General features: G+C 33.7%; 1 protein-coding gene across 2 annotated transcripts; it reads left to right on the top strand.

The window, feature by feature from the left end:
- Positions 1–20,855: 20,855 nt before the first annotated feature.
- LOC142344832 (uncharacterized) lies at positions 20,856–54,989 on the top strand. 2 transcript variants are annotated; one of them, XM_075396818.1, is made up of 9 exons: positions 20,856–21,269; positions 35,504–35,765; positions 43,526–43,700; positions 44,313–44,360; positions 45,307–45,478; positions 45,848–46,004; positions 47,901–47,977; positions 53,275–53,340; positions 53,710–54,989. In XM_075396818.1, exons 2-9 carry the CDS (start codon positions 35,660–35,662, stop codon positions 53,794–53,796), a joined length of 888 nt encoding a protein of 295 aa, XP_075252933.1. In that variant the 5' UTR covers positions 20,856–21,269; positions 35,504–35,659; the 3' UTR covers positions 53,797–54,989. The 2 variants fall into 2 exon arrangements, with proteins under 2 accessions (XP_075252933.1, XP_075252932.1); XM_075396817.1 differs by lacking the exon at positions 20,856–21,269 and adding an exon at positions 30,903–31,306.
- The last annotated feature ends 17,100 nt before the right edge of the window (positions 54,990–72,089 follow it).

Genomic DNA, 72,089 nt, shown 5'->3' on the forward strand with positions numbered 1-72,089 from the left:
TGCAGATAATATGTTTATTCCTAAACAAATTCTCCGAAAATTTAATCATCCAGGACCAAATTTATTATTTAATCTTTTCTGAAAAAAGTGTAGATTTTTTTTGCCAGAAAATAACCATGAAAGACTGAAAATAAACATGAAGGCCTTTTTTTACCTACCATCTGCCCGATAATCATCCAGGACCAAATTTATTATTTAATCTTTTCATCTTTTCTGAAAAAAATGTAGAATTTTATTGCCAGAAAATAACCATGAAAGACTGAAAATAAACATGAAGGCCTTTTCTTACCTACCATCTGCCCGATAATCATCCAGGACCAAATTTATTATTTAATCTTTTCTGAAAGAAATGTAGAATCTTATTGCCAGAAAATAACCATGAAAGACTGAAAATAAACATGAAGGCCTTTTCTTACCTACCATCTCCCCGATAGATTGTGTTTTATAACTGATGCAGAAAACTGATGCGGAAAAACTGCAAATACGTAATAAAAAACTTAGTAACAAATTATTGCAAATATGCAATTATTTGCTAACTTAGACTTTACAAATTTGATCCTGAAAGAGTTCTCGGAAACCCAAAACTCTGAAATGTGGCCAGAGAAACCAATTCAGTTTTTTTTCATATTACATCTTTTATATCCATCTGTTAAAGATATTTAGAATCTGAAATATGCTGAAACCTGAAATTGCAGAATAGTATGATTTAGAACCTGAAATTGCAGTAAAGTATTATAATATTGTTATTTTTACAATCATACTTTACTGCAATGAACGTCCGGTAAAGTTGTAAAGAGCGCGCAGTATCAATTAGAACCTTTGAATTAGCAGTCAAGGCCTCATTGCCCAACTTTAGCCTGACCACTTTTTTCCCTGAAGTGGTACAGATTGTCCCTCTTTAAATTGTCGTTGTTAGAGTTAGCAATGTTTCCTTTAAAAAAATTTACTAAGACCTGATAAAAAAATTTCAAAACCGTCAATGTTCCTCGCATAGTCAAGATAAAAAAGTAAAATGTTATAGTTGAAATGATAATATTAATGTTATCAACTCAACTATAAGGTTTTATTGCTTGATCTTGACTATACAAGGAACATTGAAATAACGTAGAAAGGAAAGAGCAGCACAAACTTTTTCATCTCACCCTAAAGTTCGGAAAAGATTACTTCTTGACAGTATTTTTTGTAAGAATGAGTTTTATTCACAAATGAAGCATTACTGTAGACTGAAGCGGTCAACTTTCTTATTACTTATCCTACTTGTTTCGGAAGGGGCAACGATTTACAAAAAATCAAAAGATCAATCAGGTTTCGGCAATAGTGAGCTGAGCAACTCTGTTAAACTGAATTTTCAGTATGAGTGACAAAAATAGCTAAAATTCAGATGTCAAAAAAAATTAATGCAAAGAGTTATAAGGAGCGCCAGAAGTAGAATGGAAAATAAGTCCATGGTTGAAAAATATAAGACGCGGCTTCTCCTGATTTCTTCAATTTGAAGGGTTGCCATAACGAAAGACCTGATTATGTCGCAAGTTCGAGCACAATAGAATGTTCTGGTTCTCAAAGAATTTGTAACACATAATTACCTAATACTTTTTTGTCATAAACTAAAATTGATATTTGTAGTATTTCTATTTCATAGTTTAGATTTCATTTTCAGTTCGCGTAAATTTAGTTTTTGTTCTCAGTGTGTGATCTATCAATCATTGCACAAGGTGGATTTGTTTGTTTTTTTTCTGCTTCATAAATTAGTTATTTAATCATTTAAATATATTTCTTAATTATTACGACTCAAAGAGGAGTATTGGAGAAGTCCTTTCTTTAATCAATTTTATTGAAGTGATTTTTGAAGCAGGAAAAGAAACACGTGAAAAAAAGTTAATTTTTTTTGCTTAACAAAATGAAGAGTAGAGCGAGAAGAGAGTGGTCATTTTGTTCATGTCTGTCTATAGAGCGAGAAATTGAGGTGTGAAAAAAACTCTTTTCAATTTTTTTGGTTAAAAGGTTAGGTTATGATTTGGTTTTAAATTTAAGCTGGTTTTGGTAGTGGTTTGAATGTTTCTGGAAATTCATATGAATTTTATGCTACGTCGAAGGTTTTTAATGTATTTCGCTGATTTTTGCGCTAAATCCTGCAATTTTTTGACGATTGTTCTGTTTTACTGCCTCAAATGGGTCTTGAAAAGACCCCTATTACGTAAGCAATTTTTAAATAACAAGTGGTTACGGTTTTGTAGATATGAAGCATTTTTTTGTTGAGAAATATGGCCAAAAATGGCTAAAATTGCAACTTTTTAAATGTTTTTGATGCAATTTTCCGTTTTTTTTTCTTTTTTTAGACAATTTTCTTAGCCTATTATGACTTCCCTAATGTTTTGTGAGCATCTGGATACCCTATTGGCTGAAAGTAATTTTTCTTTGGATTTATGTCTTTTTGTAATATTAAAAAAATTATTAACTTTTTCAGTGTTTAGTCCTAGTTGTTTGTAAGAGCTTATTTCTCCATGATTTGGCTTCAAATAATTCAAGAAAAAATTCTCATAAGTGGTTTTAGTATATACTAGTTGTTTTGATTAAGTAATTTTGGCAGAGATAGATAATTCAGGATCTCAATTTACCACAAAATTTGATCAGATTTTTTTAATCATATTTTAACAGACTTGATTTTCTTGTTTTGACTTTTTTCAGGATAATCATAAATTAGTGGAGGCACGTTTTGTCTGATGAGTAGTTGGATGGCGTTTGAGTGGATTTCAACTTCGAGTCGTTTCAAAATCGTGTTGTAATTGTTGGCAGCATGCTTGACAAGGATGTGAGTTTCAATGCAAATTTTTGAAAAAAAAACAATGAAACCCAGTTGAGTTTTCGATCTAGTTACAAAATTGGAGCTGGGAACCCACAGTCAAAATGAAACTGACAATCAGAAAATTGCGCCAAGCCTGAAAGCAGTTAACTATCAGGGCAACTTCAGAGCAACAAATCGTCATCAAAAAGTTTTTTTAAGTCAAATCAACATCTTAAACGCCCAGCACATTGCCAAAACTGTCATATGTTTTGGTTACAAACACAAATTCTTTTTTTTATCATGGCAGAATTTGACCGGAACAGCTCAGACAACATCTGACCACAACTATTCTTCAATCACAAATTGTTGTGTCCGTAATTATGCCTACTTTGATTGGCAAATAAAACGCCAAAAGTTGTTTCACCGACAAGCAAAATATGAGATTTTGCAAAACACTTCACTAGCAAGGCCATTTTTAAGTAACACCCCTGGTGATGACTGGATTCAAAATCTTGCAAGAATCTTGCAAGAACCTTCCAAGTTATGAATTTTGAAAAATTTATTTGTGTATCTTTGGTAGCTAAGACTAACTGAAAACCAAATGAATTGACTGATATCAGAATTCTTGATCAGCAGAACTGAACCTATATGAATTTCGTAAACGCCTTTCGCATGTGAAAGCTTGACATCTCAAATCAACCAAATCTGTCTTTTTAAGTTCGATTTACCTTATAAACGCAGAAAACAAACACTTTTGATTTTTCTCTCATTTTTAATTCAAAAAAACTATTTATAGAGAAACAAACAGTTGGAATTTTTTGTTACTGATTTTCTCGGTAATTTAGCATCTTTTTATAGTCAGCTATTTCATATTAATAGTGATTTTATGTTTTCTGCTTTTTTCATTTTGGAGAAATGTGTTCGTGCGTTTTTTAGCGTACTATATCAGTACCCCTATAGTTTTTGTCATTAACTCCGCTCCTGCCATTCCAGAGTCCTGGATGAAAAGGGAGGGAATAAACACAAATTTTATACTGAAAAGAGTAAATTTTTTTCTTAACTTGAGATCATTTTCCGATAACCTGTTAGCATTTCTAAATTTAGATTTTCCTTTACTCTGGTTTTTGTCGTTTTTTTGTTTTGTTGAACTGTGTAAGCGCAGTTTTTTTTACCTTTCTATATAAGTACTCCTATAGTTGATTTCAGTAACTCCGCCACTGCCGGTCCCCAGACCGGAATAAAAAAGGAGGAGGGAAAAACCACAAAAACATACTGGAAAATCTGAAACAAACTTTTTCAGCTGAACCAACAGCAAAAAAGCAGCCAAGTAACCAGGACAAAAATAATTAAACGTAAATAAAAAATCTTGCAGGGTTCTTTCAAGATGCATTCAAAATCTTGCCAGAATTTGCAAGATGGATACAAATCTTGCAAGATCCTTGCAAGAAAATTGGAAGAACTATGCATTCCCTTGCAAAGCTCTTAAGATTTTAAATTTTTTCATCACTCGGGACCCCGCGAGTTGAATGGAAATATGCATCTCACCAAAAGGAATTAAAGTCTCAAACGGTCTAAATTTGATGCAAGGACGACATTTTATTCAAAATACCAATAATGGATGGCAAAAACGGGATACCAATGTTGTTGTTATTCCGCATAGTCCGAAACCCTCAAATGGATTAAAACTGTTGGATAAAAAAAATTTAAACCTGACACAATCTATACGACAATTTCTAAATAAGTGCGTCATCTATGTCAAGTAAAATTTTGCATTGCAAAGTGTATCCTCAATTTATCAATGGCATTGAACTATCAAAAACGCACAAATGCGGATCATAATTCCATGAGGTATTTGAATACAAACATCAACAAGGAGGCTAAGTAATGTGCGTTTGCACATAATGTTCCAAATTTGCTCGTCCTTATTTTGGCTGAATTGTCTACCAAATTCATCTATCTTTCGAAAATAACTAGTGTAGGAACAAAAAAAGATTTCAAGTCAAATCACTCAGAGGAATTAAAAAAGGCCGCTTTAGAAGGCCCAGGAGATTTCCATTATCAAGGAAACGAGTCAAGACAAACAATAAAATCAAATAACAATAGCAAACATTAGCAACATCCAAAACTCGATGTCTATCTGTTGAAAAACTAAATAACAAAGTCTAATTAGCGGCAGATAAAACCTAAACAGAATACCTTCATTGTTCATTACATGAAAAGAATTGGAACAAGTTTTTAAGGAAACCCGGTAACAAGTAGACAAAAAAAATTTAAAAAGCGACTAACATAAAATGTACGCTCGTATTTTTTGAAAGCAATTGGTACAGAAAAATGAACATTTCTTATGAATTTTGAGAGAAAACGGTGTCGAAGACGTAAAAACTATTATCTATTTCCTAAGAACGACAAATGTTGCCTTGCGCATTTTTGAAGGGCAATAAAGTTATATGTGACCTTTCATTAATGAGGATAGGTAACAAGTAGACAGGAAAAGAGCAATAATTGTTTTCGAAAACAATTAAGTTAATGGCCATGGCAAAAATAGCAATACACTGAAATATTACAATTAGGTTTTTTTAATCCCCTCAACAAAACCATTGAGACCTTTTTTTCGAAAATGTAGTACGTTCACAAAAATAGCGCCAGATACAGACAAAAATAAGAAATACAAAAAATTTTTTCCAAAATCCATTTTCGAAGCTTTCAGAATCATATTGAATTCAGTTAAATGATGATATATGTTGATATTGTTCTTTTTTCTGCCGGCAAGGTTTTATGTCACCTGTAATTAATGAGACTAGGTAAAAAATAGCCAAAGAGAAAAGAACAGAAGATGCATAGTTAGAAAACATAATTTTTTAAAACAAGTATTATTGAAGTCGTAAAAACAATCAACCAAAATTTAAATCTATTATACACTATTTAAGACATAAATTAAACATCTATAGGACGTTATAAGAATTAACTATTAAACATATATAAAATGTTTACAAAAAGGAACTCAAAATTAAATAAAATACAGTTATTAGCAAAAAACATGTGTCAAAGCCGTTACAACCATAATTTCAGTAAGGAAGTCGTATTACTCCAATGCGTCTCCCTTTGAAGCCAATAAGTTATATAAAACTTTTATTTATTAAAACTGGGTATCAAAGAGAAAAAAAACAAAATTCAAAGCTAATAACAATTTTTTTGTAAACAATTATGTTCAGAGTCATGAAAATCTATCAGCTGTCAATTGAAATATATTAACAAGTTTGTTTTTTTTCCCAAAGAAACCATTCAGATCTTCCACAATGCAGAATTCGTCATAAAATTAAAAAAGAACTTCAAATACAGGCAAAAAAGAACAATTAAATTGTTTTTGCGAAAAACCGTTGTTGAAGCTATTAAAATAAAAATTATTTCACTTAAAAAACTAGATATACTCAAAGTCGTCTATTGTTTACAAAAAATGTGATATGTGATTTCTGATTAATGAGACTAGATAACAAATAGGCGAGAACTACAGAAGCTGAAAATTTTTAAAACAGTTTTAAAATTCTTGAAAGGGGTGACGTATAAGTCATGAAAACCATCAGCCAACAAAAAAAATCAGTATATAGGCTCATTTGAAGCTCCATAACAGGAATCGATGCCCTTAAGACCTCTCTTCATTCGAAAATTCTCATTCGACTGCTAGAAGAAAGGCAATTAAAGACAAAATTGAAATAAAATCCATTAAATTCATCTAGAAAATGGTGCTGAAGCCGTTAAAACCATAACCTATTCCATATAATGCATAAAATTTAGCTTTTTCCTGTTTTTGGAACTCCAAAAAATTGGTGAGTTGCTTATCAATAACTTGATAATATAAAAAAAACTAGGAAAAAGAACCATAAGATTGGACAAATGTCCAAAAATTATTTTTTTTTGAAACTAGTAGTTTTGAAGCCAGCAAGCAATTATCTAAAATTGAAAGCCGCCACTGAAATTAATATTTAATTAAGCTGAAGAGGTATTTCAGATTTGATTATTTAAACTGCAAGTTGAACAAAAAAAGGTGAAAAATAATGGCAAAAACAAATGAGTTTCAATCAAAACTACGAAAAGCATTCGGCTAAAAAATCTAAAAACAATGGTTTATGCACACAATTGCTCAGGAAACTATTTGGACTTGTCAATAAAATAGCATTGACTTGAATTGTTTTGAACATTAAAAAATCAATAATTTATTTAGAAAAAAGAGAGCCAGTGATTAAAATTGGGGTTTCTTTTAGATTTTAGAAATCCAAAATCAGACCAAAACTGGCCCTGCTATTAGTTTTTGCACATTTAGAGCATGCAGTGGATCCCAATTTAATGTATTTAGATGATTTGGCAAAAATTTTCTATATCAAATAGATATGATGCTGTTTGCATAATTATGGAGAATTATTACTACAAAACCGGCAAAATTTCTAAACCAGAAAACTTTCAAATAGAGCAGAGAGGCAAAATAGCCCTCTCTTGAGTTGATGCATACTGTGTCAACAGTGTTTAGGTGGTCACTTCCGGCAAACTTAAGCAAGTTTGACAAACGAAACTTATTTCTTGCAATTTTCGATGAAAAAATGCTGATTTGTTTAAAACATTTAGAAAAAATGTGAGCCAAGAATTAGATGAAAAATGTCATCCGCAATTTTCTCTCTTTAGAACACAAGTCATTTACAGACTTTTTAACAGTTTGAACATATTTTTTAGCAAAGTAGACAAAAGTACTGTCAAAATTTCCGCAAAATTTGAATCAAAATAACGGAAATCCTTTAAAAATAACGGAAATCCGCCTTTTGCTAACGGGCTTTCTGTTGATGCCACTCACATCTCTCCCATATCAGTATATATAGTCCCCCCCTAAGGTGGATCGAAACAAAAAAAGAGAAGAAATATATTCAACTAGAAAGGAAATGTGAATAAAATTCTTCAAAGTTAACCCAAAGAGGGCTTTTCTCAAAAAATGGCATTTGTTCAGATTATTGTCGTTTTTCCAATGGTTTGTACTCTTTAAACATTCCTTGTATATCAATACACAAAAAGAAGTCAAATCAATTTCTCAAATTATAAAAAAAAATTAAGTCCCAATTTACAGCCTTCTGATCTGAAATACTCTTGTCGTCGAACACCTTCATCTGAAAAAAGCTACTGTTTGCTATTTCAATATCATTAAGAGATGACTGTAGCATGTAGTATCAACGGATTATACGTTCTCGGACGTATGACTTCGGATTTTTGAAAAACAAGGGATTGTACACCAATCGATCTGAAAATCAGGTATGGTTTTTGACGACATATACATAGTTATCACAGAAAGCAAATATTACCACCCGGAATCCGTTATTGCCTGTCTAAAAAAATTTCACCAATATAATATTCCTATAACTCATTCAAAGATTCATTTTGCTAAATCAGAATTGATTTATATGCTAAATAGATTTTGTTAAAAAAAAAACAGAATGTTCGCCATCGAAAAAAAAACTTCTGCCATGCTGTTACTCGGGGTGCGAAACACAATAATTTTGAAATCTGTTCTTGGATCTGTACAATATTTTAGTAATTCCTTCTCGTTTGACAGACAGGCTATGCGCATAGAAAAAGCAACAGAAAAATTTTGCTGAAAACCGTCAAAACAAAACAATTATATGTGACGTTTCTTGGTCAGGATTTAGGATCCGCTCCAGAACAAGTCACACTAGATGCATGGATATCAATTTCGTTGGCGGTCCCTTTTTTCCAAATTCCTGTCAGAAGTGCTATAGTTCTCATTTCAGTGTGTTGTACGATCCATTGAACTTCTTGAAATTCACTTCGTGTGCTGAAAATTTTGCGATAAATAATCATGGACCCTTACTGCCAATAGTTAAAGAACATTGCTTAAATAAATTCTTTAAATTCTTTAAGAGCGAATAGATCCCGGGCCGAGGAATGAGCGGAAAAAAAATGCAAGAAATGAGCGGAATTTGATCGGACAGTTTAGCAAAATCCGCTCAAAGCCCTTACATTTTTTTGACCGGAATGAGCGGAATTTGAGCGGAAAAAAAATGCAAGTAATGAGCGGAATTTGAGCGGAATAAAAAATGCAAGAAATGAGCGGAATTTGAGCGAAAAAAAAATGCAAGAAATGAGCGGAATTTGAGCGGAATAAAAAATGCAAGAAATGAGCGGAAATTGAGCGGAATAAAAAATGCAAGAAATGAGCGGAAATTGAGCGGAATAAAAAATGCAAGAAATGAGCGGAATTTGAGCAAAAAAAAATGCAAGAAATGAGAGGAATGGTCGGAATGAGCGGATTTTCAAGTTGATCCACTTTAAAACCACTGCGTTTCCTGTTGTTATGATTTCAAAATTTTTAAAGATTCTTTAAACCGTTACTTTAAAATTTCGCTATTGTTGTTCATTTCAGAAACTCCTAATGTACATACATTCCCTGTTTCCGGAAGTTCAATGTTTCCGCTAAAAGTGTATGCATTTTTTGGTCATGTCAAATTCCGCTCATTTCCTGCATTTTTTATTCCGATCAAATTCCTCTCATTTCTTGCATTTTTTTCCGCTCAAATTCCGCTCATTCCTTGCATTTTTTATTCCGCTCAAATTCCGCTTATTTCTTGCATTATTTTTTATCGATTCCGCTCATTCCGGTCAAATTCCGCTCATTCCGGTTATCTCTTGCATTTTTTTGAGCGGAATTTGAGCGGACTCCTCGACTTGGGATGTTCTTTTTACTATACCAATTATTAATTGCGCACTTGACCGAGGCAAAAGTTTGGCTCTTCAAATATTCCTCACGCCATCTAATTCAAAAAGGAAAAAAATTGCAATTGTCGCAACTTTCCATCTAAGAGAAAACAACAGGCTACACAAACTGCCAAAAATTTGAACCCAAAATACGACATGAAAGCTGAACATGTTCACTCAAAAAAAATGAACATATCTCTCCGCACCCAAAAATCAACACTTAATAAGTGCGACATTTGTTTCATTACCTTCAGTTACCACTGACGCTAAGAGTGAAAAAAATTTCACTCGTTTTGCAATCACAAATTTTTAAAACATTCGCAGTCCAAAATACACAACATTTTAATATTTCAATCTACACAGTATACATTCCAGGAATTGCATTCAAATTCACTGCCCAAACTAATAAAAACTGCTCTGTCCTTAAAACTCTACTCCAATCAGTTGCCTTTTCTCTCTTGTTCTTCTCAAATAAGAAGTCATGCTTGTTAACATTTTACATTCATGATATCATAATACACATTTAAAAGACAGGAGTCTGCGTATTGAAATTTTTCGTCTATTTCTGCACCTTGAAATAGATTTGATAAGAGTATTGTCAGTAACATCTGCTCTGCTTGGGCAACGGAAATCTTCATTGAGTAGTTAGATTTCTTCTTTTTCAAAGAAGATTTATTTTTAAAAAGTTGAAATTTCTAAAAAAAAATTCAGTTTTTAGTAATTATCTTTAATATCCGTAGTGATTCTGGAATTTTTATCGTGTAAGATCTGAAAAAAAAAACTGGCTACTTTAAATTGAATTGTGTAAGATCTGATAAGATACTTATCAGATCTTAAAAGATAATAATTAAATTTTGCCGAACTGTTATCTTGTAAGTTCTGATAATTATCTTATCAGATTTTATAAGATAAAAATTCAATTTTGCTGTATCGTTATCTTATAAGAACTGATAAGTTCCTTATCAGATCTTATACGATAAAAGTTCACGTAGGGCAGATTTCTTATCGTGTAAGATATGATAGGACATATTTTAAGGATTTCAATATAGTCGTGTAACGTAGTCGAGTCTCAACTAGGTACCATTGCTCAACTTAACTGTCCAAGATAGTTTTGCTCTTTGAAAAAAAATGAAAATAAGTCCCAAAACACAATATAAGATACTTTTACTTTGTTGCTCTGACACTTAAATGTTGAATGCTGTAGATTTATGGCTTCTAATTAAAAGCAACTCTAAATTGTGTTCAATTTAACTAACATGCCATACTTAAAGAATTTTTTATCGTATAAGATCTGATTTTAAAATTTTGCAAAATATCAGTCATGGCTTTCCAACTGTTGATCTTACAAAATCATATGAGATTTTTATTAGATCTTACACGATAAATATTTTTTTTCCGGCAGAGTTTTTATTGTGTAAGATCTGATAATATAGAATTATTATCGTGTATGATCTGATATATAATTTTTACCGTATAAGATCTTATAAGAGGATTTTCTTACGGTGCAAGACTTTACAACGTCTCGTCAGATGTGATAAAAAAGATACATCCCCTTACAGGCTATTAGCAAGATGATTTTGTCAGAAATTTGTCAGATCTTACACAATAAAAACTTCGAAAACATTGGGGATAATACGTTGGTGGCCACATATAAACTAGAATTTGAACGTTCACTCAATTGAATGCAAACACCGCAAAGAAATAGGATGGAGAATAGGATGGAGGTTGGACGGAGCAAAAACTCAAAAAACTATGTACTGTTCTCAAAAAGAAAAACTAAATTAATTTCAGCCGAGCAACAAAAAGATAAGAATATACCCTTTATTTCCCAGATACTAATAATAGATTTTGTAAACGTTCATTTTCTGGACTATATGAATCAAACCCTAAATTATATCCGGTATATTATCTTCAATCATCAATTTCTCCGCTCTCTTGGCACGAAAACTCAAGAGAAAATAAAGGCGAAAGAAATTGAGGTTTTATTTTGTCGACAAAACAGATGCTCATAATTCTCGCTATACAAAATTAAAAAAACAGCAGATCACAATTCAAAACAAAACCTTGATCAAACTAGAAAAGCAAAGTATGCCCCAAAAAATAGTGCCACCAATTGGTCCCAATAGTAACGGGAAACCCACCCAAGGCCAAACTTTCCATCCATGGTATTGAGTTCAGGCGCAAATAGAGAGAATGTAATCGCAGATAGGATACATAAGAAACAAGACAACCCGGGTTGACCACTATAATTGAGCATCTATTTTGCGAACAAAATGAAACCTCAATTTTTTTCACCTTTATTTTCCCTTGATTTTTGGGCCAAGAGAACGGTGAAATTGATGATTGAAGATATAATACCGGATATAATTTGCAGTTTGATTCATATAGTCCAGCATACGTTTACAAGAACTATTATTGGTATCTGGGAAACAAATTTTATATCCTTCTCTTTTTGTTGGTCCGCTGAAATTAATTTAGATTTTTTTTTGAGAACAATACATAGTTTTTGAGTTGAGAATTGTTTAGCACATGTCTTTGAGTCAATTTGCAGGAATCATGTCATTTTTGACTGGGGAAGTGGATCCTGGAAACGAAGTATTGGCTTTTGACATACGTAATCCCATGGTTTGTGCTATTTGTGCTATGTTGAACCGATTGGATGATCGTGCTCATCTGTTAACATATTTGGTGTTTTATGGTTAGAAGGTTTCTTTTAGCTTTAGCATAGCACAAATAGCACAAGCTATGAGAAAACGTCTGTCAAAAACCAATACTTTGTTACAAGGATCCGCTCCCCTCACCCCCGGGTCAAGATATCTGCGCCGTTTCAGCGCAATATTTTGTAAGAAGGCGCTTAATATGCTAAAATTATATAAGAAATGATTTGATTGCGCTAAAAAGCGCTGAATTGAGCTGAACCACGCTGGTTTTTCAAATTTTTCAGCAAAAAAGTCATACATAATTTTGCGTTGAAATGCGGTGAAAATTTATTTAAAAAGTTTTCAAATTTCAGCGCATTTTTTAAAATTATTTAGTGGCTTTAAATGCTTTTTAACACCGACTCTGAAATTACTAACCAATTAAACTGCTCCTACATTAACGATAAACTTTTTCTAAAAAATGGGCTGAAAAAGCACTGAAAATATGTAAGAGATGCATTGCATTTTCAGCGCACTTTTTACATAATTTCAGCGTATTTTTTTCAAAACTGTCTTTTAATATGAAATCAAATTATATAGGAAGAAATTCAGGAATCAGTGGCGCAGTGGATAGATTGAGGATCACGGCACCGGAGAGCAGGGTGCGATACTCAGTGTTACCTATTTTTTTTGAAAACTCAGTGGTTTTCAGCGGGTTTCTTGCAATGTTTCAGCGCATTTTTATATAAGGTTTTTGCGCTGAAAATTTTGAAAAATCAGCGCATTTCAGCGCATTTCTTACATAACTCTTTTCGACCCGGGCCAGTCAAAATTGACACGATTCCTGCAAATCCAACCAAAACATGTTATCGATGTCATCATTGTTACACTCTTGGTACTTTAACAGGCACAACCCTTACAAACCCTTACCTTGAAATGAAGCATCCCCTTCCATTAAAACAAAATGAAATATATTATCTCGCAAAAAGCAGTCGCTTATTTCGAATATCTTGCAATCATAAGCTTCAAGTTCAAAAAATTTTTGAATTCTGTTCATTGTCTGTGTGATTTCGACTTCGAAATGTTATTTATGGTTTTTAATTGTTGAAAATCTTAAAACAATTTTCAAAAAAACCGCACATAAACAAACTTTCTTGTGAATATCTGTTTTCTTTCTTTCGTTGTCACAATTATTTTGACACTTTCTGTATACCTGCTTTAATTTTGAGTTGACAGTAGGGATAATCAACGTTTGGGAACAGATCCTCAAAAAGCACCTCTCAAAAAAGCCCCAATTCTAGTAGATATGAAAACCGGAGCATAATAACAGTCGGTAAAGTGAATGATGCTGCTCATAAAGAGATTCTGTAATTGAACCACAAGTAAAATGATTAATTTTTTCCTACAGTTTTTAAATCCAAACATAAGGGGAAATGGGTTACCTGGAAAAAAGAAATGTACGTGATGCAATATAATTGAGTTTCTTGATGCATTTTCAGAAGAGTTATTCTACGTTGCATATATTTATCCTATAGTTTCAGCTCCTGATATGGCAAACAATTCACAAATTGAGTCCTGTTTTATTTCCAGATTCGTGATTTACCTACTTATTTGACCACTTCTATTTCTGGCCTTCGTTTTGTCTGAATTTTACTCAATTCACTCAAAAAAATGAAGAAACAACAGCTAGTAGAAAACATAATCAATTACACATGTTGGGTAACGCATTACATACAAACAGGTGGCATCGAAACGTTTTTTGGGATACAAAAGAGAAGAATGTGAAAAATATTACATAAAGGGAATCACATCACAATAATATGTAGCTAAAGAAAAGCGTAGACATAACACGCGAAAAGAATATGATTTATAATTAGGACAGCACTCAATATATCCATCCTGAAGTTGAAACGAAATCGGACTACTTTTAAATTCTATCAAAAAATACTTAAACAAACCATTTGAAAAAAATGAAATAGTTCGAAATTAATTATGAAACTCAATTTTAAAAAAAATACTCAAAATATGTGAAATTTTTGCTCATTCAAAGTCGTTACAAATTTCAGGAACACCAAAAAGATCTCTAGGTAAGGTTAGTGTTGAAACAAATTCGCTGTTATCTTACAACCATAACTTCAAAATAAAACTTCAGAATCGCGTTAACTGATTCTGTGATTACAACTTCTAGAATTTCTTTGTTTTTCTCATTTAAACAGTCAATGAAAGGACAAAGTCCTAAAATAGTATTCAAAAGGCCATGCACAAACAAAAATTGCCACAGAAAATCTGATGTCATTCATTTTTTTTTACTTTGAAGCGGCTTTCTGTATACATGCTTTCAAATTGACATTTCAAGTTGAAATAATGATAATCAGATCTTGGAAGCAGATACTCAAAATCTGTCGTTCCAAAAAGCCCAATTTCTAGCCCCAAAAATAAAAAAATAGGATCATAGTAATAGCCAGCAGAGTCAATGACAATGTTTATAAAACTAAGATTTCCCATTGAAAACGAACCAAATTTGAAAAGAAGCATATAATCAAGCTAAAGTCGTTTCTTCCTCAATTTTAAAAATCTCATTATTTAAGTACGAAATTTTGAAGTGGAGTCGTTACTTTAGTTGTTGCTCAATCAACTCGATGTCTGGGCCATTTATTGTCTTAAAAACTTTAGAAAAAAAAATTAAAATGTTTACCAATCTCTAGCAGTTTTTTGAAAGAAAAATGAAGAAAAAAGAACCTAATGAATTCAAAAGTTAATCGATGGCTATAAATCGGCTACAAGTTTGTCCCCTTTTTTTTCTTTCAAATTGTTAGACCTCTAGATAGTGAGAGTGTTTTGACAATAAAACAATTATTGTTTTTTATACGCTCAAAAAATCAGCTAGTTATGTGGAATGATCAAAATCACAACTATTTCCTTTTTTAATTTAGAAATCTTCAGGGTAAATTGACCTAAAGGGTGATCGAAATTGACAAAAGCTTTTTCCTAAAAATAAAATCTCCGAAAAGTTCACTTTATAGTCCAGTACGCCCTAGAAAGACAAAAAGACAAAAACTGTGTGAACAAAACAAGAGAGAGCGTAAAATTTATAATGACTATTTTGAGTTGGATTAACTGACTATGCGCAGAGTAGGGTAAAGAATAGATCATTCAAGCATAATTTTTCAAAATCCGTTTGAAAGGGCAAGAAACTTTATGGATTAACCGCCAATCAAATGGACTGAAAAACTTACAAAACGATTGAATGATTCCAACATAGCGACTCAAGAAACAACGGGCAATCTGAAGTACAAAGAAGTTGCTCGTACAGCAAATAACTAACGATAAATGATTGTAAGCAACATTGAGAAATCATAGATCACAACGCGTTTAATGTTTTAGCCCAGGCACGATATTCATGTTTAAAAAATGTAAACAAAAGCTATCTTTGTAGCATTAAGAATTTGCAAAATCGATTCAATGCGGCTTCATCATTACTTTACATTATAAAACGGCTTCTCTGAGAAATTGTCGTTGAACAAGTATTATCAATTCTAAAAAGTTAAGAATAAGACGTAGAACTAAATACAACCATGGGATTGTTTTGATCCTCAAAACGCAGCCTCGTCAACTTGCATAAAAACAGTGATGCGGTCAACTTACTCACTGAAAATTGCAAAAATTAACAGACTGGAGAAGATCTTTTCGATTTTGATTAGAATTACGGAAATTTTACAGATACTAAAGATAAAAATAAACATTTTTTTCAAATTTCTTTTTAGCTCTTTTTACTTCAAGTACCAGTGTAACTGAATTGTTTACAACTCGTATCAAATCAATGACTACTGTGGAAAATTTACAATTAAAATATCAACAGACAGAAAGCAAACAACAGATTTAAAGATAATTTTTGCCATTTGTTTACAGAATACACATACCTCTTTGGGCACTGAAAATGCAGGCCAGCTGGAAAACTTAAAACTGAAGTTTTTGTAAGTTCTTTAAAACTAATGTCCCGTCTTTTTTACGAAATGGAGGAATAAATAGTCGAGGACGGCTTCTTTTTCTTTATTAGAGTTTTCTCTTTTTGCATTTACAAATTGCAAAATAGTAAAAACGTCATGTTGTAGCCCTGAAAATTCTCTTTCAAAATTAGCAAGTTTTATGCTAGAAAAAAGCGAGCAAGTTTTATGCTAGAAATTGAAAAAGGAAGACGATATGCGCAATAGACAATATGAAAAAATTTATCAACGATGGGATGTCGTAGATTGAGAGTAGAATTTTTAGCTTTTTCATTACAATAAATTTTCAATATTACTATTGGATTATAAAAACATGGTAATTGAAAACACCTCAATTTTCATGAACACTTTATAAAAGAAAAGAATTAATTTTGAAAAAGCTTTTCGTGAAACAGCTTGAAAAAGTTTTTAAAAAAGTTTTTGAGAAACAACAACGACTAAGTTGATCTTTCTTTAAATTATTATTTCTGTTAATTCCTGCTATTTGTAAGTGTTCTCTTATTTTCTTTCTTAATACTTAAAATGCTCTCAAGTTTAAGCTATAAGTTGGCCTTCAATTTGAGACAACCAAAACTGTAGAGGAATTTTCTGTATGTTTTCTTGTTTTTCATAGATAACAGAGCACAAAATAAAAAACTACAATATTTTGTTGAAAATATGGAGCAAATTGTAGAAGAAAAAAAAAGAAATTGGAAATCGTGAATAATTTTTTTTCCATTGAAATGGGATTAGGTCTTTGATCAAGAGCAGAATTTTTTCCTTGAGTTAATTGTATTTCTATCATATTTCCAATTCTATAGTGAGTAACACTGACTAAGAATTTCATTAAAAGTCAAAGAGGAAAAAGCACAGAAAAAAATTATTGATTGTTTAAAATTTTCTGATGAGGCAGGAAAAGAAAAAGAATCACTAAACATGGAATTGCAAAAAAAGTAAATTAAAGAAAATATTATTTGAAAAATTTAGAAAACCGTATAGTCAGGTCATTTCTTTTTTGAAACTTGAGTTAGCAATTTAAATTTGCTCAAACATTTAGATAAATTAATTTTGATTCAGCAAAAACGTATGCAAAAAATGGAAACAACAATACTTTAGAAAATGATATTTTTTGATAACAGGAGGTAGAAAAAAGTGTTAAAGTTCTTAATTTTTGTTTTTTCTCAGACTTAGAAAGCTAAAAGCTCGGCACCTAAAATGGAAGCACATTGAGTGTACAGAAAATTACGGGAAAATTAGTAAGTTCACTTGAAATAAAAAGAAGCAAAGATCAAGCTTTTCCTTGGTAAAATGTAGAACCAATCCTTAACGTTTCAGGTTTCCCTAAACAGTACCCAAACCACGCTCAGCTCTAAACACCCAGTCAGTCTCCTATCTGCTTTCAGCCATTACTGCTGTTATTGGATTACGTACTAAAATTCAAATTTGTAAGGGAGACTTTGGGGAGACCATAAAATAAGTCAACTGGCCTATAAATTTGAGGCCTCCTAAAACAATAATGAGTGTTTGCGTTGTTTGAAATTAATTCTACAAGCACAAACGATTACTTTTTGAGAAACGAAAAACACACTTCTAGAGATTTTTATTGCAAAAAGATCACAATATGCTGAAAAAGGCTCAAAATTCTCAAATTTAATTATGTCGTCTTTAGTCATGGAACAGTTTCAGAACCACTGAATCAGTTGCGGACACAATTTCCATATGCACCTCTTTCCGGTATCAGAGTCTTTTGCAGGCTTAAAAAACTGGCCACTTTTAAACTCTTCTATCCGGGTCGAGGATTTGAGTAAATTTTTGTAAGAAATGCGGTGAATGTAGTGAATTTTTGTAAGAAATGCGGTGATTGCGGTGAATGCGGTGAAAAAAAAATAATTCACCGAAGTTCACCGCATTTCTTACAAAAAATTCACCGCGAAATTCACCGTATTTCTTACAAAAATTCGCCGCATTCGTTTTCCAACGTTTACTCAATCTTATTTAAATTCCCTAGAAATATCGAAGAGTTAAGTGAGAGTTGGAGCAGATGAAGGCATGCAGGAGGTCACAGGTGCAAACCCGCGTAGGGACGACTCTTTTATGTAAGAATACTCAGAACGCGGTGAAAAAAAAATTCATCGCGATTCACCGCATTCACCGCAAAAAGATGTAAGAAATACGCGGTGCAAAATTATTTTTTTCACCGCATTTCACCGCATTTCTTACCAAAATTCAACACAAAACCTCGACCCGGGTACTCTCAGGCACTTTCTCATGAATCGTATTATTTTTTTCTAAAAAATAGGTATCAGTAGCTTCAGACACGCTTGATGCACCTCTGGATACCCAAATATTCACCATTAACAGCGAATTGTTTTTCATGTTTCCCACATAACAAAATACTAATCAGATGATTATTCTGAAGTCAACCAAAAAGACAAACAAACATTTATTCGTTAAAAGACTTCAAAATAGGGATGTTTTATCCTATTTTGTCAAGGAAAAACGCCCTTCTATTCAAACAAAAGCGGGTGCAATACTTGACCGAGGTCCAAAAATGCAAAATGATTTTGGCGTTTTTGTAAAAATGATTGCCAATACTTCGTCATCATTTTTCATTTTAGGTAACCATTTTCCACGATGTTACTTAGTTAAAACGTGGAAACAAATTATCTCACGATTTTGAACATGAAATTAGACTTAAAAAATTATTAGCCGAGTTTTATTGGAAATCATCTGCGACATATTTCAAAGGCTTGATTGTTCATGTGAACAGTGCTATGGGTAATAGCAAAGTTCAAATTGTTTTCTAAATCCACAATTAGTATCGAAAGGTACATTTCTGATATTGATCTGCAGTTAGCCTTTCTTTCATTTAGGTCAAATTGACAATATTTAAGTTACCAGATAATTCAACGGTGGGCAAAAGTTACACACTGGAACTGGTAACTTTTGGCGTAAAATTTAATTACGAAGTATTGTCAGTATTCTGTCAGCCGCAAAAACAGTAATCGTGGAATCCATTTGCAGTTATATCCAAATTTGAAGCACATTTGAATTGATATTGCCTACTACTTTAACTAGCTTCCACTCGCGCATTTAACTGTAATCTGAGAAAAGGTGTTGTGAAAATTGCAAAAAAAAACCTTTTTTAATTTCACTCAGGAGATGAGTTGTACTCCACTCAATGAAAATGTTTTCACCATTGACTTCATTTTGAAAAATTATGAATCATTCGAGAAATCTGATGTCTTCAAACTATGAAAGATTGAGTACTCAAACGCAATAATCAACTCTTAAAAATTCCATTCTGTCTTTTAAACAAAGCAAAAAAAGAGAAAAGTGAAAATGAATTTAAAGTAAAAAAGAGAAGAGAAATATCTCTCTATAAAATGATATGATCACAGTTATATTTGTTCAATTTTCGGTGTCCTCACTTTCACCCCTAATAGTTTCACCCCTCATCATCAAACTCCGATTAATGCACCCCTCAAACATTTCACCTAATTTTTTCTTTCTTTTATAATTGGTACCCGGGACCTAACGGCAAGTCAATATCACTGCAAGTTTAATTGCAAGTCTATTACCATAGTCTAACTAAGATCAAAAATTAAAAATAAGTTTTTTTGGAAAGTTTTTGGGGTGAAAAATTTGCGAGGTCAATAATGCAGTAGTGGTGAAAAAAATTGATATTCACCCGGGTTGAGGTGTTACCGCTAAAAGTTTAAGATTGCGGTGAATGCGATGATAAAAAAAATCTTTTAAGCGGTGAAAATTTTTTTCACCGCCAAAGCGTTAAGAAAAACAAAACAGCGCTTCCAGCAGAATGCAGTGAAAAATAAATTTTCACCGCTACTAGCAGAATGAGGTGAAAAAAATTCACGGTTTAAATCGCAAGTCTTACAAATATTCACCGCTAAATTCAACGCTTATCTTAAATTCACAGGAAATATCATTGACGTAATTGACATATGGAGCAGTGGAATAAGAAGTTGTTGACTTGCAAGAGATGAGAGATTCGAACCCGTGTACGGGAGTTTCTTTTTTTAAGAGATCTGGTGAATGCGGTGAAAAAATTTTTTCACCGCTAAAAACCGCAAATTCACCGCATTCAACGCTAAAAGATGCGGGCGCCTTGCGGTGAAAACAAAATTTTTTTTCACCGCTATTCACCGGTAATCTTACATTAATTTTTGATCAAACCTCGACCCGGGCAAATATAGTTGAAAGAATTGGGGTGAAAACAAGTATAACCCAAATTTTTAAGTTCTCTTCACGCTTTCAAATTCCGTTCTGAGCAACCCTTGTCAGATTAAAATATTCTCTAATCAAAATTTGCCTTTATTGTTCAGATTTTGTTTTTTTTCTTTTTATGACTCTGTATTCAAAAAATGCAATTAGGCGTCGTCTGGTTTTAATATATTGTAAGCAAGTTATAAACCATATAAAAAGTGATAACAAAGATACCCATAAAACGAAAGGGCCATTTGATTTTTGCATTTCAAGTATGGTTGAATAACCAGCCTTTAATTTCCTCCAAATCCTACACTGGCAGCTTTATCCTCTAATTAGAAATTTATTCCACAAAAGCCTTCCTTTTACGCGTGCGTTGGAATAATTTGACTATAAGGAATAAAATGCCTCTCCGCGAATTTCAATAGCTTTCAAACATTTCTTCCGTTCTTTTCAGTAGAATATATTCACTGTGTTCCCAGCAAAGCGGCCTTTTCCTTGTGGTATTTCCATTGCTAATGTGTGCATGTGTAATTTTTCTATGTTCACATATACACAAAACACGTGAATACGATTTCAAGCATAGCTACTTTTCACATTTTATCACGTTCTGTTCATTTGTAGGTCTTGTTTTTCACTGTTTTTGAACAGTTGTGTGCCTTTATTTACAGCGCATTTTTTACCTTTCATCCAGGAAGTTTAGAATTTTCCAGCCAAATTGCAAAACAAAGCATTCGTTGAAACAAGCACGCCATTTGATTTTTTTTGCTTTTATCGTTGGCTAGAAACGAATTGAGAGCTTTGAGCTTTGTATTTATTACAGCTTCGAGCTTAATTAATATTTTCTATTACACCATTACCTTTCAAAATTACGCGTGATAAATTCGGGTAAGTTTTGCGTTTTGTTTTTGAACTGCGCTTTGAATAGAAATGCTTTGCCACGACTATGTACCCAATGCCATGATAAACAACTAATTCCCTTAGATCTTTTTGTTCATTAATTCTATAACGAATCAGCAGTTGCTATTGCAAGCACGCGTTTTAGCATACTTAAGCGGATAATTTAATTCCCTGGTTCGGTTGTGATAGTTTCATATCAAGTCCCAGTGGCTGCTGAGGCATGGCCAATAATGCACTTAATAATTATTATGCTTAATTGTCGTTCTGGAAGTTTCAACATTAGGATAAAGTATTTGGCATATTTTGGGTATTTTGTCACATTGAAAACTTTGGCCTTGGGTTTTTGTCATAACACCGACTAAACTATATTACCAAGCATTTACACAGTAATATAAAAAACAGGCAAAAACAAATTGAATGGGGCCAAAATTGCTGAATGATTACAGAGGTGATAAAAATTATAACACTTCAAAGGCCAATAAATAGGTAGGTTGCAAAAATTGAAATTGGATCAATTATTCTAAGTTCCAGTTCCCCCTGTCGTAGTTAATGCTGAAAACTCATTGCTGGTATTTGTTACAAACATTTCCGTTTTTGGTTCAAAGTCTCAACTTTTTGAACTATCTGTGATTCACATTGTAAGTTAAAAGAAACTTGACCAGCGACAATTTTTTATAAAAAAAACGCAATGGATCTTAAGTCTCAAAAGACAATATACGATTATTTTCTCGTTGTTGCTCTGGCAATTAAGTTATGCATGCTGTGTTTTTTTTGGCTAATGCTTGAAAGCAACTCTGAATCGCAAAACATGGCACATCTAAAGATTTTTTTATCGTATAAGATCTGATAAAAATCTTATTGAAAAGATGCGTCATCTTTCCGAATGATTATTTTACAAGATTTCATAAAGTTTTGATAAGATCCTACACAATAAACATTTTTGCATAGCAGAGTTTTTATCGTGTCAGGCAATATCTTGTAAGGCAGCATTTTTTTCTTGCAAAATCTAAGAAAAGTGAACTTTTATCTTGTAAGATCTTTTCAGACAATTCTATCTGATAAAAATTTTTTATCGAGTAAGACCTGATAAATTGTCTTACAAACTCTTAGTCAGGCAATGCAAAATCTTGTATGCAAACTTTAGTCAGGCAAAATTTTATATATATTGTTACTGTAGTTGAAATGATTTGTGCAGCTCATATGAATCAGCAGTATTTGATCAATTTCGATACTTGTTTTATGGTTGTTCCATGTCTTGATAGATTTTCGGCAGCAAAAACACACTCTGTGTTAACAAATAAAAGGTAATCCCGCCTTAGCTCAAGTCTGCTAGGAGTTGCCAAGACTTTAATTTTAGTCAACATATGTCAAATCTTAGTGTTTTCATGGAAAAAAAGGTCGAATTTTGAATCACTACAACGTCTCCTTTAGAATTCTGATTAATTCCTGATCAAACATTTGTATGCATTTTTTCACCTTTGATATTACTGAAATGGGAAAAAACTAAAGTAAATATGGGCGGTGTTCATATTACACAAATAATCAGAGAGCAACTTTTTTTCAACTCTGTTGTTTGCTCCGAGATCGACGTATCTGTTTTCCAAAAGCACTTCTCATTCTCGAAAAAAATGATATTTTCTAAAATGTTCTAATCCAAGTTTTAAAAGAATCAAGTTTTTTTTTATTAAAATTGATTATAAAAATATTAAAAGGCATTACGTGACCCTTGTCCGAAGAGCCAAATATAAATTGAAAAGGCAATAGAAAAAAAACTTTTAAATAGTCGCAAACTTTTTTTGCCAGACTGATATTAGTAATTACTTGAGAGAAAATTCAAAGAGTTGAATATTCTTGTAAAAGTACTATGGGTAAATTCTAAACAACAAATCATCTTCTTTATCAAAATAATGTCGAGACAGAAAATAGTCACCAATTAGGTTTTATTTCTTTTCTGTGATCAGATTATGTATCCATGTGAAAAGATTGCTTTTGAGCAAATTTGAACGAAATTAGTGTGGTGTTACTCACTTCCACCCTAGCTGAAAACTCTAATAAACCATGGGTAAAGAAAAAGCCCATCAAATCGAATATGATTATACTCGATTGTTTTGGACATTGGCCTCGTGATGCGAAAAAAAAACAATACTTAGACGTTTAGAATTTGTAATTTTTGTAATGTGTGCCCTCATCAACCTCCAAGACATATTTTTTGTAGTTTGGGAAATTTGAATTGTTTTGAAATCAATACTTCTTGATCAGAAGTGATCAATTCTATTCTTTTGGCTGACTGAACTCAGACACACTATGATTTTTTATGCGAGCAATAAAAATCGTTTTCAGAACAATGCACACCTGTGTTTGGTCTCCTGGTTCAAAATATTTGGGGAAAGATAAAAAAAAAATTTGATTAAAATAATCCAGACTGAAAATTTGTTTCCTAAGTCACGGATTAAACTCAGAATAAACTATGAGTCAATTGGCCTATTTACTAAAAAAATTGGCCTCCATTCTTTAAAATGCCAACTTAAAAATTTTCAGTTCTACGATTTTACGGTACAAAACGAATGTGGTTTGTTCCACTCAAAGCTGTAAAATAAATCTGTCTCAGATCTGCTACGTTGATTCAAGAGCCGTAAGTCGTTGTAAAAAAATTTTAGCCGTTGTAAAAAATTGAATTATGATCGTTTGGGGACAAATTAATCTTTAACAAAACCAATAAAAAATAAAGGACATTTTTGCTTAAAAAAACGTTTTGGGTTTAAGTGGAGGAACTGTGACGACCAGAAAACAATTAGTTGTGTTGTTTGTGATTAAGTTTGTCCATACTTTTGGAATATTTATTTACATTATTTGGCTGCTTAGTGTTTTGTCCACTATCATTCAAGGAAATGATTTTGTCGTAAGGGGACACAAACCAAGTAATTTTTTCAAGAGTACTTAATTTTTCTTTGCCTTTAAAGGTCTCCTACAATTGCACTAGTTTTGCTCAGACCATTTTCTTTGGCGATTCATTTTTTTTACTTATTGGGCACCCGCAGCCTTTTGTTGTCCTATGTTTTATCTTACAGGTCTTGGAACGCAATGATGTCTCCAAAACAGTATATGCTGACTAAATCTACAAATTTTTTTGAGTTAGTGTTTTTTAAAAACAGAAAAATCACACGAGAAACGAATTAAAAACAAAATTTTGCTTCGTGCTTCGCCCTATTGATTTTGAAAAATTTGCTTCATCGAAACCTCTGTTCAAAGCACCCAAAGAAAATTTTTACAAATTTCATTTATTATATTTTTCATATTAGAGAGAAATTTCAATTTAGTGTAAAAACTTGTAAATAAAAGTTGTTTGCCACGAACTTCAAAAACTGCCAATTTTTATCTGAATAGCATTTTGTACTTCTGTAAATTGATGTAACAGTATTGTTAAAATTATAATATCATTGTTTTGCAGAGAAACAAAGAAGTGAAATTTCATTTGAAATCTTAACGCCGATTAACATCATTATAAATTTTGCAATAACGTTTTTGTCATTAATTGGATTATGATTATTTTTGGATTGAATTTTTATTTGCATGATTCCGTTTCTGGTTTCGTTGCATTTGCGATTAAGCTATCGTTGTTAACCTGAATTTAATTGAACACAGACTGTCCATGTTAGAGCAGTGTCAGTTCTGTTAAAACAAATGTAGGACTCCAGCTTTGCATTCAATCAGACAAAATGGGAGAAATGGAAGACATTTTTGCCGAAAAGTTCTTAAGAATTTAGTCTCAGGTCACCAAATTTTATCATGTACTTTATCAAAATACCTCTGATGTAAATTTTGTTTCAATTTATTGCTTAAAACTCTCTCCAGTTTATTTTGGGAACTTTTTGCGTTAAATGAGCCGATGGGTCTTTTACGGCCAATGACGGCACAACTCGACCGGAACGAACATGCAGGAATCTTGCAAGATAACAATTCCTCTCACAAGATTCCGCAAGAAAATCATCGCCTTGCAAAATCTTGCAAGATATGCATCGTCTTGAAAGATCTTGCATGATAGCCGCCATTTTTTGCATGAATCTTGCATGACCTTGCGAGATAACCATTTGGTAATGACAAGGTTTAATAACTTATTTTTGCTTCTTTCGTATATATGATTTTTTTTTCAATTGATTGAAAACTAAAAAAATACTGTACTTGTTCTGCCGAAAAGAATCAGTCATCAAAGATCATTTATGCTCATCCCTTTGCCTGGGACAACCCAGGTTGCATTCACTACATCGGGAAGTTTCATTTTGAGTTAGATATTGCACATGTTTTCTAAAAGTATTTTGTGGTCAAATTTCAGCTAATTGCAAAGCAGCATTACAATCAATGCTCTTGAAAAATCTCATGAACCAGCTGATTTTTTTAATCTATATTAAGACCTAATTATTAGCTAGCCTGTTTGAACATAAAAGCAGTTTTAAAAATATTTTTTTTCTTTTTTGACAATCGGATTGGACAATTTGTCTCAGACTCTATTTTCACTCTTTGTAAACTGTTTGAGTGATACCCTTGAGAAAATCGCACTTTATTGTTTGATAAAAAATACAAACTCAATTATAATAAGTTTTTACCTATAAAAGAATTTGGACCAAAAATTTACGACAATATAAATATGCAAATTTATTGCAAACAGAATAAACGTGAAGAGAATGTTTTGATAAACAAATTTACGACATAGTGAACAATTTCAGGCCCAAGCTACCCGCTGTTTATCAACAAGAAGTGAATTTAAAGTAATCAAATAAATCAAACTAAAATTAGGGCCGACAAAATATATGAAAATTTGAACCCATATGGGCCTATAAATACTTTCTCTTTTATGATCCTTTGAGTCGGGGTAAACTTATTTTTATGTTCTTAATAGTTGAAATATAATTAGGTATGACATTAAGCAACTAATAAACATTTGCTTCAGCTATTTAACAAATAAACTTTTGTCTTAATCTCACGGGCGTTCTGTATAGCTGCAAGGAAGAATAAACTATATTTTGATGCTATATAGGAATCTAAATAGTTTGACAAATAAAATCCAACGCGTTAATTTCCACATGTTCGCGCTTTGAGGAAATTGTTCCATTCGTAGCCAGTACCCTATCAAAAGTTGAACATTTTGTCCTCTGAGACCCCTTTCAACATTTTTGTGGATTCTAAGCCCACTGAAATAAAGCGTGAAACACATTGACAAATATTGCATGATCATATTTGCCATGTTCAGCTTTAAATGCCTTATCAATAACTTGACAATTATTTCTCGATAAATCATGAAAAGATCTTAACAAATTCTGAGCAACATTCAACAAGAACGAAAAAACTTGCAAAAGCATTTCACGATTTTTGCTCTCATTTTATGCTTCATTTTAAAGCGAAATGCAGCTTCTACTTGTGTTGAAAATATATTTTTTTGAAACTAAAGACTAAAAATACTCCAAAATATTGTCGAAATTCATCAAAACAAACTTAAATGACATTCCAAATAACTTTATATATCAAAAACAATTTTAAATCTAGTAAAACGTAGACGAATTCATATCTTTGGTATCCACAAATTTAACACCGAATCAGAATAATATATCACTTCCAAAACAGCAAAAAGTCAAATCCTTTTCTTAAGTTGCAATATTTGAATTTTTTACCCCGAACTATTTTTTGCCGGTTTTCATAATTTCTGTTACTTTTTTAAAATTATTTTTCGCAGATTTTATTGCGAGTGACTACCGGTACTTACGTTTTGAGCAAATTTAGTCAATTATGTAACCAGATTTCTATTTTCATGTCTTAATACATTATACATGTGACGTATCTACAAATCTTGCGGATGAAATGATAGTGCCGTATATGAAAACATTAGTCAGTGGAAGACGAAAAAGGGAATCTGTTTTCCGCCGCAGAAAACTTGTGCATAAGCGCATTCCCCAAAATAGCCGTAATTAGAGTTCACCTATTTGCAGTATAACCTTTTATTTAAGTAGTCAATGTTGACAAAAATGTCCTAGTCTTTTCTGCCTGTACGCTTCGCTTCACTTTGTTATCGGTTCACGTCAAAAAATGTTAAACGATAGTGAAATACCCTGACCCCTGAAACCGACTACTAAACATATATTTGGAAGTATTTTGGTTTTTTAATAGCCGTGAGGAATCTACTCACACGAAATCTAAGCGTTTTACACATTCGGTATCAAAATAAGAAAGGAAGTGATAGCCACATTCTTTGTAACGATTTGTATCTTGAGACCAGTAGACGCTAGTAATATTTTCTCATTTTTAAATTGAGTAAATGGTCATTCAATGCAGAAGCAAAAGTTATTTTCTGAAAAAAAACAAAGCTGCTGCACGAACCGATTCCACGTATATAGTTTTAAGTTCTCTCATATTTTTTGCATGAGAAACCATTTTAACAAAATGACTAAAAACTAAAACTTCCATATTTCTGGAGCTATTCATAATTTTGGAGCCATCTTTCATACTGGATTATGATTAAGCAAAAAATAAGTTTTTTTAAGTTAACAAGTTTGCAAAATAGTATAATTATAATTTATTCTCCAAATTAAGATCGCTGCTACCCTCTTTTGCACAATCAAAGCTCGAACGGATGGAGCGTTTTTCTCAATGCCTTTTCTAAATTCCATATCTGGGAAGAGTATTAAGGAAGATTTTGAGAAGTACAGCTGACACAGTGAGACAACTTTTTTAAATACAAGGTTGTTTTCATCAATAAGAAGTTTTTTGGTGCTGGCGATACGGGTCCACAGATTTTCCGGTTTGTTCAGTTTTCCATAGCATTATTAAATCTGAGCGCTTAATTATTTTCAGTTGCGTTAATTATGAACTTAAATCTCTTATTTATTTGTTAGGCCACGTCAGGGCAAAAGATTTAAAATCAGGGAATTAATTTAGAATTTTAATTACGCATCAAAACTTTAAATTTTGTTGGACTCTCTTTTTGCATCAAACTTGAGCTCAAACAACACGCTCATCTATAAAACTCAACGGCTGGAAACATGTAAATTTAGTTTGACTTTGTGACAGTAACATCAAATAGTAGAAAATGTTCAAGAATGAACATAAAATGTCTCCTTGAAGTAAGTTTTTTAGAACCCAGTCAAAATTCATCATATTCCTGAAAAGATGAACGTTGGAATGCAATAGTTTTCGAAGTTTCAACAAGTAGATGTGCCGTAAAATAGAAGTTTTAACCAACCTGATTGGTTGAGAAATTTGAAACAGTAGAATTAGGAGTTATATTAACCTAATTTTTACATTAATTAATTCTAAATGACAATTTCTATCACATGTTGCGCGAGCCATGTTAACTCCCATGGCGCATGATATGAAACTTTCACAACCAGTAATGAGGTCAGATCCGCCCCTCACAAAAAATACATACTTTCTGCAGCTGTCTTACGCGTTTTGATCAAATATACGTTAGCATTCATATTATAAAACACGAAGAACTTGTTGAGCAATCAGCCAATCCCAAAACCGTTTTAAGATTTATTCTTTTCAGATTGCCCAAAAAATAATTTCCTATATTCTGAAATATATACCATTTTTACTAGCACCACAAAAATTGTATTCAAAATTTAATTTCCTTTACCTAAAAAAATTCATACGTACTTAATCTTTAATTAATTTAACTTGAAAGCAGTTATAAAGAAAAGAAATGTTTTTTCTGAAGTCATAACCAAAAATGCTGTTCCACTAATTGTCCAAGAAATCTTTATCGATAAGTGCCAGCACTTTTACTCCCTAGTGGTTAAGGCATTGATTAAACGGATTGATGCTCGTCTTCTTTTATAGCTAATTCAATTGATTTGTATCATTTTATTAGAAACTCTCACTTAGGCAAATTTGTGTTACAGCAAATAACCGGAGTTACCTAGACGACACTTAGAAAGCAAATTACAGTATCAGCAGAAAAACTTTGTCTACAAATCAACTTCTGACAAGTAATATTGATGATACCAAAATGTTAAAACTGATTTATGTTTGTTTTCCGTTTCGTGGTTATTTTGTTCCCTCAGTTTTATATACGCAACAACGGGATATGAAAATTAAATCTTTACTTTGCAGTGATTTGTTTTTGTAATGTGAGATGGTGTTATTTTAGTCAAACTGTCCAGCTCTTTACAATAACCCGGTAAAATTCGCATGAACAAAGTCGATCTTTGCAAAAACTTGAAGAAAGTAGAACATTTTTGAAAGAAGTTGAGTTTTATGCCATCGCTCTTATAAATTTCATATCACGTACTCACTGGCAGGGAGAATGCTTTGAAACTGAAAGGGGCCAGTACAATTTTTGAATTAAAAACTGCACTGTGTTGAAGTTGTCAACGTCGCATACTTTTTCTGCCTGAAACGGTTTCTAGTAGTTCCCCTGGTCACGTACAGATCCTTAATTTTTTTAGAACTTGTAAGTTTCTTACGCGACTTTTTGTTAGTTGCAGTAAACTTTTTTTGTTTTTCATGTTAGTGAATGACCCAATTTGAGACGTTATTTGAAAAACTACTTGATATTCAGAAATCGCCAAAATCAAAATAATTCTCGGAAGCGTTCAACAATTATTATTCTCAATCAAATCTTTTAGAAAATTTGTTTTTCATCAGTTGCTACCGCTTCTTCTGTCTTCCGGTTGAGTATACTGAATTGTACTTAGCGTAAAGATATAGTATCCTTCATGCTGTACATAAAATATCACTGAGCCCTCAATTAAAATGTGATGCCATATTGTTTTCAAGAAAAAATTATTCTTTTGCTTGAAAAGTTGCTTCAAAAAATTTGCTAGAGTTAGCTTGGTGAGAGTGCTCAAAACTGTAGATGCTCTAAATCAATGTCAATAAATGGACGAAAACACCTTGATTATATATTATGATTATATATTGAAATTGTATTGGTACCCTCAAAATTTAAAATTTTTTAATTTCGATTGCATATGTTGAAAGTTTTTTTTCGGAAACTTCAGTGATGTTAATACAAAATTTGCTACTAAAAGTGTTTTATTTTCTGGGGGGTGTGTTTTCCTTCTGGGGAAAAATCAAGCTCAGCAATCTCATAATATTTTGAATTCTCTGAATCACACGATCATCGTACTGGTAGTCTTTGCGTTTATTTCCACATGTCATATACATAGAATATAACTGGCAGAGTGCTAATATTAAATCAAATTCAAAATGTTTTCTTAAGTGTGTTTTTCAGCTCTGATCATAACTTACAAGTTAGCCATTTGAATTAAAAGTTCTTACAAGTTAATCATCTTTTGTAGGACAATTTCATGTTCTTACAAGGTATTAATTCAGTCTCGCCCCAACTAATCAATTCATAACACCAGCACCTCTTGATTTTATATTGCGTAAGATATGACAACATTCCAATCGGCCATATTTTAAGAGTATGTCTAGTAAAATTCACAGACAAGATCCTCAGGCTGAAGTGGAGATTTCAACAACGCTTTGTCGGGTTAATCGAGTTTATTCTAGTTGATCTTTCTGCTTAATGGCACGCCAAAACTCACCTTGATCAGCTGCTTCTACTTTTTATAGAGAAATGATATAGCCTTTCATGCAGCCTAGATCTAAACTTGACCTCACTCAATCTAAACCGTCTATGCATACGTAATATTCACGTGCTTCAGCTTGACTAAACTTAGAACTAAACAGCTAACTCAAACGTACCTCTCTACAGCGCGTGGACTTAAAGTTTCACAATAAGTTGTATCGTTTCTGCCTCGTGTTTTATGTGTGTGGTGTATTTTAGTAAATGAGCTAATGTTTGCGCATGAGTTTGAGATATAGCCACTGAAACTACTGTACAGCAAGAAGCGGTTGTTCTTAAATTCGGCGGATTCTTACACAAAATTTATTCTTCATTATTCAAAGTAGTGATAGAAGTGACCACCTATCGTATTTAAAATGCATTCTAAAATTGGTTTATAATCTTACCGTAATTAGATTGTTGCAATTCAGTTCAACGCAGAAGATTGGCAGCATACACAAGACAGGTAAAAAATACAGATATACAATAAAATAACAAACAATGGATTGCAACTTAGTAAATCCCTGTTTTCGAAGATAAATTCAAGGTTTTGAAATTTTTTATAGATATATTCCGTATCTCAGTGGTAAATAAAAAAAATGTTATAAAATTATGGAGAAAATATCCACCTGAACGCTAAATCTTGGGTTGCTTATTATGGTCATACAATAATCATACAGAAAATCTATCTCACTCTCAAAATGCTTTACAAGCATGCGTAGGTGTTGGACTCAACGCATATACAGTAATTAAACTTATATGTAAACGGAAGTAAACGCGCGATGAACGGATTTTTAGGGGCCGCGAAACTAATTAAAGATAAGGCTTGTTCGGTTTCGGAAAAAAAGGCAAGAGCGTTTAAATTTCTGCTGTGAAGGTTTTCATAAAATCACATGATCTTTCATTCAATGTTGACATGGGGTTTTTCCATGGGGGTTTATTTCCGTGATTTTTTTTGAGGATCTATTTCCTGGACTTGTTTTGTTAGCGTGCATGGTGGTTGTTTTTCTTCGTCAAATTTGTTTCAAATTTTTAAAGCCAAAAGATCAAATTCTGTTGTAATGACAGAGTCGTGACAGAGAAACAATAACAGTTTTTAATACCTTAACTTTTTTGGTGCTTTAAAATTTACTGGTAATTTTTTTCCGGTTTTGCCTTTTGTTTGTGACACAACATCCAGAGGATACTGTATTTGTCAAAGAGATGAATAGAAGATAATGGTGACAATTACTGAATGTTTAGTTTCACAAAAAGAGAAAGATGAAAAAAAAACTATGAAAAAACTGAACTATCAGCAACATTAAAGCTGCTATGTCAAAAGTAATTTGATTGAGCCATAGGCTAGGGGAATTGCTAAAATCTCCCCGTTGCTTGCCTATCCTCTTTGTTTTTTAACTGAAATAATCCCAAGAACAAAGGACCGGAGGAAAGAAGGAAAGGTTTTTGCTTTTTAGATTTTATTGGAAATATAAGAGTGTTAGTGCAAAACAGCAGCGTATTGGAAAGAGATATCAGCGAAAGACTATTGAAAATGTGCAATCTCATCAATGCTAAACATCATTTTTTATTTTTTAATTTTAGACAAAACAATATAACATTGCATAACTTTATAATTTGAGATTTTTTTAAATAAAATTAGTATTTTAAAGACTTTTGAGTTAGTTTATTCAAATTCCGCTAATTCTTGATATCTGTTTTTTGAGCTTATAATTTTTTTCTTAAATTTCTCTTGTAGAAAACTTTATGCACACTGTTCAAAAATGTTTTATCTGTTTTTTTTTCGAGGATAGCGAAATTACGAAAACATATATACTGAAGATCATTAAACTTCTCATAGTTTGAAGAGGAAGCTTTTCAATTCATCTATTGGGTATAGGTTACCTTGATGGCTTAGCAGTTTTCAAAATTAATTTAGCATTTTGACAAAAATTCTTTACAATATAATATTAACCTAGCTTGATTACCTCGAAGTACAAAGAGTTTTTGTTTAATTTTGGATGAACCCTAAAGCATCACGTTTTGGATCCATCCATTTTTTTTGGTTTTGATAGCCATAGATTTTTTGGGTTTTTGCAATAAACATTTTTATCTGTTTTCGGGCCTTGTGTTCTTGCTTGTCTCACCTTATCAAAATTGAACTAGACATTGCAATCTATTTTTGTGAACAGGCGGCTCTTAACTTATAGAATGTTAAAATTAAATCTTTGCGGAAGACGCATAACATATCTTTTTGTCAAATCAATTGATTACCTGTCTTCTTTCCGTCGCAACTTCTGTTCGACAAAAAAACATTTCCTCGTCTCCCTTAAAGTTTTAAATTACACTGTCTCAAAAACAAAGACCGACCTTATCCCAAAACTAGATTGTAATGTCCGGCTTCGCTTTTGGAAAGCTAGACAATAAAAAACGGCCCCCAAAAAGATGAAAATTTTATAGTTAAAACCAAAAAGGCTATTGCTACCACAACAATTGAAAACATAGTTGGATAAATCCTGAACGTGCTGCTTTAGGGTTCATTCACAAATCAAAACCTTTTGTATTTTGCAAAAATTTAGCAATTCAAGCTTGATATAATCATTTGGAGCGTTATTCAGAGGTTGGGAGTTTAATGGTTTCACGTCAGATTTGTTTCCGTTTGTTGAATAGAAGAGTTAAGGAGCCCAGCGCACAAATTAGAAATTTTAATGTCGGGTTTTAAAACTAATGAAAAAATTTTGATCACACGCGTCTGCTTCATTTATTATAAGTTTTATCGGAACGTTTGGAATTATTCTATATAAGCAAAAGTAACTTTTTGAGTGCAAAACTATGAGCTGTGTGTGTATTTTTGCCGCTTCTGAGAGTTTTCAGTTGTCTGTTTTTTTCTAGGTTTCACAGTGGTGAAGACTTTTTTTTTCAATTAGGGTTTTTTATGATTTCGTGGCTTTTAACTTGAGTGGAAACCGAACTTCATTTTTTGGCAAAAATAGATTTCTACTCGTTTCTTTTCTCATTTTTAAGTCTGCATCTCATTGCATAAGTTTAGTTTTCTGGAAGAAATTTTTATTTGAAGCCTATTTCAAAAATTTAAATAGATTTCGTTGCTAACATGAAGCTTTTGGGTGTTTAAATTGTTTTATCACCTAGCGTGTAGTTTTTTTTGCTTTTTGTGTTTTTGGTCTGGTTATAGTCATTGTTTTGATAACTTAAACAAAGAATATGAATAACAGTTTTAATTGCTGTTTCATTTTTTGTTTATGAAGTGATTTAATCAAACTGATCTCTCAATTGACTACAGATTTTAGCTAACATACAAAACAAAAATCTAATGTCAGATAGACCGAATGCGGAATCCTTGCTCTTTATATCAATTCATCGTAGAAGACGTTAAATATTGATTCTTTTTCACGTCAACACCTATCTGTGAGCAATTAGCGCATATTCGGTAGATTTATGGGAACAATTTTCAAAAAATTGTTTTAATTTTTCTTTATTGTACCTGTCTTATCTTTAACAAAAAATCGCAGAAAAACTTCCAAACAAATTGTTTAAAACATTCTTAAAAAAGCTTATTTGCACATTTTTGAACTTTTGATCAAAGATTTGCACTTTCTTGAACCGTTTAAAACATTTATCAGACATACTTAGACCAGAATGCGAAATAAATAGTCTAAAATTTCTTTTAACAAAGAAAGAAATAGAGTCAGTTGTGTCAAAAAAGAACATCATCCCGTCAGTTAAAAAGTTCGAACGCGGTTAGTGGACTTAGCCTTAAACAACTAGGAGTAAGAAGAAAATTGTTGAACTTTACATTAAAATTTAAAGCCAATTTCATTTCAGGAGTACAAATTTTGAGCAAAAAAGAATTGAAACTTTATCAGTATAGTTTCAGAGATAATTACATTAGCAATAACCAACAAATAGTTTCGTTAATATATGAAGCCAATTATTTCAAATCCTTTGCATCTTAAGCATTTGACAATCTGTCTTTAAAGTTTCTTAGTACTGCTACTGGCATCATTTGACGAGGACCATCGGGCCTTTTGATGACCTATCAAGTAAGTGGCGGTTCTGTGCGGCCTGGTTTGTACAGCAATGCTAACTACTTGAAAACAATTTATTATTATTAAAACTCCAATTTCGAGTTTAAAAGGAAAAAAACTATCCAAATAATGTGCAATATAATCCGGCAAATATCGTTCCTGGCAATGTTTTTACCCCGAGGCTGCCCAAAAATCAAAAGATACTGATTTCAATAAAAAATGGGATGTATTCTGTTTTGCCACCCCCCCATTAGTGAGCTTATATTTTTACGCCCCCCCCCCCAGGAGCAGGTGCTCTTTGCTTACATAGTAACGTGCTATATAACAACGTATAATTTGTAACTGGGGGCGTAAAAAACACTGGGGGGGGGGGCAAACAGAATAGATCCAAAAATTGAGTGCAGTAAACTTTCATTGCTCTCTGCGATGTTGAATTTTGAGCAGTCTAGTGTACAAGTTCCGTTTGCTCCTTTAAGGCGAATATTTGTTAATCAAAATTTTTTTTGTGTCTGTTGCCATTTTTGATTGTTAAAGTAGCACAACACCAATAAAACTTCGTAATTCAATTTGTTGCCTCCATTAAACGCATTCGTATATAAGCGCCCCATTTTGTAAAATTGTGAAACAGAAAGACGTTTCAGCCCAGACTAAAAACCCATCGCTTGCAAGTTCTATCCAAACTCACTCAACAGTCGGGGTGGAATTCGAATTGCGTAGAAATTGAGTTCTATTCCCGCAACCGGGAAAACGAAGGAAAACTGGTACAGAACGTGACAGTGTCTCATCTAAGGAGCAATATGAACAACAGCGTGCCCCCTCCGTATGACGTGGCCAGACGTATCTACAGCAACCCGGCTGCTTCCGAGGGAGGTGCGGGGGGAGTGTACTACAACGAGCCACCGGGTTAGTCCACTTTTTAGGCATATATTTTTTTTCCTTTTCGTTATCATACTTTTAATCGGGAGATTTTACCCTAACAAGAATAATTCCAGATAGGTGAACAAACTCATCTTGTCAAACTTAAAATTGGTGAGGGGGTCGAATCCTTGGGGAACAGGAAATAACAAGAGATCTCATCAAAAGAAATACTCAGCTCCGTCTGCTTAAATTCAGTTGGTGCAGGTGTATTGGCAGGTTCGAAGTTCACAGTATGTATTGATTTTTTTTTGTTTTTTAATGAACATTGGTTCGAAATTCATTGGTCTCAGCAATCATCGTTATTTGTGAAAAAAATGTTTTATGGAAACGTGTACGTACTTGGAGAAAACCAGGAACAATCTACGGAGGCATTTTACCACTTTATGGCGTCAGATTAACACGCATGTCTTCAATTAAAACAAAGTGGTTGCTCTATATCATATCTTTCGAATCAATTATCTGGTCAATTTTTAAGCCCGATTTTGATAGACTCCATTCTTTTCATTGTACTTCAAAGTACATTCTATTTGACATTTTCTTCTGAAATATTTTACTTATTTTCATGGAAAAGAAGAAAAGAACGTATTGATTAATTGATTTCAGAGTTTCATATACGCTCTATCGCCTCAGGCATGAAATAGTTGATACCTGCTTTGACTTGGCACCGAAAATAACATTACAGAAAGTAGGCTAAGTTTTCTGTTGTTACACGTCATAAAAATGTCTTCATAGCAAAGACATTGATACTCATTTGAGACAAAGCAGTATATAGTGATTTATCTTCTGACTAGATATGATAGATATATTGTTGCTTTATAGTAATTTGTAGCACACATGGGATTGTTTGCAAAAAGATTTGATGCCATATGCTTCATATAATACGTTTAAAGTCTAATTCTTCCATTTCTGTCTTCACTTTCTACATTCAATTTATTTTATATCTCAATTTGGTGCTAAAATGGTGCGAAGTTACATCAGAAGCACGTAAAACTATGGCACAAGCCATAAAAATGCAAATTGCATTAAGCTATAAATAAACCGACATCGTAGCAAGAATTGCTTAAATTTCCGGGAAGCGTTAATCCCTATTGTCGTTTCTTAATTCGACTTCCCGTAAAGTGCTTCTGAAAAGTGTCATTCTGACCTTTAATTTGAGGTTGATTTTAGTTCGAATTATTCCTAATTCTATTAACAGTTGAGTGTTACTGAAGAGTGTGTCTCTTTGACCTTCGATTTGTGGTTTTATTCAGTTCGATTTGTTTCGGAGATGCCGTTTATTTTGAGTACTTCTCTTGACCAGAACTCAGATTACATTGAGGAGCTTCAGATTGCAAGTAGCAATGATACTGTTGTTGAGAAAGAAGGTGAGATTTTTAAAACATTTGCTTTTCGGCATGAGAAAATTCTTTAAAACAGTAAGGTGGGAGCCTGCGAAAGTTATTTTCATTTTTAGGAAGGAAACCGTGATACACTAGTACCTACAATATAATTTTAAATTTCGAGGCTCATTTATCATATTTCAAAACTTAATTTAGTTCCTTTCTTTTGCTGTGTAATTTGATGTTAATTTCAGTTTCTTTATTTGCTGCTCCGTAACCCTTACTTTGTGTGCAAGTGTTCGTTTAGGATTTCCCGTATGGTGACATTAATCATGCCTGTCTAACCCTAGTCTTCTCTTTAATCATTTTCGTTTTTGCTACAAAATTATCACTTCGTTAAACTTTTTGTTTGAACTAATTCTTGATCTAATTGCTTGTGATAATTCTATAGAACTTCAATTTCGTTCTTCTGGTTCTTGATTAAAAATTCAGTTGTAAATCTTCAAAACGAGAATTTGCTAAACAGAAACCAGCTAGCTCAATCTAAAAAACTCTAACTTAAACCGCTAAACGGATCGAAAGCTAAAATCAAAAGATAGGCCACAATTGCGACCGAAATACAGCAAGAAAAGTGCGCTAAATTGTTTCAAAACTCAATAGCCTGATTTTATGTGATTTGGCGGAGCAAAATCGCCTGATCTTTAACAACAAATCAAGTATAGGCCCCGCAGAATCGCAAATTTCTATGTGGACTGCTAAAACGCACGAAGTGGGGCAGTCAGCACGTTGAGAATGACAAAAAACACCACTGTCCTTGGAAACTTTTTGGGATCAACCAACTGCAGATCCACATATCTGACAGGCGAAATGGCGCATTCGACTCAAATTAGCCTTACTGACCCGCAAAATAATTACTCTACGCTACCCGAGGACAAACCCACTGCGGTCAAACTTACCCCAGATGCCCAAATAAAAGAAGATGATTGCAGACCCAGTGAGGAATTGAGAGGGAACGTGAAAATCGAAATGATCAACTAAAACTTCAATAGAACACAAATGGCGGAAAAATTATTGGAGTTTGTGGACTTTTTTGTGGTGCAAAACACTGGTCAATCTGCAATCAAAAAAGGTGTTTTGTTTATATGCATCAGTATAGGAACAGGAAAGCGACGCATTCCCACAAAAACTTCAACCATGCGCAAACTTCCTCCAACCCAGAAATGTAATTTTTGATTCATGTTTTTGCAATAAACAAAAGCAAAGTAAAAATGTCGATCAATTGTTCAGCAGTCTTTACGAAACGGCAAAAAATTATAATTTTGCAACCGCAAGGCAAATATTGGAGATATTTTAATCACAAATATTGCTGAATGACGTCCTTCAAAGAGAATTGGTACGTGATTCGTTCGAAACAAAAAGAATCTTGCGTATAGCAGTTATCACTGAAATGGGCTAACAAAACCAACAACGAACTTCGTTAAGCAAAACGAACAGCATAGAGCAATTCAATTGTACAATCAATTACGCGGGGCGAAAGCACAGTGCAACCACAACGTCCACGAAATGAGGTCAATCATGAAACGAATGGAACATACAGAAACTGTGAAAAGAATTGAACGCCTCATCATGAAATGACTAAATTGATGATTTAACTATCTTGAGAATAATGATACTCAAGAAAAGTCGAATTTCCAAATCATAAACAAACCATAAAGAACAACATGACTCAAACTAATTCGTCCTAGGACAAAATCGGCGCTATGATTGATAATAAAGGTATCGATGAAACGGCGCTGCAAAACAAAAACCTGATGATCAACATAGCTGCTGCACTTTTTTTAACTAGACTCTGGAAGTGAATATTCAATGTTCACTGATCAATTTATCACTAGCTAAACGAGTAATGTACATTTCTAGAGAAATCAATTGGTCTGAGAAAACAAAACTGAGAATTAAGATCTCTCCTAAATGACAGTTAAAACCCCCGGTACGCTGAAAAACGGTAATGAAATAGAATGATTAGAAAATACAGCATGCCAGGCCTGTCGAGGTTGCGTAAAAAATTAAACTCAATTATATGAAAAACTTTTGATCAACTTGGAATCAAAATAACGCAACAACAGTGTACAAATAATGAAGTTAATTTTTTTTCCGTTCAATGTCCAAATTAAAAAGAAATTGCTGAAGAATTTCAGAAGTAATCAGTCGGATTGGAAACTCAGAGCCATACGTTGAAGTGCATATGTCATAAAGCTTATATTAGGGCATCACAACAAACGGGTAGAAAGTCCAACTCATTTACTGCCAAAGGTCAAAAAAACCTCTCAAAGTGCGTATTGAAAATTTTTTAAGGGTCCGATCGAAAATTTGATTTACTGGTTATCAAAACTGTAACAAGGTAGCCGTCAAAAATTGAGCTAAAATCAAAAATTTTTCATAAATCACACGAAAATAGGTTTCAGATTGCCGAAGATAGATTTGCTTATGCTGAAGATTTGGCAAAATTTGAGGCCAAAATCACGCCAAAGATAGCCTTTTTGTCGACAATCGAATTGCACTACGCATAAAGTCAGTTAAACTCTACAGCATGGCATGGCTCGACTTTTTAGCTTCAATTTTGTAAGCGGTGATATGACTGACAATTAGCTTTAAAACAGGTTTTTACCTTCTGACAGTTCTGACAGGATGTTTGAAAAATATCCCCGCTAAATTCCAAACTGCAACAGGCTGTACATTTATCGGCCTTGAAAAATTAATTCTTCATGAACGACATTTTGATAGTAAGAAGGGCAAAATTGAGCACCATCTCAATTTAGAGAAATTAGACGTAAACCTCCACATTTACATTTTTTACAAAATCTTTTTAATCTTTTTTCATAACCAGAAACTGAATAGTGAGTTCAAAAATTACTCAAACAGGAATTACACATTTAGCAAAAAAACAGATGGCTTTTAAATACCCAAATCTCGAATGAATCTGAAACAATTTAGAATTTTCATGGGCTCTGTTCATTTTTTGAAAAAAAATTCGCTAATTAATCCAAATTTTCAAAAATGTCAATCTTTCACTCATTGCAAGCACCAATAAATAATTTTTTGTTTTATTTGAAACGACCAATCTGACAATCACTTGTCAGGAACTTAGACGAAAAATTGCGCAAAATAATGAGAAAAAAAATTTCAGCCCATAGTTAGAAACACGTTTGAAATGCGGTGATTCCAGAAAATGACAAGGCTTAGCTCTAGAACAACTAGCAAACGAAACTGAAGCGAACTCTTCTTTTCGCGTCGTTTTTTCCCAAGTCCGTTGGGAAAAGCTATAGCGTTGACAAACTAGATGCTACTCGAGTTGTCTGGTCAAATGAGAGATTCAAATAGCATCGTTCGAACTATTGAGCTTTATAACCATAACGCAAAAAAACGAACAAAAAAAACTTAAAATAGCCGTCTCAGTCGATCGGTAGATTGAGTGCTTCCGTTTGATTTTTCGACTGATCATTTATAAGGCTCAAAAATGGGTTTTGAGTCTTATTTTTGCGTGATCCGCAAACAGGAGCTGCATAAAAATCAAGAAAACTGGGCAAAATTTTGTTCCAGAAATAAACACAATGAATCAATGCTCAAAACGTTTTATTATTACCCATTTATTTTGATTTTGTGCCGCAAAAGGAATCCATTTTTGAAGCCGATAAGAAAACACTTGTACAAAGCTTGGAAAAAGCAAATACAGCAAAAAAAATTGACAATTTAGATTCGGTTTCTGTCAAAATAATCCTAGAAAACAGTCAGTTTTTACTATCTCAGTACATTTGGACAAAGTTTTCAAACGAGTTCAATAAGGTTGAGCTCAGAAGAAGAAATTCTCTAAAATATGGAACAAACAACGGCAACAAAATTCAGATTTGCTAATGAGGCTGGGCCTTCAATAGCAACGCCAACAAGATTTAGCTTTGTTGATGAGACTGGACCATCAAAAGAAACAAAAAACACCTATCCAACCTCAAAATTAGCAACAGATTAAACATCAACAACAAGCATCCTGACACCCAGTAAGAGTCTCTACAGTGACACATATAAATTCGCCTTGCCAAAGATCTTCACTACAGCACTAGTTGCTAATCTGATGTCAAAAGACGCAATTCTAGAGGAACTTCGCGATTTTATTATTTCCGGGATTGAAGACAGATATTGCTATGTCTCCCAATACATTCACTGCTTCTGAAAAACCTACTCGTGGGATCGGCATGCGTTTGCGTAGATGAAAGCGTAGCCATTTCGAACTCAAAAAGGATGCATATCTTGTGGATTTTTATGCGACTCAACCACGAAGCTTAGGCATGACTGACATGGCAATCCACATATGCTTGAACCTACACGTTCAGACATATCCTTTCAAAAACATCAAAGTTCAATCCTTGCCGCAAAATTGTGCCTAAAACTTCAAACCTATATTACCAACCAAAAATAGAAACCGCCGAAATTATAGGTACCCAATGAAGAATTCAAATTGATTTGGAACGGACAACGAAAACGACCAAGAAATAAACTTCCTAGTTAACATCCTAGTTTTCACCGTTTTCAATATTTCTACAGACAAAAAATTCGTTTGAATTAACGCCCCGAACGACGACATAACCCTTCAAAGTCAGGTTCTTTCGCATGGCCGTCGGCTGACAATTAGACTAAAGCAAGCTATATTTTGAATCGGCACAAAGATATCATTTTAAATCGGCACTAATATCATTTTAATCGAAGCTCCACTTCACGAACACGAGGTGATTGGCTTAGCCGAACCTAACTCGAGAATTGGTCATGTTAGCCCAGGTCAGCCGTACCCAAAACGGTACTATGTTTTGTCCAATAATAAAGGCACTGAAATGACCTTTTGAGAAGCAGAAAACATCCCATTCAGATACCGGTAAGATTAAAATTTGATTAAAGATGTGCTACAATATTAGCTACGATAAATAGCACAAATGCTATTATTTTTCTGATAAGAAATAAACAAATTGACTGTTTGCATATCTTGCCGGGAGGGCAATGCGGTGCACTAGTACCTACAATTTAGCTTTCCCTAAATTTAGGGGGCTCATTTAAAGTTTGATATACGTCAATTGACAACTTTTGAATTGTTATAGAGATTTTTGTAAACTACACTCTAAACTGACAAGTCAGCATGAAGGACACTAATTAGACAAAAAATTAACCCCGAATTTTAACCCTCTGAAGTCTTGTTTTAATTTCTAAGATTTGGGCCCTATACGCTGCGATACAAATTTTTCTGGGTTGACTTCAACAGTGCTGTTTTTTGCCTTACCTAAGCAACATTTTTGATCAGCAAACAAGTCTAATGAAGCCCAATTGCAAGTTTTTAGAGCTTTCTTTGCCATAAATCATAAAATTCTTAAACTTTTGTTCAAAATTTTTGACGCTATGTTTTTCAAACAATCGGATTCCACACAGTAAGGTACTCTAGATATCTCAGTTATTTTTCTAAGTTCAAAAGAACGGTTTGAACTCTATCACTGGGAGCATTTTTTAACGATATCTCAATTTCTGTTGCCGTAACCATTATTAGTTCAAATTGTAAGTTAAAAAATGTATTGGCGTTCGATTCAATTTAATTTTTGTGGACTGTTTTCTAATATCGGCATGTATTGTTCAAAATCGCCAAGTCAACTTCCGTCGCTAATCGTTTGTAATCTTGCAAGGTTAACATTGCGGCTCGACTAGATAACAGTCAACCAGTGCAATACGCCATCTCCATGAAAGACGCACTGATGTGTCGCAAAATTTTTATGAATTTAATTTCTATTATAAAAAGTGCCTGAATTTATTTCTCTTAATTCCTTCAGAACACAAAAATGCCTGAAAAAACGCTGAAAAACAAAAGCAGGCTGGTTTCAATATTGATTGATTATAATTAACAAGCCCCAAGCCTCCGGAACACGAATCAACTGTAAAAACTTTCAACATAACTCCCTTTCTCTCTTAGAGAGTGAGAGCTGGTGCAAGGTGCCCTGTTGCTCACTTTTTGCTTAAATTGACTTCATTACGCTGTAAAAGGCACATAGGTTCTAGCAAATTTACACGAATTTGTCACTCTTGTCCCGATCGCTCTTAACAACGCGTTAATTAGTCGTAAAACAAAGAACACCTGGTTTGCAAACACACAAAAAGACGTATCATTATTAAATGCAGATTTCGAAGAGGAACTGCAAACTACCTTTCGTCGATAAAAAAGCGTATTGTGAAAAGTTGATTTCTTAAACATTTCTGAATTAATAAATAAAGACATTCGAGAATTCATATGGTGAATTTTTTTGGCTAATTGATGCTTTTGTTACTGTTGTCGATAAACGCCTCAAAGTGTCCTTTATACGCAAAAGTGTACCTAATGAACGATAATGTTCATTTTTGTTTTAGAGAGGGCAGGCTGCTGCTCTACCCTGGGTCGCATTCCCTGTTTGACTTTGCTCGGAGTGCTGCTAGTAGGAGCAGGTTCTGCTTTCCTCATGCTTGGCTACAAGACATTCGCAGGGCCACTCTATGACACATACGAGGCACTCGGATTCAGTCAAGTCATGGAGAAGGAGTGGTCGTAAGTCCACTTATTATTTTCCCTGCGTTATTCCATTTATGATATTGGTGATTTCTCAAATAAAATTCTATATTAACGCGAACTAAAATTTTGTTCTCAAAATCTTGATTTTTTTCAGATAATCTTTGTCTTCGATATTTCATTTGTTTTGCACGTATGAGAAATATGAATAGCTGTAAAAATGAAGTGTACCCAGTGAAATTAAACTTGATATACCTTAACCAAGAAATGCAAGAAATTGACGGAGTAGTGATGAAATACCTCATCAAAATGTGGTTAATCTGGATAAGTCTTGACATGCCTTAATAAGACGGTGGTAAAATAGTTTCTTGAAACAGATGCAAAGAGATCGCATATTAGTGCATAATTTGACGTATTCTCACCACGAACTATAAGGCAATCAAGCCAAGGTATTAGTAGTTTCTGTTCACTGGGTATATATTCGAAGTAATTAACTTTTGATCTGCAAAAGTTTTCCTAGCCCAATCTAGGAGACAGCTTTTTTTGCAGTTGGCGTGTAAAAATTTTAAAGGTCACCGTAGTCTGTAATGTAATGTAAAAGTACTGCTAAAAATGTACAGGCGATGAAATGTGATGTTGATTGTGTTTCAGAGAAGACTTTGCAGATTTCATCGACAAGGAAGCAAAGAAAGGCAAAGAGTAAGTATTTTAGGATCTATTCTGTTTTGCCCCCACCCCCCCCCCCCCCCACCACGAGCTTATTGGGCTTATATTTTTTACGCCCCCGCAAGCGCGCACGTGCTATTTCGTTACACAGGAACGAGCTATATAACAACATAAAATTTGTAACTGGGGAGGGGGGGGGGGCGTAAAAAACACTGGGGGGGGGGGTGTGTAAAAACACTAGGGGGGGGCGTAAAAAACACTGGGGGGGGCGAAACAGAATAGATCCGTATTTTAACATCAAACTAAATTTGAAATAAATTCCGGGAATACCTAAGATTTTTGACTTCTTTCTAACAAAATTTGAAGCCAATATTGTCCCCGTGTGTGCCTATTACAACTCATAGAAGAATTGGTTATCCTGACGTTTTTAAAGGGGAAGTCCTCAATGTTCAGGCGGCGTATACTCTTCGCTATGAATCCGAATTGTAATTTTGTTATTGACATGATGCATGATAGTGCACATAGCTAACCTTTTTACCATTTTAAAACAAATTGAACAGGCTCATATGCCGCACGCAGGCCGATTTTGATTAGACCATTTGTATCACAAACAGGGGTAAGATATGGCTGACGCCTGAACAAGGACGCTCTCACCAAAATGGTTGCAAATAGTGCCTAAAATCTCAGATGAGAGGCTATACATATGAGCCGAGGTCTAACTATTTATAAGCATTTGATAGGTCATTTCGGCTGTGGACAGTCAAACCAGAACCGATTGTCTGGATAGTAAGTCGCAACGAATTCTGATCAGCGGCCAAATTCCGTATTAGAGGTTTTTACTGGGAGGTCTTTTATACCTGAGCCTGTAGACTCTACCCACCACTAAGATCGAGCAGATTGGGTTGCTGACCTTCCTTCCTGTAACTTCATTTAAAACAAGTTATCACGTTAAGCTTTGAACTTCTGTTTCCCTGTTCAGCTCCTACTACAGTCCAGAGAACCCGCAGTACATCATAGTGGACTCATGTCTGGCAGGTGCTGGATGCATGTTCCTTATGATTGTGGCTATAATCAGCACAGGGCTTACCAGGAGACACTGCTGTGAGGCCAGGTCATGCTGCCAAGGATACTGCATATTCGTACACTTCTCTGTTAGTTCACATATTTGTTCTCCTTTTCAAGTTTCAATCCATGTTACGTGATGTATCCATAATCGAACTTATAGCACAATCGTAATACATCAAGACAAAGATTTATATTCACTAGCAGGATGTGTCGATTTTTACTAAAACAATGTTTCCAATTCCACAAAATCCTGAATAAATATAACGGATCAAGTTGTCTTTTTTATTTGGTAACGGACCAAGTTGTCTTTTTTTGCAGAGACGTGCTGGCTTAATGTTCAAGAGAGAAATTTCAATTGAGGTGCTGATTGGGGGTTCAGGTGTTGATCAATGACTTCATCAAGAGCGTATTTGGCTACCAGTTTGGTTTGACTGAGTGTGTGTGTTTTGTTTTAGGCTGGCATTGTGGTGATGTTGTTCCTGCTCACGTTCTTCTGTCTGTCTCTAATCCTCTTCATCCCTCTCCTCCTCTCAAAGTTCCTCAATGAGAAATGTCCCACTGGATCAGACGCCATTCCAAACAACAGGCCATGCTTCAACTCCATAGAATTAGGTATATACGATTCAATAACAATTTGTTTTTGTCCTCCGCCCACTACATTACGAAACTACAAACCCTCTGTGGATCTGAATTGGCAGTTCTGGGAAAATCCTTAAAAATACCTATTAATTGCTAAAAACCATTTTCGTTCGCAGATTACCCTTACATGAAAGGGGATTGTTCTGACCCGGGTCGACCAAACTTTACCATAAAACGAACCATATGTGGTCCCTTACTTACCATAAAACGGATCATATATTGTACCTTACTTACCACGAAACGGACCATAAATGACCCATAAAAGTCATAAATTGTTTTCGTTCTGTGATCTTGCCATGATTCGTAAGTTTTCATGCATGGCTCGTTTTATGGTAAGTTTTCATTTTTTTTTTCTTTTATATAGAGAAGCTGACAATTTATAGATAAAATTATGGTCTGGTTTATAGTTAGTAAGATACCACTTATGGTCCGTTTTATGATTATTAGTATACCATATATGGACTGTTTTATGGTTAGTAAGATACCATATATGATCCCTTTTACGGTGAGCAAGATACCATGTATGGTCCGTTTTATGGTTAGTATGATAACATATATGTTCAGTTTTATTAAAGGTAAATTAACATATATGGGCTGTATTATGCAAATAACAGTTTTACATGTCGAAGATTCTCTTAATGCAGTTAAAAACTGACTGTTTCGAGTTTCTAGTATAATTTTTTTTATGGTTTCCCTCTGCAGTCGCCAAATTAATTTTGACCTGCCGTGTGAAGTAACGGCGGGCATTTCATTTTATAACTACGAAAAGAAATTCCTGTTTAAAAACATTTTGCTTGGTGAATAAGCTATCGGTGATCAAATTGTTATGCAGCGCACAAAAATGTGACGACGTCCTTATGGATTAAAAATACTGTCCTAGATTCTTCACTGCAAGCAAGCTTTTGATTCGGAAACACAATAAAATCAGTTAACAAAAAACAGAATTTTTTGTGTTTCCGGATCCAAAACTTGCTTGCAGTGAAGAAGCTAGTGTCAGTCAAGTCTAAGTCTAAGGCTTTTGAAATCTTTTTATTTTTCAAACCGCATTGCACTAGAGCAGTTCAACTTATAAACAGTTGGAAATCTACAAAAAGACTTAAGAATTTTTTCAACTCTCAAGATAAAGCAGTTATCGCAGCTGGAGTATACAGTCAATTTACCTGATTGAGTAAGCTGAGGCAGCTTAAGCATAAGTATAATTGTCTTCCTCCCGTTAGATAAGATGAAGGTGTGACGCTTTTCATTTGTTCTGTTTTTCAGAAAATTGAATAATCATTTAGAAAAATAGCGCAGATTTTTGATTGGTTAATGGCTCAATAAAATTGCAAAATATGAAGAACCCTACAGACTGACTACGTTATAGGTAATAGTGAACAATAAAATTTCATGTAAAATTCGATGCAAGGAATGTGCTGAAAGTGCCGAAATTCTCTTTTTTTTCTGGAGTGCTGAAATTATGTAAGAATTGTGCTAAACTTTTGAAGTGTTGAATTTATATGAGGAATGTGTTGAAAGATGTGCTGAATTTTCGTAAGATATATGTTGAAACTATGTAAGGAATGTGCTGAAAGTGTTGAATTCGGGATTTTTGGAAGTGCTGTATTTTCGTACGAGAAGTGCTGAAATTATATAAGAAATGTGTTGACAAGTGCTGAAAATATTTTTATTCAGCTCATTCAGCGCCTAAAACTAAACTTTCAGCACATTCAACATGTTCCTTACAAAATTTCTGCGCATTCGGCGCATCTCAAATCTCGACCCGGGCATGAAAAAAAGCACTGGAGGAGGCGAAACGGCATAGATCCAAATATTATTTGGAAAATTCGACACAAAGAGGGAATATGACCGACATTTGTTGACTCGTTTCAGGGTTCACGCTGCCTTCTGATACGACAACATACAATGGAACTGAGATCTGCTTTGGAGATGTCAATTTTTGCAGTAGGGTATGTTAGTTTTCAACCTCATCACGGGCTATTTTTCCGAGAACGTGCAAAAAATGAGTTGCTGACTTTGTTGATTTCCTATCTATCAAAGGTCCAGAGAAAAATTTTTACGATAAGTAGTCACGCAATCAACAGCCAAAAAATTGTATTTAAACTTAAGGATTTTAACATAAAGTTAAAGTTAAAAGAAATATTAAAACTTATTAAAAGAGACTGAACTGCCTGCTTATAATAGTTTCTCGACTAAACTGAGGACCGTTGTTGAGTTTAAATGCGAAATTTCTATCAAAATAGTTCACTTTCTGCTATACCGTCAATTGTAACACGAGTGCGTCAACTTTCTTTCTAAAAATTGGCAGAATTTGGTTTGATAAATTTTACGTGCTTTCAAATCTTACTCTCAAAAAGTTGTCTGGCCTTTTCGTTTCTTGTTATTTTTGTTGCTTCCCAACAAAGGTTTTAGAAAGTCAGTCCTTGTTTTTGTTATCAATATGCCAAATATGTTCTTTCGTTTTTGCGCTGCTGATTTTCTGTGTTCTACAAATAAAACACTTGCAGTTAAAAATTAAATTCCTCGATTATTTCTTTGATAGAATTTTTTATTATTTTTGATAATCGGTAGCATCAAAGTTTGCCTAATTATTTCTGAAGAAACGGCACTAGTGCTGTTACGTTTGTAAAAGCTTCTGTGCAATAGCAATGTCAGGTTATACTTTTTTTCATGTTTTTGCCATTCGACGTCAGAATCCATTTTTCTTAACGAACGAAAATGAGCTCCTTTAAGATTTAGAGCTGTGTATGCTTATTTTGTAAACGTTCTGACGTCAGCTATTTTAAGCGCCAGCTTCTTTATAAGTGGCTAGGACCTATAGTAACAAACAGAACTTCTAAAATCTATTAGATTAGATTAAATTTGATTTCAGATTGCAGAAGATACAAAATAATTATCATGAAGCACCAATTCAACTCGCCAGTTTGTTCACCATACGAGTCAAATGACTCTTCAGAAGGTGATCAGAGAATCTACATAAACGTGCGATACATAGTAAAACATCAAAAACGTCTTTATCTAATTAGTGTGTTCGAGGGCTAGCTCGAATTGAAAAAATTATTTTCATCTACCGATTTTGACCTTTAGCTAGGTAAATGACAATTTTATTACCGAAAATCTCAAAGGACTTCTTCTGGGTTTATTTTTTGATATTTGAATGAGTGAGCTAATGGATGACCATTTGTTTGGCCTGTTACTAGCAACTTTGAAAAAAACTAATCGAGAAGTTTTTGCAATCTGGTCCAGGACCTCCTTTACAAGAGCGTCAAGGTAAAAAATAAAAAACTGAGAGCACATTGAATAGCTTGAGGAGATAACAATTGTGATCTCCCTTCTTTTTGAAAAAATGGAGATGCATTTGCGTAAACAATAATTATTATTCGGTTTATATTGATGCAAAACGGAGAACTATTATGCCATACAAAATTATTGGCTTGCATAGCTATTTTACGTTTGAATTTACCAGGTTTTCGAAAACAAATTTGTTGCTCTTACTATGATCCATTAAATTTTGCTGTTTTTCAAACATGAACAAAAAGGAGTTTGAAATTGAGACGCTTGTCAATGAAAACCCCTGGATATTTGAAGGAAGCAAACTACATAAAGCAGTTCGCCTACGATCGAACGTTGTTAGTTTTGTACATTTCTGCCGGAGTCAAAAATTTTATTTCTTTTCAATCATAACTGTGTTCCCCAAACATCAAATTTTTTTTGAATTCATGAGGTTATTGAAATTCTATATTTTTACGTGACGTTAGAATTGACGTATCACCTGCCAAATGTGTTCTTTTTGAAATATTTTCAACAAATTGAGGCAGATCATTGTCAAATGAGAGAGAACAATGAACATTTTTGTTTTCTCATTTCACTTTGACCCACTTTTTCTAATCTTTTCAGAAGAATTGTATAATCAATTGTGTAAAATTGACTTTGAAAGTCATTGAATCAAGCAAAACCCATATTTTATGATATTATTGCTACATTTTGAATCGTTTTCATAATAGCAGCTATGGAGTGTGCGCATGAACATTCTGATTGGAAACCGAACTGTTAGAAGATAGAAGTTCTTGATTGTCAAGGAAATCAACCATTTTTGAGCTAATTGGCCGATATTTTGAGGGGTCTTGAAGATAACAGTCTTTGTACAAAGAAATTGTTTTGTGCAGTTTTAAGATGAACCAGAAAATTCCTTTCTGCATGCTTTTATCAATTTAGCTAAGTGAACACTGATTCCACCATCTTCAGACACTTAAAAACATGTTCTCATCCGACATGATCAGTTGAATCCTTGTTTTCCAAAAATGTTTGTTTAAAGATCTCATATGTGTCAAAAGGAAATAAGAAAGAAAATTCTTTTCGTTAAATGATAACTCTCTCAAAAATTTCTGCTGCAAATTTTGAGTAACTCAAGTTTTTCTCTACATCACTTAAAAAAGTTGAATTTTTAAACATTGATGTCTTTTGCTGACCTTTTTATTCGTCGCAAAAAGCTTTTTGAAGAATTTAGAAAAGTTTTTAGAAAAGTTTTGAAGAAAAGTTTTTTTCTCAACCCCTAGACAGACAAATGTTTTGATATCAGTGTTTGCGAGCTTCTAATACGGATTTTGTGAACAAATTCGGTAATTGTTTGAAACAGATTTCCTTCTCATCAATAGGATTATGTGTAAGCGTTTTATCAGCACGGTCTTTTTTCTGTATAAATTTTTTTATCGTTTTTTATCACTTTTTTCTTAATATGTGAACGTATATCATCGAAAACTTAAAAGACAATTGAACCTAATTCACACAAAGAGCTTTCAAGATCTTTTTTTGTCCATTTGGTCTATTTTATGACGGAAAAGATAAAAGAAATTAAAAATTTTGCTCTGTTTTAGAATATTTGAAATTGCGACGAATTTTAGGGGCACACAACTGACAGCCTAAATTCAATTAGCAGAGCGTACTGATGTCCATTTTATTGTTACCAGGTTACCTGACTTTGATAAAACCTGATCAACACTTTTGCTTGTCGACTTGGATACTGTGGTTGGCTAGTATCAGTGGTTTTATAAATTAAAATTAAGTGACTTAACCATAATGTTGTGTAGCTGATGGTGTGTGTCAAAAAATCTATGTTGCAATCATCACATATAATAATTTCGTCTTTCAATATAATTATTTTGCACTACAGAATTTTAAAACTTTCAAAGAATGCTTTAATAGATGTGGAAGGGGGCAAGTAAAAAAACCACAAACGTTATTCGTTTTTTCGTGCTGCTTCTTTTGTAATTAGCGGATGTGCAATGTGTTCTTCAATCGAAAAAAAACAAAGAATTTTACAGATTTCTCGCACAAAAAGCCTACACCTCCTCCTTTCTTGTCGTTTTTGACTTTCACTATCAGTGGTTCATAGTTCGTACCCAGTATAGAATATGTATCTTAGGGATCGTTTTCAGTGAAACAGGATTCGCATAGCACAATTACAGCTGTTTTGTTCTGCAGTGATTCTTTTTGTACGCAGAGATGGTCACGACCTGTTCTTACCGATTGCACGTTTATTAACAAATATAAGTTTAATAGTTTTCGCATTTCCAAGTAAAGGATAATCATTCAGTTAATTGATCTATGTAATGTTGTCGAAAGATGAAAGAACGAAAAAAATAGATACACTGCCTCTAGTTTTCCGAGCTAAGTTTTTTCAATGGTTTGACAATCATCAATTGGGCGGAGTGCTGTTGTCCCTAAGCTTTTTCCACCAGACTTCATCAGTTATCAAAAGCAATTACATCACCTGACCGTTTGTTACGCCATTATTTGGCATTAGACTTGATTTTGGTTTGTTGAGTCGGTTACACAAAAGGAAACTCTCTAATTGCCTTGATTCCAGATCTTCAGCAGCTTTAATACTGTCAACAGTTTTTATCAAAAGCCCATTATCAGTTTTAAAAAGATTCTTCTGAACATGTAGGTTGTGGTAACCACAGACTCAGTTCGTGGGCAAGCTTCTGATTTTCAAGATCTTTGCCATTAAAGAGGTTCTCAAAAAAGGAAAGCAATTGCCGACGATATATTTCAGTTTTGTTGTCGTAATGTATTAACTTGACAATTGCCGCAGTTGGGGCATTATTCTTCCAATAAGTCAAGGGATGACAAGACGACAGGCTTTAGTTGCGTCCTGGTGTCAACAAATAAATAAAACAATAGTTTAAAAATATTGATCCAATATTTTAGTTATCCGGCTGTAGCGGTAATTATTTATCATAATTGTATCTTTGTAACTATGCCACTCCAATTTAATCACTCTGGATTCAAGATCAGTTGCTTTGATGGTCAGCGAGACAATCTGATTGTGTTTTTCGCTAAATTTTTTTCTGGAAATAGGTAAGAATATTAGGAATTATATCTGAAATTGAAGAGATCTCCTCGGCTTCGAACGCGAATTTAGCCTTGATATTAAGTAAACAGTGCGAAATGTTTCAATTCAGTTCATGAAAAAGAACGCTAATGTTTTCGAACTTTTGATTTTTGTTTATTGTTTGATTCATATTGTTTTGAATGTACATCAATTTCTCTCTTAAAAGCAACATTACAACTGTAAACTGATGGTTTTTCTCTGGAATTGATTTGATGGGGCATATTAAGTGGGCAATAATCACAGCAATTTGTTTTTAATTGAAGTTATGCATTTTCAAATTTTTCCTGCATTTTCAAATTTTTCCGACCAGAAAATTTTTAAAAAATAATTTTGGACTCGGATCACTATTGATCATTTTGGCACCTGATGTGCTTCAAGTTTTATCTTATACTAGATACAGTAATTATAATAATCAACTGTTACTTTTAGAAGTTTAGCTTTGAGCAATATTTTTTGACCAACTCAAGTTAGAACTTTTAAGGTTTGTTTGAGGCAAACTTAATTCGGCATACAGTTTGAGTCACTTACACTGCATAAAACAAAGTTTTGAGACAAAAGTGTAATTATTGTTTTCTATATAACGTAAATTTTCAAGCCCACTGATGAACGCGTCCAAAAACCTTTTGGCTTGCAACCTTGTGGAGTTCTATTGCCAAAATTTGGGAATTGTGGAAGGAAACTTGGTGTAAAGTGTTCTTAAATTTTCATCCTTATTTTCTGCTTAAGGGCGACTTTTCTCAGCATCCTTTTCTAAAATGTTCAATGTTGAAATCGACAACATGTTGATACCTCAAACAGTTTGGCTTTTTCTTTTTGATGGTGAAAGAGAAGTTGTGTAATGTATTTGAACAGATTGACGATCTACAGACTGGCTTCATCTACTGGTGTGCTGGTGGATTTGGTGCAATACTGGGCATGGTAAGTACAAAAAAATCTTGTCAACAAAGGTAGAACTTCTCGAAATTTGTGTACAGAAGGCACACTGAAGAAATCGATATATGGCGGTGATTTCTTTAGATCAGTTAGGTTCCCAAATTGCAGTAACGTGATGATCAAGTATTAATTGTTGTATCCTCCGTTTCTATTTTTTGCTATTTCATAACTCTGACCGCGTCACGGTTAACCATCAAACGTCTAAATTCAAAATGTAGTGATCTCTCGATCACTTTTTCTGGACAGATTGACCATTATACTGTTCATACTGTTTCAGCATTTTAGAACTAGACTTATTTTGGTCAGTATTATTTGTCTTTTTGTTTGTTCATTTGTTTATTTGTTTGTTTATAGATTCTGGTGTTGATGTCACAAGCTGCCAATGTGGCCCACTTCTCTGACATGAGGAGAGGAGAGAGTGAAGAGAAATACGTATTCTAACTGCACACCTCCTTACCAACTACTATACACATCCCATCCCATTTTTTCCTACCCTACCCCGCCAACCGTTCCTCCTACGCACAAACAGCACACATTTTATACTATCTATGTAATATCAAAAAAAAATATGTAACCGGGTTCAGACTGTTTAAGGCACTTAGCACGCTGAAAAAAGCCGTGTAAAAAATAATTAAGATCAGTCAGAAAAATTGGGATATTGTAATTTTTTCCCCGATTCATAATTTTCAGTTATGTGCTAAAAATGGTTTGAAATCTCTACCCGGGACAACACGTGGACAATATTCGTCGCATTTCGCAATTTTCCCCCACCCCCTGAACAAATAAGTAACTTAATCCGCTTGACTTCCTTATTTTTATAATGAAATACGAGATTAAACGTGTTCAAAATTTTCGTCAAGTTTTATTCGTGAACTAATATAATTTTTTTTAAGTTTTTTTGTGAACCCTGCGATTTGGTTGCAAGGGTCACAAATCAATTTTCAAATTTAGATGGTGTAAGTCATGAACGTGTTCACCTGTTGTAAACTCAATGCCCGAAATTGTGAATTTGTTCAGCTGGCTTATCAGCACATAGGCTAAATTAAGATATACAAAGATATTATGCCGGGTTTTGGAAATCTTTGTAATATTGTCACTGGGTACAACTGTCATTAATGCAAATTCCGAAGACTAGAGGGAATATTGATATCTAAGAAATATTCGTTCTCATAGAGTTCGTTTCATCTTTATATGGTCTCTCTGATATTTAACAACAAATGCTTATACTTGAATCCTTCTTCAGAGATAAATTTGATGAGAAATATCCCCACAAACAATATTGAAGTTGTTTCCATCAGCATAATATGCAAGCAGTAACTTCAAAACACATGAATAATTTAGAATTGAAATTGCTGTATCAAGAATCGAATGACTCACCCCAAGAACTTCAAGCATTCCAGTTTCAGTATTGATATTGCCTGGGCAATTTATTCAAATAGTGTGATGCTGAATTTTGATAACTTTCCGTGCTTTCGTATTAAACAGCTAGTGCATGCACCAGTTTCATACACAATATGATTTACATAACTAATTCTTCGAATGAGAGTCTATATTTATAATTATTTTGTAAATTTGGTTAGTTTTTTTGGTTCAGACCTTGATTTTTGAAATTACCCAAACATTTTTTGAACGACAACGAGATTTTCTGTTTCAAAACCCTGTGGGATTCGTACCGAAAAAAAAAGATTCTTCAAAAAGGGAATTATGGAAAAAAAAGGGGAAGGTGCAACAACTACTAATTGATCTGAAAAGGTTTATAGATCACTGTATTGGAAAATGGGAAGTGGCGTAATAGCTTGAGTGAAGGTCTGACCAAATTTAGTCTAACGTTGAATTGAGCAGCCTTATTTAGTAGTTTATCCTTTCGGTCGTTTTTGAGTAGTTCTTCCTTCCTAAAAAAAGCGGCTCCCGGGTCCAGCTATCAGCATACGATGACCGCAGAAATATAAGAGAAAAAACTGAAAGTGCTGAAAAAAGTGACGTGAATGGGCTAAAATGCCCTGAGTGAGTTTTCCCACCCAATTTCAACATATTTCACCAGCGAACTTACATAGTTTTCCAAAAAAATTTTCGACCCGGGCTTGTTATTTATTGAAATGCTGATCTTAAAAGAGTTTAAAAGTTAGTTTATTCTACCCTTCCAATCCTTCTGTGCTTCTCTGAGTTTGTATCCCTGAGAAATTCAATTTCTGAAAAAAACTTCTGTTGTTCACACGCAAGAGAACCAAAAAACAAGTGAGCTCACTAATACTTAATGTGGAGCAGTCCGCTAATTGCTGAAGATAGCAAAAGCAATAAAGGCTATATTTAATTTTTCAAAACCAAAAGTTTAATACTTTGAGCAGGTGGTCGTTATATGGAGGCTCATTATAGGCATTGAGCTTGTTGAGGAAGAGTCTGAAAAAATTGACCAAAAAGTTATTCAAGGTTGAGGGAGCAGTTATTCTCTCGCCCTCTGACTAAATTTCTGCTCTGTTGAGCCAATCAATTGTATTTGTCCAAGATATACGGCAATTATCGTTCCGACTCCCAATAAAACGGGGGGAGTGGACTTCAATACCAGCCCTATTCTTTGAAACTAATTTTGGTTGATTTTTGTGAGATATAAATGTGATACCATTAAAAAGGACTCAAAATTGAATGAGTATTTGAAGCAATTTGACAATTTTGATTATGGGGTATATAAGTCTTTAAAGTTACCATTAATTGACACTTCTCTGCTTTTGGAGTTTCAAACACGCAGGTACTTAAATTAGATACAAATAACAGTTCCCATTAAATACCAGCTATAAGCAAATTAAAAGAACATTCTTAGGTTATTCCAGTTTTACAGATCCAGAGCAATTGGAATGTATTGTGGCACAGCCTAAATTTTGAGATCTGTGCGAATATCTCTTTTCCGACCCACCCGGGTCGAGGTTCGAACCCGTGTACGGCAGTTTCTCTTGTAAGAAATCCGGTAAATGGCGGTTTTTTTCGACGCTATTCAGTGCTAATCTTACATTATTTATTGACCAAACCTCGACCCGGGCGCTTTAGTGGGGGCAGGAACTATATACTCAAATGTATTTTTCTTTTTTTTCAGTCAATTTTGGCCGGCCGATATAATCATTGTAGATAGTCGAGTGGTATCATTAGAAAGCCCGACCAGCGTAGAATATGGAATTAAAAAGTTTTTTTTGTTTTCATTTTTTACAGGGAGTTATCGAGGTTTAAAGTCTTTTAATAGTAGAAAATTATCCGTAGTGTTTATTCACACTTTCCGTGTTTTTGACCAAATTTTTGCCAATTATGCTAACATATGGTAAAATTGTTATAGGATGTGTTTTTAATTTTATCTTTTAAGATAGTGGAGGGTTGCTGAATTATTCGATCCGACTTTTTTATACTTCACTTTTTTGCCAAATTTTTCTTAATCACTTTTCTAAAAATGCTTTTTCTAGCCCACTGTCTTTAAATTTTCAGGAAATTTTTAGGAAATCTGAAAACTTTTGTCTTTCATGAATTTTCAAAATGGTTTTTTTTTTCAAAAACCTATTTCGATTTTTGAGCTTCACCATTTTTAATTTCTTTTCAGTCGATTTGTATCTTAGTCCCTGTAAAGACAGGTCACCAATCTAGTGAGCTATCCTTTATTCTTTATACCGGTTTAAATCTCAACCGGCAACAATTTTGTTCTCGGCTTTGGTACTACTGTTACTACGAGATTTCATGAAATGTTTAAGATATTGATATATTTTTTTACATTTGAAAGGTTTTTGTTTTTTTTTTAAATATAACTTCAATTGTAGGTACCATTGGCTTTGAAATATTGCTCAATTGAACAGCATTTGATTGAGTGCCCCTGTTCTGCAAATTCGATAAACTGGATTTTGAACGAGCAATGCATCAACAGAGGTAAGTTGTTAGCAGTCAAAGCATTTCTTTTTTGGAAAAAAGTGGAGACTAAACACAGGTGTCTTTAACATTTTACCAACTGAAACATGCTGGTTACTAAAGGAAATCAAAATCTATTTTTCATTTTTTGGTTTGCAATTCTTTTAAGTTATAAGAAAACGTTTTGAAGGTCTCCAGGATGCAAGAAGATGAAAGCCAAATGATTAAATTAGATAACACTTTGAGCGGCATTCAAAAGCTGGAAAATTTTGAAGGTAAATATTATCTGCTTAAAACGGATGCAAATCATTTTTTTGTGTAAATAGAAAGAGGTAATTTGAGAAAAATAAGAAAAAAAACACGACAAACAAAAAGTCCTCCATTTAAAAACTCTATATCAGATGGGGTTTGTGATGATGATAATCTAATTTTTCTGTGACAATTTTATTGTTCAGCAAAAATTGGCTGAAAAACATAGTTTGACATACAGCGCCGTATAAAATTTAACGAGTCGAAACAACAGTGCCGGCACAAAAAGGGTGACACATACATTCACAGGCATCATTTATTGGTCATAATTAGAAAAAAAACATTGTTTAAATAAAAGAAAGGGTGATACAAACCACGTTTAACAAGGCTTGCTTGACACGCCTCGAGTTGTCACAGTTAAAGACAACGCAAACATTTTCACGATTAGCGGTAAATGCAAATTGTCTTTGTAAAAGTCCTGTGCTGGTTCAATTGAAAAAAAGGTTCTGTTCCGAGTTTTGGTTGGTTAATTTTGTCGGAATCAGTTTCTGCACCGACTTAAGAGTTTGAAGAAAAAAGCTGTCCTCTTGCAAGGTAATGAATGAAAATTTTCCATGAAATGAATTTTCGAACTCTTAAACTTTCTTTTATTGAAAGGTCTTGTATGCTGGTTTTAGTTTTGCAAAAAAAATGTCAATCAATTATTTGGTATTTTTATCGTCTTAATAGTTTGATCTCTATTGAAAAGAGGATTGAGCGGATAATTGTGCATAATTTATGCGTTAGCTTGAAGCTTGGTTATAGCTGCCTAGAAACAAATAAAATTTTACTTTAAATTTGATTAATGTTTTGTTATATAAAAATTTGAAAATCAACTGTTTGTTTTTTTACTAAAACTATTTTCCTGATCCAATCAATTTTAGTGTAAAATTGTGCTAATTTCCAATAATTCTGTATTTTGTTCTAGAATAATCAAAGCTCTTTTGTGCTGCTTTGGTCCGTGATATGCTGGTAACAGATATCGAAAAACTTTTTCTTCTATTTGGTTCTAGCGGTTCTGCATATGTGGTCACGTAATAGAACTGCAGCCTAACACCAAATTTCATTATTCAATCTTGATCTTTTGTTAAATAATTTACAAATTTTGGCGGTTCTAAGCGTAGATTGTACGCAATGTTGGCGTTGTTCGAAATAGCGTTAATGAGTGCGAATTAGCGTTATTTTCACATGTAACATTCACCTAAATTCAATTTTACAAAATTGTAACTCAGATTTTTTTCTACAAAATCTCAATATTTAATAGTTGCCCAGCTTTCAGAAATGCATCCAAGCAGTTTTTGTTTTCAGTGGCCAATTGTTTGTTCTCATCAGTTTACGCCAGTTTAATGGTTAATAAAAACGACAAGACACAAAAACGATAAGCTCATACAAATACATTTCAAAAGAGAAAAAGATCTTATTGTAGCTTTCAAAATTGATCCATTTAATTGTAACATCCTATTGTGCTAATTTTCAACCTTTATCAAATATAATTAAACGTTTTTTTGTGTTAATTTTGCAGGATTTTCTTTGTCATATATCTTACCTGATTGTAATTTACTCAGCGTTCATTTTGCGTTGCTGCGCGAGTTGTGTTGGCGTTGATATCAAGCGAAAGTATTTTTTTACATGATGAATCATTACAATATGACATTAAACGTTCAAACATATTATAATGAAACATCAAAGAACGCCTCACATGCACCACCGCCAGAAACACCGCATATGCACAACCGCTAGACCCAAATGGAAGAAAGTTTTTCGATAACAGTTAGCTGCTTATCAGGGACCAAATCATCACAAGAGCGCTTTTTTATTCTATAAAAAGTTGAAATAAATTTGTAAACTAGCACGCTTTTACATAACTTTTGATTGCATCAGAAAAATGGGTTTACTAAAAAAACAGTTGATTTTAAATTTTTTATTTGTAGAATCATGAATGAAATTGATGAAAATTTTCAATTTATTTCTACGCAACTAACTAACCGAAACTTAAAGCTGATGCGTAAATTATGAACAACTCTCCTATCAATGTTCTCTTCGATAGACACAAACATTTACGGCGATAGAAACACTAAATAGCTGATTGACAAATTTTTTGCAAAACTAAAACCAGCATGCAAAAATTCAAAAATTCAATTCATGGAATACTTTTATTCATTATCTTGCAGAAAAAGAGCTTTTTGCTTCACACTCTTAAGTTGGAACAGAACCTGATTCAAACAAAAAATATTCAACCAAAACTCAGAAGAAAACCATTTCTTCAATTGAAACGGCATAGGCCGAGGAAACAAAAAAATTGGCTATTGAAACAACATTTGGCTAGATGCAACCACGAAATCCAACCCAATATAAGGCCTTGAATTTTTGTACAACAACACTCATTGCCAAACTATTTCTAGCAAGACAAACGCTAACATTTAACTGTTGAATGTTAGTAAAGACAACGCAAAATTGAGTTCTAAAGTATGTGAGATCTAAAGGACTAAAAAATAAGCGTAAAATTATTTAAAATCCACACTTGCAGGCGGTAATTTTAAATTCTCAAAACCTTTAGCTTTATACATGGATTCTACGCATTGACCGTAAGCATGCTTGCGTTGTTTTTAACTGTGACAACTCGACGAGTGTCAACCAAGCCTCACTAAACGTGATATGTATCACCCTTTCTTTTAATAGAATTTTTTTTCTATGTATGACGAACCAATGATGTCAGTGAAAGTATATATGTCACCATTTTCGTGCCAGCATTATTGTTTCGACTCTCTAAATTTGATACGGGACTGTATGCATGCCAAACTGGGATTTTAGCCCATTTTTGCTGAACAATCTGTTTGTCACAGAAAATATGATTGCCATCATCAGAAATACCAACTGATGTAGAGGGTTTTAAATCGAGGATTTTTTGAATTTCATTTTTTCCGGAATTAAGAGAAGCTAGTCTTTTTGTGAACATCTTGCTGATTTTTGTTCTTTTCAATTTTTTCTAGAAGAAGCTCCCTGAGATTTTGTTTTGTTTTACTAAAAGTAGCTATATAAAAGTCCATCAAAAATGTGTTTTTAAATTATATAATTCACATTCTTTATATCTGCAGATCTCGTAGAAAATTTTGTTGCCTTTTTGTTCATTTATTTAAATTTTTTGGTACAAGAAATTATGAAGAAATTAAAAATCGTTTTCGAATAGAGTTTTGTTTTTCCTTTCCTCCTTGGAGTCCTTCGAACTGTTTTCGTATAATTTAAAAATATGCAATCAAAATTGTCAAACTTGATTTTCGAATTTTTAGTAGGTAATATGCTTCGGTCGGTAATAATTCAAGATTTCAATTCCCGTCATCGCATTGCTTGTGTTTAGTCTCTGGTTTAGTCTCTATATTTCCGCGAAAATGTGAAGCTCTTCGACTGCTAACAGCTTGTTACTGTTCATGCACTCCAATTCACAATCCAATTTAATGATTTTCTGGAACCAGGGCGATGAATCAGTCAGATTATTGGCACCACAAGTCAGATCAATGGTTTTCCAAAATAAATGTGGTTTTATGTCGACAAGCAACAAGAGCATTCACAAAAGTCAGTCTCACAAACCAGTCCTGATTTCAAACTTTTCTCGAAACTGATTTGAAGGGCAATCAAATGATCAGTATACCCGTTGTAAACCATTTTTATTGGGCAGCTGTTGTCTTAGCATTTTAATAAAATGCAAGCTCACATTCTATCTGCAATGTCTGCAAACAAAAAATTTTTTTCTTCCGGTTCCCCTATTGTAGTATTATTTCGGATTTTTTGTGTATGATAAGTTTCTCCAAAAAACTGCTTGCATTTTTGCTACTCAATGCAGGGGATATTGCACACTCAGTCGAATTCTTTGTTTAATATTCAGTGCTTCATCAAATTTTTGTATTCTCCACAGTTGCTCCTGGCTCTTGTTATTCATTCTAACGCTTCTTCAATGATTTTTTTGCTGCATTGAGCAGCACTTTCTATAATTCAATGCTAAACTGATTTCTGTTGGTTTCTGAAAGCATTTTCAGCGGATTGTATGGTCAACTTTTATATAACGAAAAAATTGAGGAAGAACGATTCTTTTTGCATGCGTTTTTCCTAACAGTGTTAAATTTTCAGTGCAATAAATTGGTTTTCCTCAAAAACTTGTCTTCGTCTTCGCTACATGTGCAAACTAAAACATTATTGCATGCTGTCTATTTGACTTTATTTGTTCTATCGTGTAATATTGTCGATCCCACACGACGAATTCGACTATTTTACGATACTGTTCCCCTTTGTGCTGCGTTTTTGGGGAGTATTGATGGGAAAAAAAATATCGTTTGATTTTACGATTTTATACTTCAGAGTATCTCTTATAAATTATATCAAAGTAATTGCCGCAATCATCCCAGCAATACCGCCGTTGCCAAACCATCTGTCTGGTGGGACCAATTTTTGCACTTGAAAAATACGTGAGTTTATCATCACTCATTCAAATGCTTCCTTTATTGAAACAATCGAATGCAAATTTGCTGCTTCAAATGAAAGTTTTCTGTTTAATGTTCTTATTTAATGTTAAACGCGCCTCCTCTTTAGTTGACGTTTCATTGTACGGTTATACGCACCTGGGTTTGTTGCAAAAAGGCGCCACCATCCTAAATATTTTCAAAAAGGGCATTTCCTCAAAGGGCCTATTTACTCCAGTGAATTCTCTCAAAAGATTTTTTTTCTTGTTACAGTAGATTTTCAATTTTTGACAGAAACTTTACTTTATAGAAACGACAGTACAAGCTGCTATGTGGTATCAGATTTATAAAGTTTTGCCAAACCACTTACATAATTGCACTAGCTGACAAACAGTTTTTCCTCAGTTTCAGTATATTGTATCAGTAGTTAGATCCAATCCTTTTGTTTTAAAAAAAGTATCGCGAAGATCTTTTTTGTCTTAAAGTAAGAAGATGCTGCTACTATTCAGTTCTTGAAATTAAAGATTATCAACCACATCAATGAGTTTTCTTCGTCTTTCAGTTGGTAATTTTTTATATGCTAATTTCATGTCTCCTATCGTTTGGTACTTCGAGAAGTCCGTTTCCTTAGATTATTTCTTTCAGGATTATCAACCACATCAATGAGTTTTCTTCGTCTTTCCGTTGGTAATTTGGTCTTTCTGAAGTGGCGTCAAACTCACATTTTTTCAAAAACCTTTCAGCTCGCCCAACAGTTTGTTAATAACCGAAAAAATTGAGCCTTGTTTATTTCAAATATGGGGCTGTAGACAATCATATTAAACAATTTCTTCAAGTAACCTAGAACTGTGTCTGAGCGAGGATACTTATCGCAATTTGTTTTAATAAATGGAGTGTCTTTTCTCCTCTATTGATGAGTTTACCTGGTTTTGATTCAATTTCTTCCGTCTCTCGTGATTCACGATCATCATTTCAGAAATAACTATAATTGTTATAGAGTATAGAAAATTGTTTCCTATAACAGACAAGATTCGTGAGTGCCCAGACGTTGTAATGATTCAACATAGCGGACAATACATTGCTTTGCTGACCTCACCTTTTAGTATCATAATTAAAAAAGGGTGTACTTTTCGTTGAGAAAGATGTCCATTTTACGAAATTTCAGAAAACTTTTTAGTCACTGTTAAGATTTTTGGCAGAAACATTTTTTCGTACATTCTAATTTTATTCAAGGTTTTCAAAATTTTTTCAAAAGTTACTTTATTTAGAATTTTTCGTGCTAAAATTGGGGAACAATTAACCTTGAAAACATCATCAGAGGGGTAAAATAAACTGCTGTAATTGAAATCTGTCAAAACCAATTATCCCTATTCGGTCAACTTTTTGCCTGCTCCTTTGAATGTAGTTAACCTAATCAATGTTAGCAGTTAACGTTCCTTTATAACGCTCTGATGTTTTCTCTATGCCTCACCACAACATTGACAGTCTTCAACTCAGTGTGAGTCTCCTGGTTCAGCATTTTTTCTCGTTAAATAGGGCGCACGTACACGTTTTTGGTCCTCCATTGAATGTTTGTGATCTTACACTACCAGATACTGTGATTTGGTAGCTGTGAAAAGGTATTCGTGGAAGTCCTTGTTATCTGGAAATTAAGGAATATGTAATAAAAAAACTTTTTTCATGTTCAAAATCAAAGCAGACTTCAGTCGCCAACAACAAAACATTTTTAATATTTAATGAGGTATCTTTGACACAAAAAAGGTTATATTGATGATCATATGAGCAAATTATGAACAATCCAATAACTAATTAATTGCTTATTAGATGAGCTTTTAACAAGAACTAACAATATTTTTTCAAATTTTCATGCTTATTTTATTAGACAGCGGCGAACGTAATATATATTCTTTTTTGCTTTTTTTTTGCTGACCAATGACATTTTTTCGATTTTGCCGATAAGAAAATTTGCCCGTCTTGTCCTGGAAATAAGCAAAATGGACTAAAAGTGGATTTTGGCTGGTTAATGATACATACAAAAATGAAGGGATATTTTAGAAAAACCATTGAAGAGAGATCAATTACTTGGACCACCAGTTAACTTGCCTGATGAACTTGCCTATTTTTAAATGCAGAATTGATGAACTTGCCTATTATTAAATACAGAGAGAAACGATTATATAAAAATTGACCTAAAAAATTTTTCCATTTATCGATGTTGTTCAAACTGTTACATAGTTTAATAATCTGGCTTTCATTTTCTTGTTTTTTCAGGTCCTTGGAGTCCTCCAAACCGTTTTCTTATAGTTCAATAGATTTTCAGACCAAAATGTCAAACATGGATTACGAATTTCTTTGGTAACCAACATGCTTCGGTCGGTAAAAATTTTAAGATGTCAATTCCCCTCTGCCCATCTCCTTGCGTGTGTTTAGTTTTCGGTTTCGTCCCAAAATCAAAAATCCAGGATTTTTAACTGCTTATCAGTGTTGAAGAATTGGTCATTTACAATGAAGTATATTGATTTTCCAAAAAAATGCGGTTATATTTTGAGAGGCATGAAGACGATTCACAAACATCAGTCTCATAAACCATGTTTGAATTCAAACTTTTCTTGAAACTTATTCAAAAGGAAAGCCAGTAATAATTTTTATGCCGTGTAGCCAATAGATATTGGGCAGCTGCTTCGTAGTGGTTTAAGAAAATGCAAGCTCACAATCTTCCTGTAATGTCTAATTACATGGGCTGACGGGTTTTCTTTTGTTTCGGCTCCCCTACTGCAATATCATTTCGTACTTTTGGGTTCGATAAACTTTTTCCTAAAAACTCTTTACGTTTTTGGCGTTCAATACAGGGGACATTGCACAACCGGCCAAGTTTTGTAACTATTATTCATTGCTGATCGATTTTTCTGCAATTGCTCCTGGCTCTTATTGTGTTAAATTTGTGCTAAAATTCGTGCTAAAATGTGTTAAATTTTTAGTGCAAAGAAGTGGTTTTCCTCAAATATTTTCTTCGTCTCTGCTATTTGTGTAAACATTATAACATGCTGCGTGTTTGCATAATTTTTTTTTCTTTCCTATGATACTGCTGGTTGCACACCTCGCACTCTATATATTTACCATTCTATTCTCATTTATGCTGCATTTTTGAGCAGTTTTGGTGGGAAAAAACATTGTCTGATTCTGCGCTTTTATATTTCAGAGTTTCTCTAAAATATTACATCAAAAGAGTTGACGGAATCAACGCAGCAATTCCGTTGTTGCCAAACACGCTGACTGTTGGAACAAAAACTTTTGCACTTGAAAAATACGTCACTAACTTAAATGTTCTCAAAAAGGGTGCTTTCTCAAATGGCCTATTTGCCCCTGCGATATCTCTCAATAGAGTTTCTTCTTGTGATAAAAGAATTTCAATTTTTAATAGGAACTTTACTTTAAAGAATCGACAGTAGATGATGCTGCGCGGTATTAAACTTATGAATTTTTGTCCAACCACATACATAATTCCTCTGGCTAACCAACTTGTTTTCCACAGTTTCCGTATATTGTATCGGTAGCTAGATCCAATCATTTTATTTTCAAAAAATAACGTGAAGATTTGTTTTTTGTCTTGAAGTAAGAGGTTACTGCTATTATTCAGTTCTGGAAATTGCGGATGATAAACCACATCAATGAACTTTTATTCTCTTTTCTGGTAATTTTTGATATGCAAAGTTTATGCCGATTGTCGTTTTGTACTTCATGAAATCCGTTTTCTTAGAATATCTTTACAACTTGCGGACACTTCAGTTCTCTTCACGTTCTCTGCGTACCATTTTGAAGTGGCATGAAACTCACCATTTTTCAAGATCCTCTTTGTATTTGAACTTGCCCAACAGTTTGTCAAAAACAGCAAAAATGTGTCTTGTTTAATTTGTCTCAAACATGGGGTTGTAGACGACCATATGAAACAATTTCTCCACATAAGCTATGGTTGAGCACAAGTGCTTAATGCAATTTGAATTTGTTTTCGCTGATGGAACCGTTTTTTTCTATTGCTTAGTTTTCACCCGTATTGTTCGTTTTCTTCCGTTTCCCAAATTTCACTTTCCTCATTTCTGAAATCACTTTAATTCTTGACGCGGATAGAAAAGTGTTGCGTATAACATACAAGATCCATGCGCGTGCAGTCTTTGAAACGATTCCGCTTAGCGAACAATGCATCGCTTTCCTCACCTCTTTTTTTAGTATCATAATTTGAAAAGGATGTTTTCTGCGAAGAGAAAAAGTTGCTTTTACAAAATTTCAGAAAAGTGTTTAGTCAGTGTCAGGAATTTTGACCGGAACATTTTTTTCTTAATTTCTTATTTTCTTCAAATTTTTCCAGGTTTTTTCCACAGTTACTTTATTTAGAAGTTGTCGTGCTAAAATTAGGGAACAATTAATCTTAAAATCATCATCAAAAGGGTAAAAAACTGCTGTGAATTAAGTCTGTCAAAATCATTTTTCCCTGCTTAGCCAGCTTTTTTGCTTGCTCCTTTCTGCAGTTAGCCTCATTTAGATTTGCAGTTAACGTTCTTCTATAACGCGCTGATGTTTTCTCTTTGCCAACCAGACAACGTATAAAGTCTTACCCAGTGTGAATTTCCTGGCTCAGTGTACCTGCTCCTTAAATGAAGCTCATGTTGATGTTTGTGGTCTTCCATTGTATGTTTGTGACCTCATAATACCAGATGCTGATTTTCGGTAGCTGTGAAAAAATATCAGTGGCTTCCCGACAACTAAACTGGATAAATGCCTATAACTCCCTAGAAAAGAACCGCCTAGAAAATCAATAAAAATTTGACAATTTTTATCAAGTCTTAAATTTTACCCAAACTCATTATCTATGAAAGTAAACCGAAGAGCCAAGTGACTATAATAAACCAGTTCTTCCGTTACGTTTTTACTCCAAAACCGGAATTCAGTGTAACTGGCATCAAATGTGATTCAGTAACCAATGTTGACAAACTTCGACATATCCTTGAAAACCATTAACTTCATAGTTCTTATCCCTGGATATAACAAAATCGTGATGACCAATTGGACTGCCTCCTCCCCTGCCTTCTTCTAAAAAACCCTTCAAAGCATGAGCAAAATCCTGAATAGGGTATTCAAGAATGTGACACGTTTTGCAAAATCACAGATTACTGGAAACTGGCTACTATTTCGCCGACTTAGAAAAAGGTTGACAGAAGATTTGTTAACAACTACAGACCTGTTTAATTGATGGATATTGAGAGCACAGATATTCAAAAAGTGCTGAAACATAGCACTTTACGACCGCTTCTGCTGTTTCCTGAGAACGCACCACACTAGGACGGCTTCATAAGAAATCGATTGATCACAACCAATTTGCTATGAAAGAGTGAAAAAATGAATGAGGTGTTTGATGAAGATCCGGAATCTGAGAGTATGGCGTTCTACACAGCGTTTTCTAACGCATTCGTCAAAGTAGCTCACTCACTATGAGCTCATGAAGAATGTTGCAGGATTTTATACTTCAGAGTATCTCAAAAAATACATCAAAATAATTGCCGGAGTTGCTGCATCAATTGAAAACTTTTCTTATCTCGTCCTACATAACCTTTTTTAATAATTACAAACGAGCCTCATTAGATAAATTTTCAGCAAACGCATCTGGGATTTTTGGAAAAAGTGCACTATTTTGATTATTATCAAGAACGGCATTTCTTAAAATGGCCTAATTGCCCCCTGGCAATTTCTCTCAACAGATCTTCTTTTTGTGATAAGAAAATTTCAGTTTTTGATAGAAACTTTAATTCAAAGACTCAAAAGTACAGGCTGCAGCGCGGTATTAAAATTATGACGCTTTGCCGATGCACATACATATATTTACAGGCTGACAAACCTGCTTTCCTCAGTTTCTGTATATTGTATCAGCAGTTTGATCCAATCCTTTTATTTCAAAAGGTAACCGTAAGATTTGTTTGTTGTTTGGAAGTAAAAGCTTGCTGCCACTATTCAGTTCACAAAATTGTGGACTATCAACCACATCTGTGAGTTTTTTGTCTTTTCTTGGGTAATTTTAGTAATTTTTGTTATGCAAACGCTATGTCGCTTGTCGTTTGGTACTTGGAGAAGTCCGTTCCTTAGAATATTTTGTCTACTTACTGACACCTCATTTTGCTTCACGCTCTCTGAGTACCATTTTGAAGTGGCGTCAAACTCACCATTTTTCAAGACCTTTTTATTTGAACTCGCTCAACAATATCTTAGTAACCGCATAATTGAGCATTGTTTAGTTTATCTCAAATGCGGCAATCAACGACATATGAGACAATTTTTTTCACATAACCTATGATTGTACCTGAGCCCCAATACACAATTTGAATTTGTTGTTTTTGGTGACGGAGCGGATTTTTTTCTATTGCTTAGTTTACACCCGTTTTGGTTAGTCTTCTTTCGTTCCCCAAATTTCATGTTCCTCATTTCTGAAATCGCTACAATTGTTGACGAGGATAGAAGATTGTTGCGTATAACAGATAAGATCAATGCGTGCCCAGTCTTTGAGATGATTTAGCTTAGCGGACAATACATCGCTTTCCGACATCTTTATTAGTACCATAAATGGAAACGGAAAATTGGATTTGAAGAACTTGACAAGATACTGTACCTACCGGATAAAGAAAACCTAGCAATAAAACTACAAAAATGCGTATTCGCTAAAAAAACAAATACCTTGGTTGGGCTAACAAAACATCAGAAGAGTGTTTAGTCACTGTTAAGAATTCTGACAGGAATAATTTTTCTTAATTTCTTATTTTCTCTTCAGAAAAAGTTTTTCAAAGTTTTTCTGAAGTTAAAATTTTTTAGGAAATGTCGTGCTAAATTTGGGGAACAAATAACCCTGAAAACCTCATCAGAGGTGAAAAAAAGCAAATTTAAATGAAGTCTCTCAAAACGAATTATCCCTTTATCACTGTTGGGTCAGTTTTTGTGCCTGCTCTTTTCACTGTAGTTGTCCCAATCTATGTTTGCAGTTAACAATCTTTATAACTCTCTGATGACTTTCCTATGCCTCCAGTCAACGTTAACAGTCTTCAGCTCAGTGTGGCTTTCCTGGCTCAGTGTACTTCCTCCTTAACTAGAGCGCGCGTAGTAATTTTTGGTCTTCCATTGTATGTTCTTGACCGTAAACTACCAGATACTGTTATTCGGTAGATATCAAAAGATATCCGTGGCTTCCGGACATCTACAGTAAACGATAGCTTAAGCTCAACACTTAAAAAAATTGGTTTTCTTGGATTATTTTGTCAACTTGCTGACACCTCAGTTTGCTTCAAGTTCTCAAAAACTTTTGTATTTGAACTTCCCAAAAAATTTTTCATTAACCGCAAGTTTGAGCCTTTTTTATATCATGCAGACGACCATATGAAACGGTTCCTTTTACATAACCTATATTTTGGAATTTATTTTAACTAATGGAGCGACTTTTTTCCCTGTTGCATAGCTTACATGGTTTTGTTTTGTTTTGTATTCTTGCATTTCCCGTGATCCACAATCCTTTTTTCTGAAATTGGTATAACTGCTGAGAAGTAGAGGTTTGGTTCATATTAAACAGTGCGTCACCACACATTGTAAGGATTTCACACAGCGGTCATTATATCGCTTTCCTGACCTCACATTCAGTTTCATTATTTAAAAAGCGTGTACTGTTTGTTGAAAATAAATTCGTTTTAGAAAACTTTAGAAGCTTTTTCATTAATTGTGATTTAATTTTTGCAGGAAAAGTTTTTAATTTCTAATTTTATTAATTTTTCGTATTTAAAATAGTAGTAAAATTCTTATGACAGTTATCTCATATTAGAAGCTGTCGTGCTAGAGTGGACCAGTTAATTGTAAAAAGATCAACAGAAGGTTGCAAATATTACTGCAAACGAGGTATGTTCAAACCAATCTTCTCTCTGCCTAGTCAGATTTTCCGCCCGGTCCTTTTTATTGCAATTAGACCAGTTTAGATTCCCAGTTAACATTCGTCTATAAGGCGCTAATATTTGCTCCATTCGACCAGACAACGCTTACAGTCTTCAGCCCAGTTTGTAATTCCTGGCTCAGTGTTCTTCCTCCTTAACTGGCACTCGCGTTGAATTTTTGTGGTCCTCCCTTGTATGTTTGTAACCTTACACAACCAGATACTGTTATTTGGTAGCTGTGAAAAGTTATCAGTGGCTTCCCGACAACTACAGTAGACAAATCCATACAACTCCTCGGAAAAAAAACGCCTTGAAAATCAAGAACAATTTGACAATTTTTAACAACTCTCAAAGTTTGCCCAAACGTGTGATCTATGAGAGTAAACAATGAGTAAACGAAAAGCAAAGGAAAAAAATGATTTTTTCGTTACGTTTTCTCTCCAAAATCGGATCTCAGTGTAAGTTGCATCAACACTGAGCAACTAACACTGACAAAATGTTACATTTTCATGAAAACCATTATCTTCATAGTTCCTATCCGTGGACACCATAAAATCGCGATGACCAAATGGACTGCCACCTCCACCATCTCTTGATCCACAATCCATATTTCTGAAATTGGTATAACTGCTGAGAAGTAGAGGTTTGGTTCATATTACAGACAAGATCAGTGCGTCATCACACATTGTAAGGATTTCACACAGCGGACATTATATCGCTTTCCTGACCTCACATTCAGTTTCATTATTTAAGAAGCGTGTACTGTTTGTTGAAAATAAATTCGTTTTTGAAAACTTTAGAAGCTTTTTCATTAATGGTGATTTAATTTTTGCAGGAAAAGTTTTTAATTTCTAATTTTATTCATTTTTCGTATTTAAAATTGTAGTAAAATTCTTATGACAGTTATCTCATATTAGAAGCTGTCGTGCTAGAGAGGACCAGTTAATTGTAAAAAGATCAACAGAAGGTTGCAAATATTACTGCAAACGAGGTATGTTCAAACCAATCTTCTCTCTTCTCTCTGCCTAGTCAGATTTTCCGCCCGGTCCTTTTATTGCAATTAGACCAGTTTAGATTCCCAGTTAACAGCCGTCTATAAGGCGCTAAAATTTGCTCCATTCGACCAGACAACGCTTACAGTCTTCAGCCCAGTTTGTAATTCCTGGCTCAGTGTTCTTTCTCCTTAACTGGCACTCGCGTTGAAGATTTGTGGTCCTCCATTGTATGTTTGTAACCTTACACAACCAGATACTGCTGTTTGGTAGCTGTGAAAAGTTACCAGTGGCTTCCCGACAACTACAGTAGACAAATCCATACAACTCCTCGGAAGAAAACGCCTTCAAAATCAAGAAAAATTGACAATTTTTAACAACTCTCAAAGTTTGCCCAAACGCATGATCTATGAGAGTAAACAATGAGTAAACGAAAAGCAAAGGAAAAAAATGATTTTTTTCGGAACGTTTTCTCTGCAAAATCGGATCTCAGTGTAAGTGGCATCAACACTGAGCAACTAACGCTGACAAAATTTGACATTTTCATGAAAACCATTATCTTCATAGTTCCTATCCGTGGACACCATAAAGTCGCGATGACCAAATGGACTGCCACCTCCGCCATCATCGAAAAAAAACTTTCAAAGCATGAATAGGGTATTCAAAAATTTGACACGTTTCGCAAAATCTCAGATCGCTGGAAACTGGCTGTTATTTCAACGACTTTGAAAAAAAGGTGACAGAAGATGTGTCAACATTAACAGACCTGTTTCACTGGTGGATATTGCTAGCAAAGTTTTTGAAACTTGATGTTACATAGCACTTTAGAACCATATCCACTGCTTCCTGAGAACGCACCAAGACGGTTTTGTAAGAAATCGATTGATCAAAACCCGTTTGCTATGCTTCCGGAAAAAGATATATGACGTCTTTGATAAAGATCGGGACTCTGAGGTTGTAGCGTTCTACATAGATTTTCTAACGCATTCGACAAAATTCCTTACTAAGAGCTCATGAATAAAGTTGCCGGCATAGGAGTCGAGGTCTTGTTCGACTGCGTAAATGGAAGAAAACAATTTGTACATGTCGACAACACAGCGTCACGAAGACTAATAGCGACAAGTGGTGTACTACAAGGATCTGTCTTGGACCTGCTTCTCTGCTATATCTATTAT

This window comes from Convolutriloba macropyga, chromosome 8 (genome assembly GCF_964194025.1).
Source record: "Convolutriloba macropyga chromosome 8, txConMacr16.3, whole genome shotgun sequence".
NCBI lineage: Eukaryota > Metazoa > Xenacoelomorpha > Acoela > Convolutidae > Convolutriloba > Convolutriloba macropyga.

Coding starts and splice junctions, on each gene's coding strand:
- LOC142344832 (XM_075396818.1), top strand. CDS start 35,660: ATGAACAACAGCGTGCCCCCTCCGTATGACGTGGCCAGACGTATCTAC. Junction 45,479..45,847: donor GCATATTCGTACACTTCTCT/GTTAGTTCACAT, acceptor GTTTTGTTTTAG/GCTGGCATTGTGGTGATGTT. Junction 46,005..47,900: donor CTTCAACTCCATAGAATTAG/GTATATACGATT, acceptor GACTCGTTTCAG/GGTTCACGCTGCCTTCTGAT.